Source organism: Lacerta agilis, chromosome 8 (genome assembly GCF_009819535.1).
Source record: "Lacerta agilis isolate rLacAgi1 chromosome 8, rLacAgi1.pri, whole genome shotgun sequence".
NCBI lineage: Eukaryota > Metazoa > Chordata > Lepidosauria > Squamata > Lacertidae > Lacerta > Lacerta agilis.
The window spans coordinates 54,270,592-54,323,550 of NC_046319.1; the positions used below are offsets into that span (position 1 = coordinate 54,270,592).

A 52,959-nucleotide genomic window follows, 5' to 3' on the forward strand; every position below is an offset into this window, starting at 1 on the left:
TTTCCCTCCAGAGGGAGGGAGGGAGGGGAAAGGCTGCCGCAGCATCTGCCAGCAGGGTCCTGGGAGGGTTCTTGTCTGTCCCTGGGAATCTTTGAGCACAAGACTCTTGTTCCCTTGAGAGGCAGACAGGAAGAAAACTGCAGTGTAGGCAGAATCCTGGCAGCAACTGCACAGAAAGACAAATGGGGGCCGGGGAGGGTGGGGAGTCTGTTGGGGGCTGGTGGCCTTGTGGTGTTTGGGAATAGGTCTTGGTCAACTCAGAGGGAGGAGAGATGAGGCGACACACTTATTCCGTTCTGGATAATGTACCTAAGCCTCAACTGAGAAAAAAAATCAAAAGACAGATCTAGGGTTGCAAAGTGGCGAGCAAAAAAAAGGACCCACGAACCCCACAGATCAAAGCACAGCTAGAGAGGCCAGTTAATAAGTTGGCATCCATAGGAAGCTGCCTTATACCGACTCAAGCCATTGGTCCATCTAGTTCAGTGTTGACTACAATGAGTGGCAGGGGGTCTCCAGGGTTTCAGGCTGGGGTCTTTCCCAGCTCCACTTGGAGATGCAGTCAGGGATTGGACCAGGGACCTTCTGTGTGGAAAGCAGATGCTCTGCCACTGAGACTGTGGCTTAGTGTGGGGAGCTAGGAGGGCAAGGGCCATAGCTCTATGGCAGGGCATCTGCCTTGCAAGCAAAAGGTTCCTGGTTTGGTCCCCAGCATCTCCACATAGGGTTGGGAGGGATTTTGACCTGAATCCCTGGAGATCCGCTGCCAGTCAGCATTGACAATGCTGATCTAGATGGACTAATGATCTGACTCCATGTGTTATGAGTTTGGGGAGGGGGAAGTAGGCTGTATGTGAGATCCTTCTAACCCCTTGATCCAGTAAGTGCTAAAATATAAGCCAGGCTAGCTTCCTGTGTTGAGGTGATCGCCTGGGGGATGGGTCATTAAGGGAAACAAAGGAAAGGGGCTCTGTGTGAGACGGAAAATGGGTGGGAGCTTCCAGTTAGTTAGAGTTAGTTAGAAGGACAAAGCCAGAGTTTAGAGTTGATTTGCAGTCAGGTGGGCCAGAATCAAAGCAGCAAGCAGGAAAGCAATAGAAACAAGGCAGTGGTTGATTTCTGTTTGAATCAAAGGATGTGCTTATGGGAGAAACAAGACCTGTTTGAGCTGTTAATGCTGTGAGCTCCTCCATCGTAGGCTCAGGCTAATATATGTGTGTAAAAACAAACCATATATCATAAAGACACCACAGTCTCTGCTGTGCCTCATTTCCAAAAGGAACCACAAAGTGTTTGGAACCCCTGGAATCTCATACGACTTGGAGATTGGGGTGGCATGCAACAAATCCAAGGCAACTTCTTGTGCTCCTGTGAGTTGCAAAGAGTGGGTGCTCCTGTGCTTTTTATCACTATATAGAAAAGGAGTTTTTGTCCAGTGCAGCTAATTGGGCAGGATTGAGAAAAGTGAATGTGGTTCTAACCTCTTTTAATTAAACTAACCCCTTTTTAAAAATGACAGGTTAGTGGTCATTGCAACATCCTGTAACAAGGAGTCCCATGTATTAATTGGTGTGCTGCATGAAGAGGCCCTTCCTTTTGAGCATCCTAAACTTGCTGGCCACCTTTTTTTTTAATGAGTTCTGGAGCTGAGAGAGAGAGGGGGAGAGAGAGCGCATTTCTGCTTTTGTTTGAATGACTAAAATAGACTAGACATCAGAATTCTGATCACCGATCTGCATTCACTGTCTCCAGCATCTCATCTTAGTCTGCTCCTAAAATCCACTGCTGTCATGAATGTAATTGGCCACTATGATGCACCCCTCCACATTCATCACCATTTTCCTAAATGAAAAGGTTCTTCTTAATCTAACAATGTTTGTTAGACAAGATTAACATCCAGTCCAGCTTGCATAAGCCTTCTACTTAAAACAGACAGTTGTCCATGGGAAGCTCATGAGCAAAGCAAGAAGCTGGTGGCTGGTGGCTGGTGCCCATTGGAACTAGAAGGGTGGGAGGCAGGGATCCCAACAGTAGGTGGTGCCAGACCCAATGAAAGGCAGCCAACTCATTTTGGCTTGGTCCCCATCCTCCTCCCTGCTGCGTTCTGCAAGAAGCAGCCCTGAAACAAAGGAAGAGGAAGGTACTATTTGCTTCCACCCCATGGACTAGTTGTAAGTAACAAGGTGGGAGGGGGGAGGCTGGCGAAGGGCAAACCGTGCTTGGTACATTCACCCTAATGGGCAAGCCTCCACTGAAGCTGATGGCCTTCCATCCAACATCTTGGAGGTATTTTTGCACCTTCTCTAAGGCTGCAATCCTGGGCACACTTACTAGGGCAGGTATGGTGAACGTTTCCTCCCTGCCACAACATTCTGAGACTATAGCTCCCATCACTGCTGGCTATTGACCATGCTGGCTATGGCTGATGGGAGTTGGAGCCCAACCACACCTGAAGTGCCACATGTTTCCTATCACTGTGCAATTGAAGTCTATGGGATTTGTTTCTGATTAACCACGCAGAGGACCTGGCCACACCTTCTCCTTTTCTGCTATATTGCCCTCCTTGGACAAGGTTCTGTCTCCATGGGTTTTAGTGCCTAGACTGCCTTCCAAAACCAAATGGGTTCACATAATTGCTTTCCAGGGATAATGAAGTGTGATGCCTTTCTCTTCCTCTCCAGGGCTATGTGGTCTGCACCATGTGCCCTGTTTTCTAAACTGCTGGCAGCAGGCCCCATCTCCCTCCTGAAATCCATGCCAACCCAAGGGATTAGCATGGTTTTAGGCAACGGTTTTTCGAATCGGAAATGGGATGCTTTCAAATCGCTCTGCGTCAATCATTTTGCTGTCACTCATGCAGCAGAGGATTAAAATAGCTATGAAGATGATTATCAGGGGGGAGGGTGATCACCTGCTTGGTAAGTAGGGGAGTCACACAGACCCCCCACAAACCAGGGAATCTTTGTCTTTGGTCTGCATAGAAGCAGTCTATCAAAATATTAAGGTTCCTTCAAGATCAGAAATGCTGCTCCACTTTGTTCATGTTCAGTTGATTCACCATGAAGATAATGTTAATCTTTTTTTCTGTCCCTAACAGTCCCTTAATAGAACTGTTTTGAACCTTTTTGCAAAAAATGCGTCCTTCTTAGAATGCACATTATATTGTGTGTGGTTTTCTCCCCATTTGCCACCATTGTGTCTATTTGTATTTGCAGGGTGTCAGAGGTTGCACTGAGGATCTGCTGGTTGGTCAGGCCTGTTGGAAAAGACAACCACTTGTGGTTAAAAAATAGTACCCACCAGCAGGTCCAGCAGCAGTTTATTAGGGCACAGACTAGGATGAACAAGACACCCCATCTCTTGGAAGCCATTGTGTATCTATGCATCTGCAGTGTATGTATTATTTTGGGTTAATTCCTGAAGCAGGTGACACCTATTGATGAGAGCAATTTAGGTTGATTAAGCAGGTTGATGCCCTCAAACCTTTCTGAACCTCTTGTGTTCACAAGCTAGGAATTTAAATAGAAGGCAGCATGGTTTCAAGACACAACAGTCCTTGATCACGGTCTGGTTGGCTTAGACGCTTGAGAAAAGCAAGGTGGTTCTGTGCTCTGGAGCCTGTTGCATCCATCCTGGGTCCCTGATTTTAATCTGGGGGTTTACTCTGCCCTTGCTGCTTGAGCTCAAGGCTGGCCCGAGACATTTTATTTCTGCCCCACATCCCAAATACAAATACCAACTTCAGAGGAGATATTTTTCTCATGGCCACAGCAGGGAAAGGAAGGAGTAAAATGTCCTACTACTCCTGCCAGCTGCAATTCCAACACTGTAATGAATAACACCACCCCCATCTAGGTGATGCAATTTCCTTTTTAAAAATCTGCATATTAGTTTGGCCCTGACTAGGAAGTCCTTGGTTCAAGTCCTTCCTCCAGCATTAATTCACCAAGCTACTAACTCTCAGACTCTGCCCCTGCATTAGGAATATGGGCATAATAAGCAACTATACTTGACATTTAGAAAATACCTGAAGGCCGCCCTGTTTAGGGAAGTTTTTAATCTGTGATATTTTAATGTATTTTAATATTTGTTGGAAGCCACCCAGAGTGGCTGGGGGGACCCGGCCAGATGGGTGGGGTACAAATAATAAAATTATTATTATTATTATTATTATTATTATTATTATTATTATTATTATTATTATTATTACCTTGGCTCACCTTAAGGGTTGTTGTTTTAAGGATTGCTGAAAAAACATAGGAAATGTGCTTTGAGCTCTTTAAGGCTATGTACCTGCTATACAGTGGTACCTCGGGTTACATACGCTTCAGGTTACAAACTCTGCTAACCCAGAAATAACGCTTCAGGTTAAGAACTTTGCTTCAGAATAAGAACAGAAATTGTGCTCTGGTGGCGCAGCAGCAGCGGGAGGTCCCATTAGCTGAAGTGGTGCTTCAGGTTAAGAACAGTTTCAGGTTAAAAACGGACCTCTGGTATGAATTAAGTACGTAACCAGAAGTACCACTGTATCTGTAAAGCACATCAGAAACACATTTCCCCCCTCAAATAGTTCTGGTCCCTGTGATCCCTAAGGGTCGCGCTGGGTATCATAACTCTGCAAGGGGTAAAGGATGCACTCAACCTAAAGCTTTCTCTGCTTGCTAAGCAGCAGCATTGCTATCACGCAGATTCCAGAGGGGCTGCCCTTTGAGTCCGTAGCACCTTAAAGACTAACATTTATTGTGGATTAAGCTTTCATGGATTAGAGTCCACTTAATCAGATGCAAATGCAGCCTGGTCCCCCACTGCTCCTGGCCAGGATGCCCATGTGGCAAAACACAGCACGAGAAATCAGTGGAGTACGGCAAACAGTGTGCTGCTGTTGTTTCTTTGTTGCTTAGCGTTCTCTGGGAATCTTGTTAGAGAGATGCCTCCCCAGCTCTGCCCAGCAACATCTTCCTAAAGGTTTTATGGTTCCACCCAGAACTGGAAATGGGGCTGTAATTTTAATCACTCAATCAATGTTTATTTGTGTAATTTAGAGCAAGGATGCCTCTTCCTCCCATCTGTCCAGGCCATCTGCTCCTTTCGTCACTCCCAAACAGCCCTGCCTGGCCTTTGATTGAGATGGTGCAGGAGTTTAGGGAAACGGGGGGTGGGGTGGGGGTACCTGATTCAGAAAGTGACCGAGTGTTCATCCAAGAACATTTCTCCATTCCCAAGCCTGCCTCTCTCTAGGCCTCTAGCCCTGGCACACACAGTGGCTCAAAGTGAGCAGACCCCTGCCGGGACCCCCAAATGCTACATGATGAGAGAGTGGGCAGAATAGGTGGGTGCAATGACAGACCAACCTGGCCAAAAATCTGCAAATGCCACTGGTCCACACGTTTGCTTGCCTGCCAATATGAAACATTTGTGGCACATTGATAGCCTGAAAGTTGGAGGTGGGGGAAAGAAAGCTCAGGGCACTTGCCATAGGCACCCATTAGCTGGTTTTTTTTAGAGCTAGCATCATCAAAAGTGCAATACTCTTCACCTTCATCTCAGACAGGTTCTTCTTTCATGTCCCCCCTCCATTAGATGTTCCCCATTTGGGGGGGGGGTAATGTTCAAAGCCTGCTAGATGCAAGTAGTTTTGGTGAGCCTTGGAACTAACAAATCCATAGATTATCCAAACCACTTCTTCAGGAATGAATGCATTCAAGTTTCTAAGTTTTTTTAAAAAATGCACATAGAAATGAAAGTGGTCATCTGACGTGAGTGGCCCTTTGCTGGTCTCAGGGTCCCAACTAATGCTCAGCCCTGCTACCCTCTGGAGGTGGTCCTGGAAAAGGAGTAATGCAGAGGGTTGTGCAAACTTCGTTGGAGCTTTAGGGACCCAGGAAGCTGCCTTATTCAGAATGAGACCATTGGTCCAGTAACAACACTGACTGGCAGCATCTTCCCAGGGTTTCAGACAAGGTCTCTCCCAGACCTCCATGGAGGGGGATTGAACCTGGGACTTTTTGCATGCAAAACAGAAGCTTGGTGTGTCTAATGAGTGTCCCTTTTTGGCTCAGTAGCAGCTGTGGTAGGCAGGGCCCAAAAGTCTGGGATCCAACACAAGTCCATTCAATATCCTTCAACCTCCCACTGTCCCCCACCCACTGCTTCCTTTGATTGGTATTTATGGTGTCTTTGTTTGGTTTTCTATCCACATCTGCAGAGCAAGAAGTTACATCAGGGAAAGTGAAGCAACTGCCAACACAGGAAATTTGAAGCAGAGAAGTGACAGCCAGTGCAGGAACTTCCTGGCTGCCAACAGGTCTAGTGCAGACCCCGGATTTCAACAAACTGCAGAGCACAGGAGACTGCTTCTCACCCATGTTTTTAAGCTCCTGCTATCCAACACACAGAGGGCTATTTTCTCTAGGGCTGCCCTAACACTACCCTTGCCTCATGGTCTGAAAGAAGGCAGGGAAGCTGCAGCTTCCAAGCATCCCCTGTTGCCCTCTGGCCAGGTCGCTGCTCTTCAAGGAAGTCACAGAGGCTCCCAAAGGCGCTTTCCCCATCATGGCGCGGGGTGGGGGTGGGCATTTGGACTTTCTGTCCAGACTTCAGCATATCTCTTCGGTGGGGCCAGCTACTTCCAAGGAAGGGTGCCTGGGGTGGCGATCTGAAACCGATCTAAAACAGATGTGTGTTTGCTGCCAGGGATATTGCAATGGATGCTCCCCCCTGCACCCCCCCTCTCTCTCCGCGGGGGGTGAGGGTTAACCACCCTCTTCCTCTTCGTTCCCCCATTTTCTCTCCTTTGCAAATGAGGAAATAGAAACATGTAAATCGCTCCCCCCGTCAATCAACCCCCCATGTCAATCAAAGCTCCCCTCTCAGCTGCGGGGGGGGGGTGGTAATTCTCGGCAGAATCCTGTAGGCTGGGCGCCTCTTGCGCCCAGTCGGACTGTACCATCCTGGCCCCGAGAAAGGGGAGGGAGGAGGGTTGCTCCGGGGGTGGGCACCGCGGGGGCCGGCTGCATTTGAAGTGGGTGGGTGAGAGGAGGGGGCCAAGCAGTGCGTGGCTCGCCAGGCAGAGCTCTGCGGGTGTGGGGCCCGGGGGGCGCCTGACGGGTGGAGCCTGAGGGGCCTCCCCTTTCTCTTTTCCCACGTTTGCATTTGCTAGAGCCCCGAGGACCCCCGCCCCGCCCCGCCCCGCTAAGCCCCGGCAGCGGGCGGGCAGCGCCTCCTTGTCGCCAGCGCCGCGGCTGCTCTGGATGGAGCAGCTGGGAGGAGGAGGAGGAGGAGGAGGAAGCCTGGCGCTGCTGCTGCTGTTGCCGCCGCTCGCTTAGGAGCCGCCTCAGCCGGAGCCAGCCAGCCAGGGAGCCGCCAGTGCCCGCTCCGTCGCCCAGGTAGGTCGCTCGGGGAGGCGGGCGAAGTTGCAGCCAAACGAGCCCTGGAAGGAAGTTGCCATTCCGCCCCCGCCGGGGGCAGAGAGCGGCCGTTTAGGAGATATTGCGCCGGGCGGCGGATTGCATTGCATTGCGTTGCACGTGGGGGTGAAAGGAACCGGGCGCGTCGGGTCCCCTCCCTCCGATGCAGGCTCCTTGCAGTGAACGAGGGAAGCCCTTTGGCGGGGGGATTCTCCCCAATCCATCTAGGGTCGTAACACTCTTCGTGGGAAAAGGGAGAAGGAGCTCTGCCCTGACACGCCTTTCTTCCCAACGCGGATCAGCGGTCTTCGTAACAGTTGCTTGCAACTGCGGCCGGGGGTGGGGAGGGGCTGCCTCCTGCACATGATGGGAACTGCATTGGGAGAAGGGGGTCCCCCATCCCGTAGGAAGCGCAAGAGGCCCCCCCACCCCACTCCCCCGAGCAGAGAAGGGCTAGGCTCTCCCACGGTTGCACTCATATGTTGCTCCTCAGTTGCAATTCATGGGAGGTGGATATTTTATTTTATTTTATTTTATTTTATTTTATTTTATTTTATTTTATTTTATTTTATTTTATTTTATTTTATTTTATTTTATTTTATTGAGAGGGGGTGTTGAAGAGGAGAAAGGCTGGGTAGAATGCATGTGAAAAACGGGGATGAATTCATGTTCCCTCCCCAGGTTGATTAGAAGCACCCGTTGACTATTTGCCCATGCACTGGTATATGGGGCAGGGGAGCAGGAATGGGGCAGAGTGACGGCATCCCATTTGGATTGCCTCACAACCCCGTGCGAAGGGAGAGGGCAGGAATTTCTCCATCCAGATGTGTTATGCAGCAGGCAGCCACCAAGCACCAGACGTTGCTCCTCCAGCCTCTCCATCCAGTGGGCTATACATGCCTTTATCTCTCATCTCCCTTTATTTCTTCATAGAATTGTAGAGTTGGAAGGGACCCTGAGGGTCATCTAGTCCAGCCCCCAGGAGCACCAACTCTCCTTTCCTGAATTTGAGTGCGACCTCGATATATTGCATTGTAGCATTGTCTTGAATATCCCCCCAAACTGGAAGGAGTTAGCTCAGTTTCTAACCTAAGCCCCCTTGCTCTGCCCTGTGCCTTACCAACTGCTTACAGTGTATGATTAATTAACTGATAGCTTTCGCTGGCACAAGATGATGTGTTGACGGCTTCTAACTTAGATGGCCTTTTAAAAGAGGGTTCAATCAATATTTCTTTTAAAACAAACTCCCCCAATCTTTTCTATCCTAGGGTTGCCAGACATCCCCGTTTCCTGGGGACAGTCCCTGGATTTGTGAATAAGTCCCCGGAAAAATTCCATCCCCGGAATGTCCCCAGATTTCAACTAATGTCCCCTGGAAATGCAGCGGTGGCAGTCTCAACAGCCCGGAGCAGTTGGCTCTGGCTGGCTTCAGGAGCTGCTCGGAAGTCCCCATATGATGGTGGTGCAGGGGCTCTAAGGTGCAGCTTCCGGGCTGCCTCCACCTTCCCTGAGCCCAGCAACTACTGTAAGCTGTTCACAGGGAGGATTCATGCTGCCTATCGGAGCTTGCGTGCAAGCAAGAGGAGGCAGGGATCTCTCAGTTAGGCAAAGGGAAGCCTCCCTTCCCAGCTGAGGGATCCCCGCCCCCTCCTACTTACACACAAGTAGGAATGGGATTGGGGCTGCTTCGGGGAGGCATCGCGCTGCCCGAGCCTCACAGCCCCTGCTGCTCTTGGCCCTCCTTCTCCGCTTTCCATGCCTGGCCCACCGCACACCGCTTCCCCACCACCAAAGAACCAACAACTCGGGCTGCCCAGTCTCATGGAGAAAGGAGATAGAAGCCTCGGAGGAAGGGGAAAGTTGGCGGTTGAGGTCAAGGTGGCGGCCACCCCTCTGCCACCACCATCGCTGCAGCATCAACGTCCCGAACATGTAGTATTTATTTATTTATTTATTTAAAGTGTCCCCGGATTCATTGAAAAAAAATCTGGTAACCTTATTCTATCCCACCTTTCTCCCACAATGGACCCCAAAATGACATGTGTAAAATTCCCAAGGGGTCCCGCCAGGCGCTAAACAGACCTACACCTGTTTGGTTTCAGCAGCTTCTTGTATCACATGCCTCCAGACCCAGCCCTTTGTTGCTGACTCTTAGCCACAGTTTGAAACCCACCCACCCCATGTTCAGAGGCAGTCTACCTGTGAAGATCTGGTGCCAGGAACAAAGAGTAGGGAAACAAACAATCACTTTTATGCTCTAGAGGAAGGTGTTGTCTGTGAAAAAGGCAAATTCCATGCTAGGGATGATTAGGGAACAGATCAAAAAATAAAAGTGCCAATATAATAATGAGCTTTTTGCAAATCTATGGTGCAGCCACAGTTGCAACACTGTGAGAAAGTTTTGGTTGCCAAATCTCAAAGGGGATATTGGAGAGCTGGAAAGGAGACTACGATCAAGGCTTGAGCTGCTTCCCAGCAAGGAAAGGTTACAACGTTTGGAGATATTCAGTTAGGAAAAAAGTAAATGAGGGTGTGTGTGATAGAGCCGCCTTCCTGAATTTGCTGCCTGGGACTGATAGGAGTTGTAGTCCAGAGCATCTGGAGGGCACCAGGTTGTAGAAAGCTGTTGTAGAGGAATATAAGATGGTGCATAATGTGGAGAAAATGGGGGCAAGGAAGAGGCTTTCCCCCCTTTGTCACAATTCTAGAACTCGGGATCATTCGGTGAAGCTGAGTGGAGAGGAAACAGGCAATAAGAAGTACTTCTTTGTGCATGACATAGTTGAACTATGGAACTCACTGCCACAAGATGTCATGATGTCCACCAACTTGGATGGCTTTAAAAGGAAATCAGATAAGGAGGAGGATTATGCTATTGGTGGCTACTAGTCCCCATGACTGTTCCTGGGAATCACAAGTGGAGAGAGTTCCTATTGTGCTCAGGCTCTGCTCGTGGGCTTCCAAAAAGAGGCATCTGGTTGGCTACTGGTAGAACAGAATACTGTACTGGATGAGACATTGATCTGATGTAGCAAAGCAGTTGTTGATGTGCTCGTGTTTTATAAGCTGCTGGTGCAAATTCTCCGTAAAACTGAAGTCACATCAAAGCTCCCCTCACAAGTGTTTAGGATTCTGTGCAGAATGGTGGTGGGTGGGGAAATAGTTAAAGGCTTCCAAAAGTCTCTCTCTCTCTCCTCCCAATATCTATGGGTATATGTTTTATGAAGGAGAAGTAGTCACGTGTGTGTTCCATTTTTCTAGATGTTTTGTTTTGTTTTACGCAATAACTGGCTGCAGGTGGGGGACATTTTTCTGGATGGATGTAGAGATGGATGCTTAAGGATGGAAAGGCCCCTCTCCACCTATGTATGGATACTGTTAACTGCTCTTCTTGGTAATCGGCTGACCTCTCTTGGGAAATGCTCTTTTTGTGGAATTTTTCATTGTAGATGGCAATGATTGTTTGGTGCAAGGATCTAGCTGGGTTTTTTTGTACTTAAGCCTAAGTTGTGCTTATGCTAGCAATGCACAATTGCAGTTTTTATTAAATCAAGGAGAAAGTAAGGTGACTGTAATGACTTTAAATGCCCTGGATGAAGGCTGAAAGAATCACAGGTGCTCAATTAGCCTGGCACCTAAAAAAATCTGGTGCTAGCACTTAGGCATCAGAAGAAGGAGATCCGCCCCCCACCCACCTACTCTGGATGGTTTGAGCAAAGCAGAAACCACTGAAAATACTTGCCCATGTTGATAACTGCAACTTGATTTACACATCAAGCAGAGTGAAGTGGTTCATTCTAGTGCTAGAATTCTGAAATGTGCCACTGCACTGCTTGGGAGATGACCCTTTAAAAAAAGGTGTGTTTTTAAATGCTCCATGTTAAAAAACTAAACTAAAACACCTCCCTGCTTGGAGAAAAACAGCACATCAAAGAGATGGGTATGCTAACCCTTTCTGCTTGGTGAGCTTGCTTTCTACACCAATAGCTTTCCAAAATTCTGTCACCTCATTCTGTGTAATGTGTTGAACAACTCTGGATTGTGGACCCAAAGGGCTGGTGTCAAAATAACATTTGGTAGCAAAGGGAAGAATTTGAAGCATATCCATGCAGTTGGTGGGAGGAGTGGGTCTCCAGAAGTGAAGTCGTGTGTGTGTGTGTGTGTGTGCGCGCGTGTGTGTATGTACACAGTATATGCGCAGTGCTTTTTTCTAAAAAAATATTTAGGGGTACTGTCATTTTAAGTCAAGAAAATCACCATTTTATAGTTCAAGTTGGGAAAAATAAATACAGCAAACGGACAAAAGTATTAAGATTAACAAAATATTTAGGGGTATGTACCCCTGCACCCCCCCAGAAAAAAGTGCGCTCTCTCTCTCTCTCTCTATATATATATATACATATGTGTACACACACACACACACACACACACACACACCTACACATGAATGAGATGATGAGATGGGTTATTTATGCAATTTCCCCCATAAATTTCCTGGAATCCTACTGGATCCTGCTTGTCGGTTTAACCATTGGAAAGTTAAGAGGATGTGAATGAGCAATTTGGATGACATTTTCCTTTGTGGATGTGCTCAAGGGATTGCGTCAGGAACTCCTCCTGCGAACGCCAAATGTTGCATTGAAGCAGACCCAGGACAGTTTTGGCCTTTGGGGAGAGTGTTTCCCTAGATCCTGCCGGAGAGGGCTGTAGCCTCCATGCTCTGATCTGGGTGCTTGCATAGACATCTGTCTGATCTTGCAACAAAACACTAGATTAGCTAGACCGTGGCTCTGCTCCAAACAGTCTTTCCTTATGTGTTGGGTTTTTTTGGGGTGTGTGTGTGTGTCCATTTTGAGCAAAGGGAATGGGAGTGGTGGTGAACCACACTGCACATTTCCTCTTCTCACCTCTCTTGCTCATTTCTTTTTCTCCACTTCCCCTCGCAACCCTTCTACGGGGTCCTCAAATGGGTTGCGGGGATTGGGGGGCTATGAATGCTCGCAGTAAGGATGACCAGTTCATTGCCTCTCCTCTAGCGAGCAGCCAAGTACACACGCCGTACCGTGGTCTCTTCCAACTCTATGATTCTATGATTCTATGACCTGAGCAAGTATCCCAAAAGGCAAGAGTATTGCTTGTCTAGAATCTTTTATTTTTCCTGCCCGCTCCTCTCTGGGGCCAGTATTGGGCATATTCACATGACCGGTGGAAAGTGTTTAGTATCTGAGATGATGGGGAATGTATGGCTCACGATCTGGAGTCTTGGACTGAGTGGGCAGTTTGCTGCCAATTGCTGTTAAGCTCTCTTGATTGAATTATTATTTTTTCAGTGCCTCAACCTCCTTCCTGTATCTCACCTTCTTTAGGTGAGTATTGGATTGTCATTAAATGTGGTGTGTCCTGTAGAGCAGATCCTGGGCAGTTCCAAAATGGAACATCACCCAAAACCCTTAATGGTGGGGTGTAATCAAGGATAAAGGTGGAGAAATGTAATGTAATGTGTTTGGGTTCCTGGGGTCTCCGAAATATGACCAGCCATTCAACTTTATTCGTTAACGTTGCCTATTGCAACTTTCGCTATGTGGCCAAGAGATCTAGAAACTTTTAACAAAAATGAAAGCTGAGATTCTCAGGATTCTTTGTGCCTCGTTCAAATATGGAAGTGCGAGGGAAGTTGTAGAAAGGAGACCTTGCAGAGAGGAAGGAAATTCTTCCTGTTCAATACCAATCCCGACTGACAGGCTTCCAGCACAGCTTACTGAGAGAAGATTACAAATCACAACTGTACAATAAAGCTTGGGGGGTGGTATGCCTATGGAACAAGGCAGCTGTAGAGCAGATAAAATTGCAGCACTTAGAGAGGTAAAAAAAACTGATCAACCTAAGCTGAATAAACTAAAGGTTTATGAAATAAAAGTGTCCTTCCCTGGGGAGAATATTCCAGAGTCAGGAGGCCACACCTGAAAAGGCCCTACTGATAAGAAATGTTTTCTTCATCTAGTCACAATCAACTGGCTGGGGATGGTGGGATTTGTAGTCGTAAATGTCTAGAAGGCACCAGATTGAGGAAGACTAGCCTAAAACAATGGCAACTAAGTTTGATTATGATCCCCAGAAAGTCTTAGAACAGAGCGGTGATGGCTTCTGGAACCTGGTAGCCTCCTGACAAATGCAATTTACATAATACCTGAGTTGTCAGCACATAGAAAATGGAACGTTGTGTTGTCCATCATTAGACAGGCACTTCCCATGAAAGTGGATTCAACTCTTTACTACGCAGCAGAGGTGTTGTGTTCTGAGTTGTCTGCCCACTAGGTGGTGCCATCCATCCAGCACTGGGTTCTAGAGCAGAAAGGCCAAAATTCCTTAAGATTGGCTGGAGAGAGCTGAGAGCGGCATCCTTACAGACAGAAAACAACAACAACAACAACAACAACAACAGTAGTGGTGGTTGTAGTAGTAGTAGTAGTAGTTTGGATCCTTGCTACGTTAGGAATTCATTGCTCCATCCGTTCAAAATCACGAACGTCTTCCTTGATTATCTTTTTAAAAGTCCAGATTATTGAGACTATAATTTCAGGGATAGTCTGCTGGAACGTGTTAGTAAAATATGAATGAACCATCTCTCTCTCCCCTTCTGTCTCTCCATGATCTTCTCTTTTGCTTTGCTGAAAATAAATTTCTGCTCAAAAGGGAGCTGACCCACTTCTGCTAAAGCTTCCAACACAAACATTGCTCAAGACGCATTCTTCCAGGGTGGGGCTCCGGGTGTGGGGGAGCCTTGTCTAAAGGATGGCCCCCTCCACATGTGATGAAAGAAACCCTTCTCCCCCCAGCAAAACCCTGAGGGAGGCCAGGTATAAAGGAGGAGCAGGCTTTGGCTACTCCTTCCAATGGTTACAAGGAGGAAGAGGGATCTTGGCAGTTCCTTTCCTCCACACCCTAATCCTGAAAGGCTGCCTCTGCAAAATAATAATAATAAAATAATAAATAAAATCCCCTAGCCCCACACACCCCTGTGAAAGATCCAGGAGTCCTTCACTGATCATGGTCACCAGAAAGACTTTGGCTTCATAAATCAGATCCCTGTTTTGTGCAAGCAAAGCCCCACACATCCCTGCTCCTGGATATGCTCAGCATTTCCAAGTCTGCATTTCTGCTTTGAATATATATTTTTAAGTTTGGGGTGTGAATGGGAGAAAGGATGTGAGCTTTCTCATGCAGGTAAAGCATGCACACATCCAAAGACAAACTTCTGGATATTGTTTTGCATTTAAATGACCCCTCCAGTGCACAGAGTACCTCATTGTTTTGGAGTGCGAGCAACCAGGAATGAAAAATGCAGGCCCATCCCTGTGCAAGGCCAGGGAAAGGAAAACCATTTCAGGTTGTTGAGTCTTGTAAGAACAACAGAAAAACCCTGCTGGATCAGACCAAGGCCCATCTAGCCCAAGCTTCTGTCTCCATCAGTGGCCAGTTGAATGTCTCCAGGAGGACACTAACAGAGTGTGAAGGCGGCAGCCACCCACTCTTGCCTCTCCCAGCATCTCACATTCAGAAATAGAGCACCTCTGAACACAGAAGTTCCATTTAGCTGTCAAGGCTCATAGTTGCTGCTCTGTGGACCCATTCCACGTATGCATTTGTGCAAGGAGAGCCACGGCTTTGGGAGGGGCTGCCTTTGCTCAGTGGCAGAATGCACATGGAAGGGTCTCGATTCAGGCCCTGGCAGCAGGTGATGGGGAAGACCCATCTTTGCCTGAGACCCTTAAGAATCCCTGTCAGTCAGTCAGGCTCAGTGGACTTGTACTTTTGCAGCTATTCTTCTGTTGGTGTGTTTTAAGGAGGCATCTTGTGATAGCAAGCTAGTAAGTCTCTTGTGTGAAGCACTCCCTTTTTACTGTCCTGCTGCTGTGTGCAGGAGACTGGATACTGGGGTGGTGTCATCCCCCCACCCCCTGCCCCAGGTTTGGTTGGGAAGCATCTTCTCCTGAGGATCTGTTGTGCCACTGTTAAATCTGACAAGGTGGGCTGCCCTTGAACCCTACGTGTGGACTTCCTGTGTGTACACGCATGGGTCTTCTGCACACAGTGCTGAAATGGGTGGTCAGCTTTGGGTGTGACTTAAGTTGATCAGCCACTATTGCAAGAGAAGCCACACCTCCATCCTTCCTGAAGATGCTGTGACTGATTGCAGCTCTCTGGGTGAGCCAACCAATCACTGGTCAGCAGCTTAGAATGTCATTTCCTGGCATCTCTGGTTACAAGGCTCTCAGGCCTGGGAAAGGTCGCCAGGTGAGATTTTAGAGCAGCCTTTGTCCACCTGGTGCCCTTCAAATGTTTTGGACTACAATTCCCTCAGTCTCAGCCAACACATCCAGGATCTTTGGTTCCTGGTGAAAAACTCAGTGAACGTGACAATCTGGTGTGTAGCTGCTACAAAAAGGCAAACTCTCAGGGGAAAGGTGCCCTTATCTATGCTGTGGCCATACTTGAAATACTGTTCTCAGTTTTGGTCCTTCCATTGTAGATCTAGGGCGGGGGTCAGCAACCTGCGGCTCCGGAGCCACATGCGGCTCTCTGACAGGTTTCCCGTGGCTCCAGCATGCCCCCTTTCAATGCCCTTTCAATAATAATTAAATGGTTATCGGCAGGGGGCAAGAACCAGCCTGCGCGCCAGGCGCTGCCAGCAACCCTGCGGGAAGCTTTCCGGGCAGCTTTCCTGCACTCGTGTCGCCGACCTTTTCATCTCTCTTCTCCCACCTCCGGTGCGGCGGCGAAGTTTTTTTGGCCCGGCGGGATGAGCCTTCCTCCCTCCTTCGCGCCCTGAGGGCGGGGGCTCCCTTCGCCGACTTCCCTGGGTGCAGTCACCCGCTTTCGCCCCATGGAGAACCCGGCGGGCGGCAGCACCGTCCCAGCTGTAGCGCCCGCGGAGTAACAGCCCCAGCTGCCCCCTGCAGCGGGAGTGAACGGCGGGGATTCGTCGGAGCAGTCCGGCGGCGGTGCCGAGGCGCTTTCTGTGCCGCCACCAGGCTCCGAGGTGTTGCCAGAGAGCAACGGGCCGGTGCTTCGCCAGCGCTCGCTGCGGGCGGTGTACGTGCTCAACGACAGCCCCAAGGGCGGCTCAGGGGCCCGGAGCCCCGAGGCCGGCGCGCTGCAGTGCCTGGTGCGATTCCCCCCCCCTCAAACCTGTTTTTTGCTTTTTGGCTTTTTGCCTTGCTCTCCCATCCCCCCTCTCTTTTTCTTCCTCCCCTCCTTTTTTAATCCAAGGGGGGAAATCCCATTTTTAAAACAAACAAACAAACAAACAAACAAACAAACACCCCCACAGCTGCTGCAACCACTCTATTTGAATTTTTATTATTACCCTTTTCTCCCTCTATCCCCCTTTTTCTTTTCTCTTCCCCTTTTGTTTTTGTTTTCAAAAAAAGGAAAAAGAATAAAAAGATTTCCCCCCTTTATTTTTATTTTTTAAACTACTACATATTTTTAATAGATATTCTCCCCACCCCACCCCACCCCAATTTATATTTTTCCACCCCACTTTTCCATTCCCAGCCCCATCTGTTTTCTACCCCGTCTCTTCCTTTCTCTCTTTCCCTTTGTGTCCCTCCCTCTCCCTTTCTAAACCAAATTCCCCCCTTTTTTTCTTTTTTTCTTAGTTCGCTTGCCAACCTATCTTAGAGGGGGAAACCCTCTCTCCCACCCACCACACCCCCACAAAACAACTTTGAGCTGAACTTTGAGGGGTGGCCAAAAAACGGGGGTAGATCACTGCTGAAAGTAGATCACAGTTTCTTGGGAGTTGGCCACCCCTGGTATAAGACATGTAACTAGAATAAAAAATTTAAAAAACCAAGCAAATAATTGTAATAACTACTGTAATAAAGCACTGCTATAATTATATATAATTTCCCTAAAATTTTGGTTTCATTCGCCTTTCCGTGCTGAAATGTCACAACCTGAACGACCATGGCTTGCCCCCCCCCCAGTTTTGATCCTGGGTACGCCCCCGAGTCAATGCAAAAAAGTAAGAACTTATTCTTGTTGTTTTTACTAATTATACTTTGCATTGGCTCCTATACGTTATTTATTATTATTTCATTAAGGTAAGAAACAACATATGCAGCGTTATATTTGTTTTAAATGTCGCAATGGTTTTGCGGCTCCCAGTTTTTTTTTCCCTTTGGAAACGGGTCCAAGTGGCTCTTTTTGTCTTAAAGGTTGCAGACCCCTGATCTAGGGAATGACAACCAAAATGATCAAGGGGGCTTAGACAATTCTCCTTTGATGAAAGTTTTCAGCGTTGCTGGTTTGGGTGCTTTTGAGGAAATGGGGGACATGGAAATGGGGGACTTTGTAAAACCTAAGAAGAGTCTTCTGGATCAGTCCAGCATCCTGTTCTCACAGAGGGCAGCTGGATGCTTTTGGGATAACCACAAGCAGAACATGAGCACAAGAGGCTCCCCTCCCTGGTGGCTTCCAGCAGCTGGTATTCAGAATCATTAGTGCCTTTGGCTGTGGAGGCAGAGCTTAGCCCTTGCGGCTAGTAGCCATTGGTAGCCTTCTGCTCCAAGTTTTCCTCCCTCTTTCACAATGGTGAACTCCGGGTCATCATCCAATGGGAGCAAAACTGGGCAGTTAAAAGGAAATACTTATTCACACAGCACACGGGGAAACGGTGAGGTTTGTTCTCACAATATTTGGTCAGCTTAGACCATTTAAAGGGGATTATTCAAAATAATGGAGCATCAGGCTGCCTATGGTTACTCGTTATGATGGTTATGTACCACATCCAGGATCAGAGAGTGTGCCTCTGAAGACTAGTTGCTGGGAGGATGTTGCAGTTGTGCTCATGCCTTGCGTATGGTAGGCTTCCCAGAGGCATCTAGGCGGCCACTAGGATGCTGGACTGAATGGGCCTTTGATCTGATCCAGCAGGGGCTCTCTTCAACAGAACAGAGGGGAAGAATATGCCTTTATATCCACTGCATGTATTTAGTTATAACGGTTAGTTAGTTATCCTTCCCTTTCTCCAAGTTTCATCAGTGCAGGGTGCACAGATCTCTCCCGCCACAAAATGTTTGTTATTGCACAAGAACCCTGGGAGCTAGGTCAGGCTAAGTCACATGGCTGTGTGGGGATTTGAACATGGACCCTCCCCAGTGTTTGTCTGACAGCAGCCAGTTCACCACACTGGTCACTCGGCAATGGAAGGAAGCGAAGGCAGCCCCTTCTTCCTCTGACTCCATTCACTTGCGATGACAGTTGGGGAGACCGACAAGGAAGGAACAGAGGCAGCAGGATAGAGCCAGTGTGGCGTAATGGTTAGAGTGTCAGACTAGGACCTGGGAGACCAGGGTTCAAATCCCTGCTCAGCCAGGAAGCTTGCTGGGTGACCTTGTGCGACGAACCTCCACTTCACACTTTCCCCTTGTTACTAAGTGAATTTCTAATTTCTCTGCCTGTCCAGCGGCCGTGGCCGGTTATATCCTCTGCTCTGGGCTTCAGGGGTTAAACTCTTCTTTGCCTACAGTTCCGTGTCTCTCTTTCATTAGATCCCTCACTATATCAGTTAGCTAAGCCCTCTTAGCAACTCTGTGGCAATACCAGGGTTTCCGCCCACTAGCCCCTCCTGAGGGAACTCCAAGACACAAACTATCACCCTGCAGGTCAGTTTTGTCCTTTCCCTGAGTTCACTTCCTCATGAGCATACATAGCTCGCTGGACCAAATGAATGACGATATTTTCTTAGCTCAACAATAAGAAGTCTTTATTTCTTTCAGAACATAACGGTTTCAGTAATGGTTTAAAAGCTTAGTTTCATAACAGTGTAAACTCTTTCTTTCAGCATCATATACACATCTTCAACGTATCCTAACCTATCCTAACCTACCCACCACTATCCTGGCCCCACGCCCTCCTTCTTCCAGTCACCACACACACTCTCTAAAGGCTGCTCCCTCCTTTTTAAAGAGCGGAATGTCCCGCCTCCCATGAGATACCTGCCACTCAAACTGGGGTGCCCATTAACTCATAAAACACCATGGGTTTCTGAAAATCCCTTAACTTAGATCCGTTTCGTTACTGCCTCTTAGTCTAGCCTACCTCACAGAGTTGTTGTGGGGATTAAATGAGGAGGCGGGGAACCATATACGCCACCTGGAGCTCCTTGGAGGAAAAGGTGTGATATAAATGCAGTAAATAAATAAGGTATGAACAGGATCCTTTCCAAGCAAAGCCGACTGTCTGCCTTGGTGGTGTACGGTTGTTATGAGTGCCTCTTCTGCTCTGGCCCCTCTGCTTGAGAATCAAGTGGATTCCACTCCCAGTTAGATAAGGGATTCTGGTTTCTCACCCTGCCCACAAACAAACACAGCTTCCCACTTCAAGGTCCCCTTAAGCGAAACCTTTCCATCTGAAGGGAAGTATCACTGCCATTAAGAGCAGTTTAAAAATGCATCAAATCAGCCACAGCCATATGACAAGAAAGAAGAAGAAAAAAAACCACAAGGAAATGTCCACCCACACACAGAAGCCAGGGTGGAGCATGCTATAATTTTTTCCTGCCTATGGAAACCAGTGGAAGAAAAAAGGAGAAGTCCAAAGTGGTGGTCGGCTTAAAAATGAAGCGACAGAAAATGTAACTCCTGCTCAGTCATACATTCTATCTCATCCATTCCAATGGGATTTAAATGTTTCTAAGACCTTTCAGAGCTTCTGGTGTATTCTTAGGAATGCTAGAAGTTTGAAACTGTCAGATTGGGAAGAAATAAAGACTCTGTACGAACTCCTCCCTTTTTCTCCCCTGCCAACCATGTGAATACAAAGGAGTGTCAAAGGCGTAGAGTCCTGTGTTTGCAAAAGGGTCGCTCTTAGCGTGGATGAGGAGGAGCAGCCCTTGGCCAGAAATTTCATGGTGGTGGTGCAGAATCGCTGGGAACGATAGACAGCCTGATTCATTGACATGAAATTTTATAAGGAATTTGGAAGAAGTACCCTGTGCTTTGCATTCGTTGACTAGAATACTGGAAAATGGATTTCTTAACCACAGAACTGGGCGGATTAGAACATGGCCTCCACTGTTTCCTTAAGTAAATGGGCTAGAGACGTGACTTTTGTTTTTTTATATTCAGGGAATTGATTTATTTATTTATAAATAAATATTTATATACCGCCATATCATTCATAGAACAAACTGAGTTAAAATAAATTAAAACCAAAAGAATTTAAACGAACATCAGTAGAAGAGGCCTAGAAATATATCTGTGAGGCAGGTCAATTCTAGGTTTAAGAGGGCACTGAGGAAAGTCCCTCTTGGGGTGTCCCCTCTGCTATGGAGGGGAGTTTGAAGTTGCTTCTGGCAGGCAGTAGCAGCACGAGGCAGCTGGGCCCAAGCGCCCTTTATATTTCCCATAATGCCCTAGGGCAACATTCGAGGGCCATCTTGGGACATTTAATGGGGCATAGGTTGTTTGGAGTTCTGGGCTGGAAAAATTATCTGAAGGTGGGAGAGAACAAGGGCCGGCATACATAGCAGGCCAAGGTGGCTGCTGGCTCTGGGTTTTCCAGTAACCATAGGCAGCCCAATGGTGAAGGCAGCTCTAGCAGTTGCCGGGGGCATCCTTCATCAACCTGGTGCCCTCCAGCTGTTTTGAACTATGGCAGCCTTGCTGAGTGGGGCCAACAGGAGTTGTAGTCCAACACAGATGGAGCGTGTGGGGTTGGTGAACACTCTTCTGGCATACCCTCCCTCATAGGATAGTTGTGAGGACAAATTGGGCAGGGGGAGTTCTTTGGAGAAAGGGCAAGGCTGAAAACCTGGCTAGATGAACTAACAAATAAATGAATCATCCCCATTCTCCATGGTGAGCTTGCAGGCTCCCTGCAGCTGTTGTAACATCCCATCCATTATCAAAATGGGGCTTTCTCCATCCTGGAGTGCTTCTTAGTTTGGAAACTGCTTTGTGTCCCCTCCTCCCCTCCTCTCTGGTCTAAATATGTTTTTTGCTTTTAGAAGGAAGCTGCTGGGCAATGTGCTGGGCCCTGACCATCCAAATGGCGCCCTTTTCCTTCTGGGCCGGAACATGGACCCAGCCTAATTGCATCTGTGCTGTCATTCTCCTTGTGCAGCTGAGCTTGTATGAAAAATTGCGCAGCTGCGGCTGCTGTAAGGAATAGATGGAGGGGAAATGAATCCGGTCTTGAGAGCTTTCTTTTTTCCTTCCCCAAAAGGCAGGCTCATCTGATAGCTTCAAATCAGAGATCCGGTTTGAGCAGGGGTGGAAATAAAATGTGATATTGTATAGCTTTTTCTTTATTTATTTCTTATCACCCTCGGCTGATAAGCCAGTAGGTGAGAGAACAGGCTATGTTTTTGCAGAGAGACAGTCGCTGCTTATTTGTACTGAGTTGCAGCCTCTTTTGTTCCAAGCAGCGTACAAATGTAATGAAAGAGAAAGGTTTAATTTCTGCAAAGAAAGACACCGGGGGATCAGGGCTGTGTGGAAGCTTCTTGCAAAGCTGACTCTAAGCCAAGGGTGTGGGTGTGTTGCATCTTTTGGATTAAGCTGTGGTATGCATTGTGCACTTTGCACATGATCAGAGATGCTGTCTTCATTATTTCTTCTTCGCGTTTATTCTAAGGTTGAGCTGTGACTCAAATTAAGCTCAGTGACAGAGACTGCAAGCTTTTGGGGCAGAAAGACAAAATTAAAGGCAAGGTGAGGGAGGAGGCTGGGAGAAAGAACAGCATTGAAATGGGAGGTCCATCCAGAGACATGTATCAGGAATGTGGAGGCCTTTTAATTCAGGACTGCTGCTTTGGTGATGGGAGAAACCTGTTCCCTGAGATTCATGGTGCCCTCTTTGAATAGTGTCCATATACTGTGGTACGTTGGGTTACAAACACCTCAGGTTACAAGCACTTCAGGTTACAGACTCCGCTAACTCGGAAGTAGTACGTTGGGTTAAGAACTTTGCCCCAGGATGAGAACAGAAATCGTGTGGTTGCAGCGGGAGGCCCTGTTAGCTAAAGTGGTTCCTCAGGTTAAGAATGGTTTCAGGTTAAGAATGGACCTCCGGAACGAATTAAGTACGTAACCAGAGTTACCACTGTATGTAGCAAGCCAGATTCTATTAATTTGAGAGCAATTACTAGATCAGTCTTAGTCAACCTGGTGCCTTCCAGATATCGCAGACTACAGGCTGGGGCTGATGGGAGGTGTAGTCTGGGATATCTGGAGGGCACCTGGTTGATGAAGACTGTTCTAGAGGCACAGTTGGAAAACACTTTCCCCTTCACACACTTCCCTACCCCCTCTTTCTGCTAGTAATATGTGGACCTTTCATGAGGTCTCTATGGGCCTTTCCACACAATGGCTGTGTTCAAAAACCTTGGTGGACCACAGTTTGTGGAAACCAAGCCTTATGAGGAACGGTGGATGGAGCTGGTTATATTTAGCCTGGAAAAGAGGAGACTGAGAGGAGTATGATAGCCACCATATAGCCACCAAATATCTCAAGGGCTGTCACATGGAAGATGGAGCAGATCTGTTTTCTCCTGCTCTGGAGGGTAGGACACGGACCAATGGATTCAAGTTACAAGAAAGGAGATTCCGACTAAACATTAGGGTGAACTTTCTGACAGTAAGAGCCATTTGACACTGGAATGGACTCCCGCAGGAGGTTATGCACTCTCCTTCATTGGAGTTTTTAAAGCAGAGGTTGCACTGTCATGGATGCTTTAGTTGAGATTCCTGCTTTGCAGGGGGTTGGACTAGATGACACTTGGGATACCTTTCAACTCTACAATTCTATGATTCCCATGAACACAGAGGTTGCTCCTGCATCACTCCTGGCATGGGCAGCAAACCACAGATCCCTCGCGTAATGTTGCATCCAAACTGCAAATTAGCTCAAACAAACCACCTCTGGGAACAAACCTTGTGGGTTCGTGTCATGGCTTGTTTGGAACAAGACAAACTGCAATCCCCATTTCAGACAGAATGGTGGTAAGTGTGGGATAGTGACTTGTTGCTCCCAAGGGCATAACTGGGGAAGGGCATAACCGGACCAGTCTTTGTGTGCTCAGTAAACCATTAACTTTAGCAATAAACTGTGAAACACCACAAGGATACTGTACACAAGAATAAAAATAAGATGAGTAAAAACAGATAAACTTCCATGGACCATGAGTTCCATCAGACAGGTAGGTACCTGGTCTGAGCCACTGTGCAATAAATCTCTGGCACAAGTGGCACCACAAAGGGGGTCTCCCTAGATGATTGCTGGGAATGGGCAAGTAGGGAGCGAGCAAGGTGATACTGCAGAGAGCCTGGTCCCAAATTCTTTAGGGATTTATAACCTTAAATTTGGCCCAGGAGCATTCCTGCAGCACTGGTGTTAGCTGTGGTATCCCTTGATGTGGGAATGCAACCAACGAGGAAGAATGTGATCTAGCTACCATTTTGTAGCTGTTGCAGGTTCCTTGTTGGTGACATCTGTGGAGTACTTTGTGCACACATCGGGGTCGGGAGGAGGTTTTAGTATTTGCAAGACGATGATGATTCATGTATTGAATTTATGTCCCACCTTTCCTCCAAGAAGCTCAAGGTGGCATTGTACATGGTCCCCCACCACCCACATTTCATCCTCACTACTACAACCCCGTGAGGTAGATGAGGCTGAGGAGGTTGCAAATGAGCCACAAAGACTGGATTAGAGAAGGCATAAACTTTACTGAACCACGTGTTGCTTCCCACCAGTATACAAAATGGAAATGAGTCAGATCTTAACTTCCTTTCCCTGCTGGTGCCACCCAGAACTGATTCCCCCCCATACTGACATTTCTAAATCACTTCAGTTCCTGTTCACGTTACAGAGGTAACCTTGCAGTGTGTGTCTGGGAATGGAGCAGGGATCAGACACAATGCTATTTGTACCAGAGCAGATTCCCAAAATGGTGAGCCACTCACCTTTGCTGCTGTTTATAACTTAGGGGGGGAAGGCCTCCCTTGACAGTAGCACCTGGCATTGCTACATCCACAACTTGGAACTTAGTTGACTGATGTCTAAGTGGCAGCAAAGCCCCTTTCCCCAAATTTGGTTGGTGCAGCTGCTGCGCCCCTCTATGGAGAAGCATGACACACCAGTTATCCCTGCTTTGGTCACCTCTAGGTTGTAGTTCTGCAATCTGTCATAGGTGGGGTTGCTTTTTAAGAAGAAGAAGAAGAAGAAGAAGAAGAAGAAGAAGAAGAAGAAGAAAAGAAAGAAAGCTCTGCTGACCTAGAATATTTATTCCTTTATTTTGTGGCATTGTTAGGTCACCCACCCACCAGGTCCTCTGGGCAGGTTACTGATTTCAGCAAATGGGGAGAGAGAGAGAGAGAGAGAGAGAGAGAGAGAGAGAGAGAGAGAGAGAATAAAAAACAATATCAATGCATTATTAATATCATGTTTAATAATACTCCTCTTGGCAATTAATTATTTCAGCTTTCAGAGTTGCTTGTGTTCTGTGTAAGCTGGATTTATCAGAAAATCTGATAAATGAGCACAGAATGTGGATTCCTGAATATCTGAGCTTTCATTTAAAATAAAATAACATAAAATCAGAAGTTACTTTAGTTTCTAGCACTCATGTTTGTGTATGGAAGTCCAAATAAAAATTAAAACTATTGTGTACTTTCCTGAGGAATGGACAAAACGTAGGAATGGGAGAGAAAGTTGATTCAGTTCACATTTAAAAAATTGCTCTTTCTAAAACATGTGAACTGAGACAGCTTTCCTTCAAAATTCACAGGTCTCTCTCTGAATTTTGCAGTGCACTTCTCCAACCATGTAATGTGTATGAAAAGGGTAAAGTGTGCATAAGATGCACATATAAAATGCATTGTGTTAAGGAGAATTGCTTAGCAAAAAAATTGTAGGTTCAAGGCACAAGCTGGTGTGGAAATGTGGGGAAATGGAAAACTGAAAGAAACTAAAATTGATGCATTTGCCCAGCCCTATGTGCAAACTGTCTGCTCATTCAGGGCTCTTTTTTGAGCAAGTCCTGGCAGGGTGTAAATGAATGTTGGTACCATGGGCAGCCGTTCCATGCCAAACTCCCTCTTGCTTCCTGCGTTTCAGTTTTAAACCTCCAGTCCAACCATGGGGAAGCAGAACAGCAAGCTGCGCCCAGAGATGCTCCAAGACCTCCGGGAAAACACAGAATTCTCTGACCTGGAGCTCCAGGAGTGGTACAAAGGCTTCCTCAAGGACTGTCCCTCCGGCATCCTCAATGTGGAGGAGTTCAAGAAGATCTATGCTAACTTCTTCCCTTATGGTGATGCCTCCAAGTTCGCTGAGCACGTCTTCCGCACCTTCGACACAAATGGTGATGGCACCATTGACTTCCGAGAGTTCATCATCGCCCTGAGTGTCACTTCGCGGGGGAAACTGGAGCAGAAGCTGATGTGGGCTTTTAGCATGTACGACCTGGATGGGAACGGCTACATCAGCCGGGAGGAGATGCTGGAGATTGTGCAGGTAACCTTTGGCCCTCCCCTCCTTATCCTTCTCTTTCTCCTCCACACAGGCTCTCCAGCTCCCCCCAAACTTTCCCAGCCATGTCCATAAAAAATACCCCAAGCTCCCTTCATTGTTTCCTGCTTCCTTCAGTTCTGGGCAAGGTTTTTGTATTTCTGTCTTGAAGGTTATCGCTTAAGAAAAACCTATCCGATTTCAACATTGATCTCTTTACCTCTGAAAGCTTTTGAAGTTGTTATTTATGCGGCTTACTGCAGCATTTGTAGAACTTACAGTGCTTGGTAATGTTGTCCTAGGAGCATTGTCACGCTTTGCTGGTTTTTAATCTATAAAAAAGGACATGAAGGTCGAAAGATTGGGAAAGTATTGCCTAACAGAAAGTGGATCAGTTGGGTGTCATTCTAGAGTGAATATTTTGAATAATTTCTTTTATGTGATTGACAGGCGGTAAACCGGAAGTTGTTTTTATTTCTATTCTATTCTATTCTATTCTATTCTATTCTATTCTTTTTTCCCCTTCTGGTGTTTTCTTTTCTCTTTGTCTCTTTGTTTTTATTTAGATTAGATTTATTCTGAAAAAGCTTTAATAAAATCTTTTTTAAAAGGGGGGGATGTGAAACTGTAAGTTGAGAAAGAAATTGTAACACCAACAGATTCATGTTGTACTTAGACAGCCCATATAACTTTGGGGAAAAGTGAAACGTGCTTGTGAGCTCATTGCAGACCAAGCTTAGCACTGAGGGCAAATGCTCCAGCTCATCCACCTCTAAAGCAATCCCTGGGTGTATCAGAGCATCTGCCAACACTCTTCCCTCCAGCTGTTTTGGACCACAGTTCCCTGGTGCCTGGGGCTGCTGGGAGTTCCTAGAATGATAGAATCTTAGAGTTGGAAGGGACCCCGAGGGTCATCTAGTCGGAGCAGAAACCCAGTCAGAGCAGACTGTCCATGGGTGGAACATGCAGAGGTGCAAAAGGCTATTCTGGTGTCTCGACTCCAGGAATGAGTGAATGATCCAGATGCACCCAATGCAGATCCTCAGTCTTAAATCAGGCTTCTGGGAAGGAGGTGAGACCAAAACAGCAAATCATGCCGAGAAATGACAGGGAGACTCCTCCATGGTGGGAACAATGGGCTCATAGGAGCACTTTCAGTGATGAATTTTGTCTGGGAATTATAGTCTGAAACACTTAGAAGGTCTCAGATAGGCAATGGAAGTCCTAATTACTTATAGTATACTAGAGGCAGAAATAAGGGCTTGAGGATGCATGTCATGAGGTGGGGGGAAGAAAGAAAACTTTCCCCTGCACTACATTGGGAGGTGTCAAGTGAGAAGAAAGGAAAACACATGCTTCTTCTCCACTCTCCAGAAACATTATCTCCCCCAATATATAGCAATGAAATGCTCATTTTTAGGGTTGGCTGGAGGCTTGAACAGGAGCTGAGAATTCACTGCAGCACTTGATGTAGTTCTCATCTTGGTTGGGATTATTTCAAGCAGCCTTTCTCTTCCCACCTACCACTCACTGTTTGAAGGGAAGTGTTGACATTGTCTTTTTCAACCCCTAAGATATGTAATTCAGGAGGACCAAAATAGTTCTGGATAATTGGACCCTAAAACTCAACGGTTTCAGAATTGCCCCCTAATTAAAACTGACCCTCACTGCTTAATCAACTAAAGCCATATTTGGTTAATATGCTGATTAAGCTGATCAAAGCTTGCAGTCCTAATTGAAGGAGTGGGCAAATCCACTCTTGAGGGGTAATTAATCTTGAGTGTGTGCCATTGGTAGTGATGATTTAATCTATGCTTCAGTTGATTAATATACCAAGCTTTAAGATATGTATTTAGGCTGTGTTTATCAACAGTATTTGCAGTGGCCCAGAGGTGTGGGTGGGTGGGTGGATGACCTGTCAGTGAAGCCCAGGGGTTTTTGCCGGATTTGTAGACAGGCCTTTCCTTCGTGTCTGTCTGCCTCCCTTCTTCTTTTCCACTGTGTGTGTGTGCCTCATTCTCTTTCTCTCTCTCTCTCTCTCTCTCCCCCCCCCCCCGTCATTCTCTAAGCAATGCTGCAGATTTAAAGGAGGATACGCCCGACAGAGGAGATGGGAGAGCTTCTTTTCATGGAGATTCAATCGGCAAAGGGAGCAGATTAGCTGGGGTGAAGGGTGTGACTGGCTTGCCCCTCATGGATCCCTCTGTGCCAGGGCACCTGGGGCGCCTTCCTACTCTGGCAACTGCTCACTCCACCCTTCACTGCCCACTAGACGGGGGGGGGGACAGGAGAGGTGGAACAGCTGTTCCATTTCTGTGCCACAACAAGATGAAATGAGACCTGGAGGCTTTAATCCCGACCAGTGTCAGCAAGTTGAAGGAAGCCCCCCCGCCCCCGTCAGTGATTTGAATGGGAAATTAGGCCCATATTGTAAGATGCAAAGCTACAGACCTCTCAAAGGAGCCCCAGGGCACAGTTGTAGAAGAGTCCGTCCTTAATAATTCTGTTAGCGCTCTTTAAGCAATTTTTCAGAGGGCTTTGCTGGATTTGTCTTGCATGTCTTCACAGCTACTCCCCAAAAGATGTCACATCTTTACCTTCACCATCATTATTCCTGTTATTCCTATTCCCATTTTTCAGGAGTTGGAGCTGAGACTGAGGAAACTAGGGACACAGTGAGTCTGTGGCAGGCGTGAGGCTTGGACCCTGTCCTGATTGTGCCCCACCCCCCTCGGTGCCTTTTGGTTTCATCTTGGCTTTTACCTCATCATCATCTAGATAAGAACTAGATGTTATTCAGCAAACAGGATCCATTTGCAGGGAAGGAGCAGAGAGGGATCAGAAGTGCTGCTGAAACACCACATTTCTCCATCCTTTGGTGGTTAAAATTTGGAGGCCTCTTGGGACACCATGAAGTTACCCCTGACATCTCAGGAATACTCTAAATGGAACTCAGCTGGAAAGGTCTTTAGTAGGAAGGAGGCTGAATTTCACAACACCTTCACCAAGGCTGTTGCAATGGAGGCTTTTTGTGTGTTTAGGACAGCTACAGTCTGGGAGCAGAGACACACTGAACCCCCGACAGACGGGGCAGGTTGGAGCAGGGAGATAGTAGAACAGAAAAGTGCCATACACCCCCACATTTCTCCACTTTGTCCCCTCCCAAAGCTACTTTTCTTTTCTTTTTTAAAAAAGTAGACTGCTTCAGGGACATTAGTATACACATGTGACACATTAGTGCAAACCAAGGGCTGTGTACACACGACCATTTACTCTGGCTCCAGTGCGCTCCCACCACAGGGGTTGGATGCTGAGCATGTGTGACGTTAGCCACAACCCTGTAGTCTTTTGAGAAATATCCCTGTTTGATAAGTTTTTCCTCAAGCCAGCTTTCATCTGATTTGAAAACACAAACCATGGTTTATGGTGAGGTGTGCATTGTTCAGACAGTTGTTGTGCATGCGCAAACAGCAGCTTTGTCGGAAAGGAGTTCAGCTGGGATTGCAGTTTGGGGAAACAAATTGGGTCATGCGCATTGAGCAAAGATGCTCCCATCCCTTCTCTGGTGTGTACAGCAATGTGCAAATGCGGCTTGAAATGCAGTGTGGGGGGGGGAAGCAACTTCACTCCATTTTAAGCCATGACTGTGTTCATAGCCTAGATCTCTCTCCAAAGAGCAGCCCTGGTCCTCAACAGCTTCCTGGGCTGTGCCCTGGTAAAAACAGGTGGTGGAGCCTGCAGGTTCGGTGGGTCCAACTCTGGTGTCTTTCACAAACTGATGCCTCCCAGATGTTTTGGACTGCAACACACTGGCTGATGGGAGCTGTGGTTCAAAACATCTGGGCACCAGGTTGAGGAATGCTGTCTTACACCCAGAAGAGAACCAGGTTTGATTTCAGCCTGCTGCAGCTGTTGTTCTGGTTCCGTGTCTTTTCAAACCACAATTTACTTTGAACATTCCTCTGTGCAGCCAGAGTGGGGGAGGGAGCAGAAACCCTTTGTAAATGAGCTTGCCTTTGGGGATCCCTTTTTATTCCACTCTGACATGCGTTACGGTTGTTTTTGATCCCATCTGGGTTAAAGCACCTGCTTTTGGGGAGAGAACAGGTGGGTTCCCCACAGAAAGCAAGAAATAGTCCAGATTGCTTGGAGGCAGCCGTGAATCTTTTAACTGGGTCTTGGATATTTATAAATTGGAGCTCTAAAGTGTCCTTGGCAGAGAGAAATTGGAGCACCTGGGAGGGTGGCTTCTTCTTCTTCTTTTTTGCAGGTGAATTAAAGCTGGGTGTGTTCCAAGATCAGTCGAGGGTCCCAACTACCCATTCCTCTTGAGAGGTAGAAAGAATAACAACATCCCCTTTCAGGTTGAAAACCCAGATCTGTGAAGGATCCAACCGTCTGGGGCTGGTAGGAGTTGCAGTCCAGAGCAGTTCAAGAGCACCAGGTTGGGGGAGGCTGACCTCGTAGCAAGTGGTGCTGTGAACTCAGAGACATCAGTGAGGGAGTTGCTTCAGCCAGGTGTTGGAATCCTGGATTTCAAACCTTTATCCAAGATGTGGGAATTCACCTATCTGTAAAATGGGAATGACAAGGGCTTGCAATAATAATAATAATAATAATAATAATAATAATAATAATAATATGCCACATAAATAATCAGTGATCAGAAATCCTCACTTATTTTGGTTTGGTTTGCAGTATCGTGGCCATTTCATGGTTGACCCTGGCCCCTGATCTGTCTATCCGGAGGGGCTTTAGTGGAATTTGCTAGGTACTCACACAGGGCAATGAAACATCGTGAGGAGGAGGAGGGCTTGTGCCCTACTTTTCCTGAGGTTGCTTGGAAGAGTAGCCAAGGAGGCTTCCTTAGAAAAAAGAACTCAGCAGGGACTTCCCAGGAAGCATCTTACGAGGTCATGGAAATGCAACACAGACCAGTCAACTTGATCTCAGTGGCAGCTGGCCTGGGGAGTCTGCCTCCCTCCAGATGTTGCTGCACTCCAACATCCCCTGGACGTTGACCACGCTGTCTGGGGCTGATGGGAATTGGAAATCCCCACACAACACCCAGAGGGTGCCAGGATGGGAACATTTCCTCCCCACCTCCTCATACTAGAATTCAGGGTCACTGAGCTCCAAAAGCAAGTCACTTAACTTCACACAACACACAGCCAGCTTGTGGAACTCACAGCAACAAGGTAGTGGTGTTTGGTCAGTCGCTTAGACTAAGGGTTTGGCAAATTCACAGAGGATAGCCTTTCTGTTAACAGCTGTCTGAAGAGGTAGTATAGGAGACAGATGGGGAAAGTGGACATCGCCTCCAGGTTCTCCTTGGAAGCTTTAGGATGCATCTGTCTCCAGCTGCTGCAGGATGCTGGTGCAATGCCTGTGTTCTTACTGAATTTCCTGCCTAGCTTTCTAATGCCCTCTCCTGGTGGCAGGAGAGTATCGCATGTCTGCTTTAAGGGTTGCTGCTGCTGCTGCTGCTGTTAGCCTGGGTCTGCCCTCCTGGACTCTGACCTTGCCCCATGCAGGGCAACCATGCAGAAGGGGTGGGGTGGTGGTGGTGGTGGTGGGGAGACTGACAGAGAGACAGAGACACTTTCCCATCTTTCCTTACAGTTTGTTTTCCTCCCCACTGAATCCTGTCCTCAATGTTTAGAATATTAATTACCAGTTTCTCCAACCACGCAATGCACACAGCCTCCTGGGAAACAGCAGGCCTGGGTAAAAAAGAAAAGAAAATTGCATTATTTTTTAAATGCTGCTTTTTTATTTAATCAAGTCTGCTCTCCTTTCTTCCTTTTGGCCTTCGAGCGCTTGGAGATTGCACAAACGTAGTGGCATTTCTTGTTGACTCTTACCCAGGGGGCCTCCACCACTCCTTAGAGAAGCCTGCCCTACCCTTGGTCTGGCTGGGGCTGGTGGGAGTTGTTAAGCATCTGGAGGGCACAAGGTTGGGGGAAGCTGGCTTAGGGCAAGGGATACTAGGGTGGGGAGAGGATTAGACATGTATTAGATGTGGGAAGCTCCGGAGCAAAACCAGGATACCCAGAGCCGAGCAGATGGTGCTGGCAGCTCTTGAGTTACCAGCGTCGCCCAGTTTGCCCAGACAATGCTGGGGAGGTCACAGGATGCTCTGGAGGGCCCCTCCCTGTCAATCCCTGCCATCTGCACTGTGCTGCTAGCCTGGCACGCAAGGAGGCTGCTGCATTTCACATGCTTTCTTCTGACCCGTGGCAGGAATCTTTGCACAACCTGAAGATCTGAGATGGCCCTGCCTGTGTGTGCTAGTGTTGCATTGGGAAGGTTGGGAACGTTTTTGTAGAGTTTCTGGCAGACCTTATCGTAGGGGCAGCCAATGTGACGCCCTGCAGATATTTTGGACTACAGCTCTTGTCATCGCCAGCTAGCAAGTCCAATGGTCGGAGATGATGGGCGTTGGAGGGAACCATGTTGGCTTGCCCTGTCTGAAAATATGAATTCAGATGTGTTTGGAGTGCTCAGCTGCCTGGAAAGGGCAGCCTTTTCCCCTGGAAATATCTCCCCTCCCCACCCCACAACAATTTCAGAGGCTTGGGGGGCTGGTTGTGACTATGCACTTTTAAGAGGAGCCACTTTCTCCATTCTGCATGGCATTGTCCTCTTTATCGATCTGCCTGAAAGGCAAAATAGAGCTCAAGAGGGAGAACTCCTTGCTTAAGTTGACCGTCCCTGCAGGGCTGCAGCTCGGGATTTGTGTCTCAACTGGTTCCCTGCTCCTTCTCCGCAGGCCATCTACAAAATGGTCTCGTCTGTGATGAAGATGCCTGAAGATGAGTCAACTCCTGAGAAGCGGACGGAGAAAATCTTCCGACAGATGGATACCAATAATGATGGTAAATGAAAGGAGAGAAAGATTAAGAGGCAACCATCATCCTTAAATCCAGAGCTCTTAGATGGAAAGGCAGGCATGCTGATTAAATATATCAGTTGGGGCGGGGGGGGGGGGGAGAGTGACAGGAGGATGACCCACACAGTGATTTGGCAAAGCTGGAGGTCAAAGTTGGCAGGAGGCAGGGAAGGAAAGCCGAGACGCCTTCCTGCTGCAAGGACAGGTTTTAGCATCTGCTTTGCATGCAGAAGGTCCTAGGTTCAATCCCCAAATGTATCTCTGTGTAGGATTGGGGAATGCTCCCTGGTCTGAAGCCTTGGAGAAGGAAGATCTCTTCCTGCTAACTCACCTAGTGGTCTAGATGGTTTGGACAACAACTCCCATCAACTGCTGTGAGTGCAGCTGTGAGATAGATGATGGATGGATGGATGGATGGACGGATAGACAGACAGACAGACAGATAGATAGATAGATAGATAGATAGATAGATAGATAGATAGATAGACAGACAGGCAGACAGCTCTGGACCCTACATATAAATATAATGCAGCAACCTAAGGAAGGCTAAGCAGGTGCTCAGGTGTGGTCACTGGCTGACCTTGGAGTCTTGCCATGGGGAAGAGGTAGGGTAATAAACAGTAAAAGAAGAGGAGAGGTGACAGGAAAACTCCACATGCTTCTTGTGATGCTGAAAGATGAAAATCCAGCCTATAGAGAAAGGTTAACTGTGCACTATGTTGGACAAATTGGACATGGCAAATCTTCGAGGTCAGGGAATCCCATAAAAGGTGGGGCTCCTGGGAGTCCCGTGCCTTCTCTGTCACCTGTCACAGGTATGGGCCCTGATCCCCGGTCTGCCGCAGCCAGTCCTGAGCCCGTGATGTTCTAGACTCGCGTATTCATTTTGCTCTCCCCTGTCTCTCCTCCCCAGGCAAACTGTCCTTGGAAGAGTTCATCAAGGGCGCCAAGAGTGATCCTTCCATTGTGAGGCTGCTGCAGTGTGACCCCAGCAGCGCCTCCCAGTTCTGAGTGCCCCCCGCCCTGTCTTCCCTGTGCAGCAGCAGCAGCAGCCGCAGCAGCAGCAGGTGGCAGGACAAGGCAGCTTTCGGAAGCGGAGGCGGCTCCATCACCACCACCTCACTTGGCTCACGGTCTCTCCCCTCCCCCAAGGAGGTGACCAGCTTCCCAGTTCTCCCCTTGGGGTAACGGACATGTCCCCAAGGAGGCAAACGGCACTGCCGACGTATTTCTGTCTTCTGACTCACAGGTTTCCTCTCTCCCCCTCCCCTGAACACTGTAGTTGTGTGTGAATGTGACACTGGTGTTGGGGTGGGGGCTCCTGCGTGGTCAGGACAGTGGCAGCAAGAAGGTGGAGCACACAGGCCCAGCTCATTTCCAGAGGTGTTGGCATTTGGGTTTTGCAAACTGTTTTCCACACCTGACTGCTGCTTGTGATGCACTATAACTGTGACTGCATGTGTGTGTGTGTGTACGTCCTTAATTACAGGAGCAGACTATGCTGCCTGCGGTCCAGTTCAGCCTCCTGAGAACCTTGCACTGTCTCTTTCTGTAAAGCAAGCCCTCTGGGATTTGGGGCTGCCAAGGGAGACTCTTGGGAAACTGAATGAAATCTCAGAAGGAAGAAGGAGATGGGGGGGGGGAGAGATGTTAAAAGATACGATGGGACAATGAGCAGGACTAGCAGTGGTCATTTGCTCAGTACTCTGTGTAGCCGTTGGCTTCTCGACCCTGGTTAGGAGAATATATTATGTATAAAACAGCCATTGCCAACCTGGTGCCCACCAGATGTATTGGACTACAATTCCCATCAGCCCCAGCCAGCACCTGTTGGCTGGAGCTGTTGGGCGTTGTCAACCAATACATCTGGCAGACACCAGGTTGGCACAGGCCAATGTAATGTAAGCACAAATATACAGGTTCGCATCATTTAGGAGCATCTCTTTGCCTACACTACATGCAAACCCTGGTTGTTGTCTGATTCACATGGAGCAGTCTCACACTTTTCAAGGGTGCTTGAATGCAAACAATCCTGTCTCACTGAAAGGTGCTGGGCCTCGGTGGCCTTCAGGTGCCCGCAGATCAACATATAAAGAACCTGAGAAGGAATCACACATTGACAGCATGTAGGGCAATTTATTTAGCTGGTTCATTCGTAACCCACACCTTCCTTGCGTGTTTGTTTCAGGAAGGGCAGAGGGTCATCCCTGACATCTGTTCCAAGCGCCACTGAAAGGAATAGCCCAAGCCCCCTTCCTTAAGCCTTCCCACATTTGTTGTCTCAGGGGGCACACCTTAGAGCACCTGGTGCAGTTGGGGAGAGCCCCTCCATTGGACCCCGAAAAGCTGCAAGGGACTCATCTGGGTCTCAAGGCTGCCCATAGAGGAACAGCTACAGAAGCCAACCTCTCAACAGCCGAGGTTAGGCATTCACATCCCTTCAGCACTTTAGCATGTATGTGATTGATTTATCAGTTTTATTTATATCCCATCTCCCTCTCCAAGGCAGACAGTTATCAACATAAAAACACAACAATATCCAGTGTACAATAACAATAATAAAAAACCCCAGTCATACAACTCCAGTGCCTACCAATACCTACCCCCAGTCCAATGGCCTGGGCAGATAAAAAGTCTTTAAATTCCTCTTGAGCATAACCAGTTAATCCTTCACCACTCATTGTAAGGTAGGCCAATCTTCTCAATCCCTGTTTTACAGATTGAACGCTGTGAGAGAGCAATGACTCAGTTAAGGTGTGAGATTTGACCCAGGGTATCCGTATGCTCAGTTGGTTAAAAGCCTGGTGCTGATAATGCCAAGGTTGCAGGTTCACTCCCTGTTTGGGGCAGCATTGCAGGGGGTTGGACTAGACTATGGTCCTCAAGGGTCCCTTCCAACTGTACAATTTGATACACATAGATGGCTCAGATTCAGCTGGCACTAATAAGAGTACTGAGGCCTCAATAAACATATAAACGTTGTCCATGTTGCATGTTTCACCACATTGAGCTTCAGCGAGGCAGTTCCTGTTGCTGCATTGTGGGCGAGAGATCGGAAGCAGGCAGCTGGGCTACTACCTGTGCAGGCTGGCCAGATCTGGCTGCCTCACTTCCCGGCCAAGAACCATGTAGGACTTGGCCACACAACCCATGGGTGTGTGTGCTTTGCAAAGGAATAAATGGGAAACCTGGAACCAGGCAATCAAAAGCTGTTCCTTTGCATACATGTGCCTAGTGAACACCCGCCCACATTTCTGCTTCTATGGAGTTGGGCTTTTATTTCTGCTCTTGGGGAGGGCAAGCAGGGAGCAATGATTACCAAGAGCTGAAAGTTACAGATAGGTAGCCGTGTTGGTCTGCCATAGTCAAAATAAAATTAAAAAATTCCTTCCAGTAGTGGGGTTCTCAGGGTGTGGCTGCAGGAGACACCGTGGGGAGGGCCTCATGCAGCAGGTATGGCGTGCCCAGATGAACCCCAGCCTACCCAGGAGAACTGTTGCACTAATGAATCAGTCTGCTCCTCCCACACCACTCACCCCAATGGTCTTCCAGCTCTGGAATGCCTTTTTGTTAACCCACCCATCTCTAGAAGCATAGAGCATGCCCAGACAACAGCTTTAGACTCCACCCGCCACATGTGCACTGAAGTCCATTCTTCCCTGCCCTGCTATTTCAGTGAGTATTTGCAATTGGTGGGGAGGGGGCTCAGTGGACATGGGCTTAGAACTTTAGCAGTAGGTTGGGGGGGGGACTGTGTTCCTGCATGCGTGGCAAGCAGGATTAACTGGGTGAGGATATGTGAAGGCATCCCAGTCAAATACAGTGAATGGTACAGCCCACACAACTGTTTCTGAAATGGAGGGTGTCATCACAAGCAAGATGTGATGGAATGTTTTATGCTGTTCTGCATGGATGGATAATAGGGAGCTAAAATTGGGGTTGGCATTCAGAGGGGTCCTGAGAGATGGTGCCCTTTGCAATTGACCCCAAGGCTGGAGAAGAAGCAGAAGGAGCTGTGAGGCAAGAGGAAATGGCCAGTGGGGCAGAAGGGGGTGAGGTTTGGCACCGTTTGCCATGGCCTCTGCCAACCTGGTACACTCCAGATGTTTTGGACTACAACTCCCATCAGCTCCAGCCTCATGCAACCATATGATGCTGAGGCTGATGGAAGTTATAATCCAAAACATAGAGGGAACAAGGTTGGCAGAGACCAATGTACAACTTGTTTAGCCGATTAATTAGCTGTTTCTTAACCTGTCAATGGTTAAATTAATGCATTAAATTTAAATTTCCCAGTCTTCAATGCAGATGGCCCTTCTAACATACTGAAGGCAGTGTCAGTTTAATTTACAATATAACAAATGCTACCACGCCTTCTTAGAAGGAAAAGGCCGTCTTCCATAGATCCGTTTTCTTTGCCTTCTAAATTAATGCAAAATAGCATCCAAGAATCGCAGTCCCTCCAGTCAAAATTTGTCGTCCCCCCCCCCGATTAGTCCAAGGAAGCATTCGTTGATCAATGCCATCCCACCCACCACCCTCCTTCTTCAAAGAGGGCTGTTTGCTCACGACAGAGCCCAGGCCCCTTTTCTACCTCAGAAATGGCTGAGAGTATTGCCACCCCTCCGCTCTGGAGAAGAACCCAGCTCCGCCCCATTGCAGAAGTGGAAGCATCAGTCCTTCATCCATCCATCACAGGAGTGCATGCAGGAAGCGGGAGGGGGAAGGGAACCACAGGCTTTGTTTGTTTTTAATAGCTTCAAAAATAAAAGATTTTTTTTGTGTTAGTGCAACGGCTCGCAGAGTCATTTCAGATGCTCACGGGAGCCACGTGGGCCCAGCAGCTCCCTTCGTTCTGGAGGAGAGGAGCGCTTGGGGTCGATTTTTTCAGCACAAAGCACCAGAGTGCTAATCAGAGCAGTAAAAGGTTTGGGCCTCGAGGGAGCCCAGTTGCTAAGCTTTGGGCCTCGCCCACTGCAGAGAGGAAGCACGAGGGGCCACGTCCATGCAGCAGACTGGAGCGAGACTGGACCGCGAAGCAAAGGAAGCCGCCAGATGGCACTGCAAGAGTCGGTGGTGCTTCCACAAGAGCAGCCACAATCTGGGCAGCGGCAACAACTGGCCTCTAGAGCCGCGCCGTCTCCATGTGGTCCAACCTCAGGAGATTGTGGCCCTCGCAGCTCTCTCTGGTCTCAGGCATGACAATCTGCAGGGAGACCTATAAATCAAAGAGGCCAGAATTAACAACAGTCCAAGTGCGGCAAAGCCACTTTGAGGTCATTTTAGCTGTTTCTCAGAATTAACGTGTTGCTGTTTTTTAACCACACAAGGGAAATCTCATGGAAAGCGACTGCTCACCGAGGAGGTAAATACTCAAGCTTGTCACATGAGGGAACAGTCATCACATGGCAAACTGGGCAAGGGGGCAGGAGGAGTTCATCCGATCAGGAAGCTCACTTGTCATGACACGTTACCAGTTGTTCCCGGGATTGGGGGGGGCAGTTTGTAGATAACAGACATCTAGATCACTGGACCACATTCCTTTGATTAAAACTTTAATGAGAGTTTGGAACAGATCCCATTGGCATTCATCAGAGTAAATATGGCAGCTAGGTCACCACAGATGCCTGTGATGTCCCGCTGTCTCATATTCAAACAGCTCTTCTGGGCTGAGTTGAACGTGCTTCTTTTTCTGCCACAGTTTCCCCATGCAAAAAGAGATTTTAAGCCCTTTGCCTTGATTACAGGGCAAGACTCGCTCAGGACACCACCTCCAGAATGATAGGGATACTTCTGCAAGATCTTGCACAAACTCGGGACAGCACTGCAAGAGCATCCCCCCCCCCCGCCCCTGCAGCAAGATCAAAAGCTTAAAAATACTCTGCCATTCTTGCATTTCACTTGTGGGACTTCAGCCAGCCGACCTTCAACCATGTGTGGTTGAAATAATGCAATTTAAATGTGCATAAGATGCAGTTGTGCTATATCAGTTGCTGGGAATCACAGCAGTCAGGTGCTGCTTTGTGGGGGGCCCAGAAGAGGCAGGATGGGCCCCCTTTGGCCAGGTCCAGCAGCCAGGCTCTTATGTGCCAAATCAGGTCACAGTGTCACTGTCAGGGTGGTGTATATGGAGCTGGCACACAGACACACTGATGCACAAATTAAAGGTTCTGTTATTGGCAGGTATATTGCAAATTGGGTAACGCCAGAATTAACAAGATGCAAATTTACCAATGAGTTGCAAATTGCTAATTATTTGACACTGGCCAAATTATTCAGAGGCGGTTCAAAGGCCCCAGAGGGCTTGAATTTGAATATTTGACAAGATTCTGACAGGCGTAATTGGATCCAGGAGTTTCAGGGTCCCAGCTGCATCAGAGGAGAAGGCCAGCGTTAAGAGCCTCGGCTGCCCTGCAGAATTGCTTTCAGTTTGCAGAGTAAAGGCTCTGCAGACCATTTGCCTACCATCTGAAGCTGCCACCATTAACTCTGTGCCCTCCAGATGTTCTGGATAGCAGCTTATCATCAGCCTTAGCCAGCACAGCCACCGTCACTGGGGTTGATGGGGAGCTGTAGTCCAAAACATCTGGAAGGCATCCAAGCTGGCAAAGGCCAATGTGAAGAATGGAAGCAGGCAACTGACATAACCAGAGGGGCTGGTAGACTCCTAGCAGCCAACGAGGCCAATGGGTTAGGGTTAGAATTGGTGGGGCCCAGCAAACCCTGGAAGGCCACAGATGCTCCCTGCATTGTGGCATTTATTCGCTTATTCATTGCATTTATTATACTGCCTTTCTGCCAAGGCACCCTGGGAGGTTAAAAGGGTTAAAACAAACGATATTACATGTAAAGTTGGGTGGGGAAGGGGACAGTCCGGCTAGAGCAGTCCCCAATATTATCTTCACCTGCCTCCCTCAGTCTCAGATCTTAGATCCTGCCTCTAATTTATTTGCTTTATTACACAGGTGGGGCACTTCTGGCCCTCCAGATGCTACTGGGCTGTCATCAGCCATTGGGGGTTGTAATCCAGCAACATCTGGAGGTGCAAGGAGCTACGTATCAGAATTTGGGAGTGGTGGCAGAGTGGGGGAAATGGCGCAGCAAACCTTTCTGCAAAGTACATGATAAAAGGAGACAAGAACCTGAATTAGGAGGGTGGTGCAAGGAGATTCATACCTTCTTCTTGCGTGTCCGCCTGCGACACAGCCTCAGATTCAGGAGCACAAGGGTGATCAGGAAGCATCGAATGCTGAAGATGATCTCCACGGCATCCAGGAAGAAGGATATGGCCCAAAGGACCAAAGCAGAGCTCTGTGGGGAGGAAAGAGGGCAGGGGGGGGCTTCAAATTTTTGGAGTCAAAACCCAATGCCTCATAGAACCATGAAGGCAGGACCTATGGATCACCTAAAGCAGCATTTGCAATCAACCCATGCAATCCAGGGCCAGAGCATATCACAATCCCAGATGGGGCGACAAGGAAATGCAAGAGTTTACCCAGCTAAATTCTTGCATTAGCTGAATGAGTGTGCATGGACTCTAGAGACTTCTGCAAACTGCAAAGGATACTCGGCAGGAAAAAGGAACAGCGTTAAAGGGTCCTCAGAGGTTCGGAACTAAACCATGCTAGAACCCTAACCCTACACTAGAAGTCTTTTATAATCGTGCCCCCCTCCATCTAAGCAAATCTCCCATTGCCTCTTCCAAGAGCTCCCTCATGGCAGGAGCCCACTTGGCAGACTTACGTAGACCCGGGTGGGGTCGAAAGGGCACTCGTGTGCAATCTGGATGATCTCCACGTTGGCAAAGGTGCAACGAGCCAGGAGGGATCGCCCGTTGTTGATGAATGTGAAGATGATAGCGATGGCCAGCCCCACTGAGCAGAACAGCGAGAGGAGGGCACTGCTGATGCTGAGGGAGAAAACGGCCCATCTCTGCAATGGAGAGAACACAGTGGTGGGCCTGCTAGTCAAATAGGCCAGGCACACATAGCTTGCTGCAGCAGGGAGCAAGGGGTCCAAATCCCACCAAAGTGACCATGGGAAAGGACACTCTAAGGTCGGGGTGCATCATCTGAGAACTAAGCACAGAGCTCAGGTTTCTTGGACACCCACAATCTCCCAGGAACATGCAAAGTGTTTCTTTCACTGTGGTATCTGGTATCCATTCATTCATTTATATATTTCTAAAGATTTGTGGACAGCTTAATCACCACTCTCTCAAAGCCAAATTGAGATGCCAGGCATTAAACGTGGCACACCTCAAAACTTGCAGCCCGGCTTCTATGCCCGTCCCCTCCCCAAGGCAAGCATCCCCACACAGAAGAAATTGGCACAGCCACCATCCCAGAAAGTGGGTCGTCGCCCCCCCCCCCCGCTCCTGGAGCAGCCCCAGGAAGGAGTCAAATAGATTACAAGGTAGCAATGTGGAAAGCAATTGTTCTTGGGTGGGGCTCTTTGCTCTCCCCCCCCCCCCGGTGTTTCTTGAGCTGCAGCCAGTGGGGATATTTTACAACTTCTGAAGCTATCAAACTTTCCATGCCATCATCTCATATCCTGGGTGGGGCAGGCAGCTGGGTGGGGCAGGCAGATAGGAGAGTACATAGCTGGGGGTGGGTCTCATGAAAAAGAGGGTCCCCTGCCTGAAGGTCAAGCCTTTGATAAACAGCTGGGTGTAACTAAGAGCCTTGAAGGGCTCCTCCACTCGGAAACATGACCCGCCTCTTAATGGAGATACCTCTGCTCCAAGAGAGGGGTTTCTTACCAGTGATTTCCGGGATACATATCTGGAGAGCACAATTGCTGCTATTCCACAGGAGATTGTCTGCAAAGGGGTGACAGATGACAGGAAATAACACACCGCAAAGAGTTTTACAAGGTTACAAGCTGGGCTGTACGTGTGGGAAGCCAAATCCCCAAAATCCAAATGGTGCATTCAAGGGGCCATATGTGCAGATAAAGCACATTTGAGAACTTTGCACCATCTATTTGCACGTGAGGGACTAAAGAAGAGGGCAAAAAAGAGTGCCCCCCCAATTTTGGCTCTGGCTATTCCCACAGTAGACCAGAAGCCCCCAACCTCACACAGAACACACATCATTTCCCCCACCATAAGAGTGAATAGCAACCATTTACAGTGGTGCCCCGCTAGAAGAATGCCTCGCTAGACGAAAAAATCGCTAGATGAACGGCATTCGCTAGCGGAAGGCTGCCCTGCAAGACGAAAAAGTCAATGGGGCTGCCTCGCAAGACGATTTTTTTTTTTTAGCAAAAACTAGCGGTTTGCATTGGTGCTTCGCAAGACGAAAAAATCGCTCTACGAAGACACTCGCAGAACGAATTATTTTCATCTAGCGAGGCACCACTGTACTTGTATGGAAGCCAGAAAAGGGGTTGACTCAACTACACCATTGGGGGCAGACTACACTGCAAGATACTACTACTACAACTTTTAATTGCTCTCTGCCAACCATATCCCAAACTAGACCACATTTACTTCATCTCCTAGAACTTCAAGGGCACCCTCTCTGCCTTTGCAGAGTTGGCCCTGAGAAGGTACATCAGTCTTCCCTCCTACAGCAAAGACCCTGCAAGAAAAGGCGTACCAAGATGGCAGAGATCACGGTCACAATGTTGGAGATGGCATACTGCAGGGAAATGGTGTCATGTGGGTTGGCAATGTGCCGCAACACCGTCCCATGGACCAGAGCACTGGTGATGAAGTTTAGGTGGCCAATGACTATCAGGATGAGTCCTGTTTTCATCAAGAGCTTCTGGGTGCTGCTGGAATCAAGGTGACCTGAAAGAGAGGAAGGCGAGGTCTTTCTTCCAGGACTGAGTCTGGCTCACAAACCACTGTTTCACCTGGACCCAGAGCAGGGCATGTTGCAAAGTAAAACAAAGCCAAAGGAAAATTATTATTTATTTCACCCTTATTGCCCTGCCCTTCCTCCCATTGGGAGCACAATAAAAACAAGCTAGTTAGAAATTTAAAAAAATCTCCCCCTTTCCATGCCAGGCATCATGTCTCCTTCCCCTTACTTACCCTTTCTCTAAACCGGGGGTTAGCAAACTTTTTACGCAGGGGGCCAGTCCACTGTCCCTCAGAGCTTGTTGAGGGCCGGACTATATATATATTTTTTAAAAAACCAAATTCCTATGCACACTGCGAAGGGGGCAAGTAGTCCTCCCCCCCTCCCCACACACCCCAGCCGCCTTCTCGGTTTGCCGCCTGCCTCATTCACCAAAGGGCTGCTGGTGGTGGCACAAAACGGGCTTCCTCCCCACCTAGAGAAAGAAGACGTTGTACTTACCTCCCCAGGGGCTGCCACCACCACCACCGCTGCTGCTTCTCATGAAGTGGGTAGGCAGAGCGAGCTCATCCATTCCGCTCTCTGGCTCACAGGAGCACCAGGGCGGTGGTGGTGGCGGCAACGGCAACGGGAGGAAGAGGCCAAGCGGCGGTGGCTCTGCCAGTCAAACCAGGTGCGGCGTTTGATTAGCAGAGCCACCACCACTCGGCCTCTTCCTCCCGTCACCAAAGCCGGGAGTCTCAGTTTCGCGGTAGGTTCTGGCTTTGTGGCGCAGGCCGGATTTATGAGCCTGGGGGGCCGCATCCGGCCCTCAGGCCTTAGTTTGCCAACCCCTGCTCCAAACCTTAGTTTAGAAAGTTCAGGTCCCAAACATCATAATCTTCCCGCATAGGGAGGGGGATTTCTTTCAGCTGCTTGATGGCTGCCTTTGTTGCCCTTTTCTGACCTTCCCCAATTCTACAGTATCCCTTTTGAAAGGTCACATGGAGGATGCCAAGTGTGGCTGTGCCACAGATTTGTATAAAAGAATCACGTGAGTTGATATAACGTGGCAGTTTTATGCTGATCCTTTCCTAAGAACCCCTAGAATGGAACTTCCCTTCCACACACCCCACCGCCAGGCTTCCATGTGCTACAACATTTCCACCAAGTTTCCCCTAAGTGATCCCAAGAGCTTGTTCCTGCTCAGTCACTGCCAGCTTAGACCTCCGAATAAGGTGTATATATATATGTGAAACTAGGTGTCTCTAAAGCCCACCACTTTCTTCCTCTCCTTTCTGTGCGACGTTGTCATCTGCAGGAGGGCCAGAGCAATTGACAGTTTCTCTTTGCTCTGGCAAACAAGGCTTTCAAGTTTTATAATCAACTTATTTTATTAAACCCTGTCCTTCCAAAGGAGCTCAGGGTGGCAAACACTTCAGCAATAAAAAAAATACTTTTAAAAATAAATAAAAACATTTAAATGAAGCTGAATGTTGGAAGATTCAGGACAGATAAAAGACAGCCTTTCTTCATGCAGCTCATAATTAAACCATGGAACTTTCTCCCACAGGAGGCACCCACTTGGATGGTTATAAAAGAGGATTAGATAAATTCACGGAGGAGAGGTTCTCTCCATGGCTGTGCTCTGCCTCCACAGTCAGCAGCATTATGCCTCTGAATATCAACTGCTGGAAACCACAGGAGAGGAGTGTTGCTGTTGCTCTCAGGTTCTGCTTGTGGACTTCCTATTGAGGATCTGGTCGGCCACTGTGAGAACAGGATGCTGGACTAGATGGGCCATTGGCCTGATCCAGCAGGCTCTTCTTACGTTTTTGTCTTTTAAGCACAAACTGCTTAAAACATCTAAAACAATACTAAAAAAAAAAAATCCAAACAAAATTTAAGGGCAGATGTGACAAAATCATCTGGTCTGGACATGTCCTCTGAAACTGGAGTTTTCAGCAGGCATCTAGAGGAGCACAGGAATGGCACTTCCCTAATGTCAATATTTGACTTGTTAGTCACAAAAAACAGGGTAGTTCTCTAGGCAACCTACAATCAAGTTTTAAAATTACAAAATTGTTTTAAAATGGCCATGAAAATTTAACAAATCAATATATTAAACATGGAAACATCGCCAACCTTCACAAGAAAACAAAGAGGTTTGTGAGAGCTTAGCATAGTGGAAGTCAAGAGAGTGAGGAGACTAACCAAGTAGAGGCTGGGTACTTCTTCCCTTTTCTTTGATGGGGTTACAACTTCATGCCCAGCATGAAATGTTTGCATTTCCACTTAAATGCTAAATGCTCCATTTAAGTTGCTGAAGGTCTTTTGCTAAAGCTCAAGGTGTTTACCAGTCAGAAGCAAGCACCCCTGAGCTTAAGGGAGTTTACTCCCAGGAAACCATACACAGCATTGCAGACTAGCTATAGAGAATAAAATAGCTAAAACCATGGATCAACACAGTTGCTGCCTACACTCCTTGGTGTGGGTGTGTGACTGCAGGAGGCTGTCATGATGAGCTCCTGCTCATGTAATGGAGTGGTACAGCCCAGCAACCCAATGCCATGGACTGGTGGACAATAGTGGGTCACCCTAATCCAGATTCTGATCTGCCTTTCGTGGGAACTAGACGTGCAGGCAAGCAGATTTTTCTTAAAGGTGACAAGGCAAACCACACACACAAGTTCAATGCACAGGGCTCAGGATTCCTCAAACTGTGGGCCTTGGGCCACTTTCAGGTGGGCCTCGGCACCACAGCCTGTGCAGGACCTGCTCACTTGCCTGCTGGACCAAAGCCAGCCTCTCCTGCTGTGTAAGGGCCATCCCTGGGAGACAGAGAAGTTCAAAGGGGAAGAAGAAAGGAAGGCCTCCTTCCTTTGAAAGGGTCAGAGGTGCTGAAGGAAACTAGAAAGTGAGATAAAAGCTTAAGATTGAAAATGCTATTATCATACAAATTTTCAGAGCACTTCACAGCTTAAAGCCAACCAAGTGGGGTCCAGGACAAAAGCAGAATAAAACACAAGCTTTGGAAACAATAAAATCATTTCAACAACTTCCAAAACCAGCAAAACAATTTTATCCAATATAAAAAATGATAATCCATAAATGGTTGGGGGAAAGCCTTCCTAAATAACAAGGTATTCAGTTGGTGCCTAAACATCAACACGCCAGGCGCTTGCCGGATTTCAGCTGGTCATTTATTCCAGAGAGCTGGAACTCAGACACTAAGAGTCCTGTTTCTAGTACAGGCTAAATGCAACTCTGGGGCAAATGGCACTCTCATCTGAGAAACACAGTTGCTGGGCAGCAATATAGTGGGCGAGGAGGAAATAGATAGAAATAGAGAGACTGGAAATAGAAAGAAAAGAGGTAAGAGGGGAAAGCTGTTATCAGAGGAAGAAACACATATAAAAGATCAAGGGAAGAAAGGCACTGGCAGAGAGGTTTTTTTGGGGGGGTAGGGATAAGGCACATGCTGAGTGCGATAGGAAAATGAGTAAAAAATACTTTTACTAGTGTGGCAGACACAAGGGCTGCAGAGCTTTCCTGGTGGTGGCCCCATGCTTGTGGCCCCACCTTCCTACAGAAACTACGAAAGGCCCTTTCAACACACACATTCAAAACAAGCCATGAGGGCCATTTTGTTCCCTTCTGCCTTTGTTTGACAACATTTTAATGCCAGTGATTCCGATTCCTATGTTTCTAACCCCTCTCCAAAGTATTTTAATTGTATCTCCTTTAGTTGCATATCACCTTGGGAGGTCAAAGCCCTAAGTGATGGAATATAAATAAATACTTTAAATAAAGAGCTAAAACATTGCAGATTTGGTAGGCTCCTGATTTACAATGCCTATGCTGTGTTTCAGCTGGAGTTACCACAGACACATACAATATCTCCTGAAAATCAAGATGAAAACAGGACAATTGGAGGGCAAACCATCTTCTTTTAAAGTATTCCAGGGAAGAAGGATCTTGCTTGCTCTGACTGACAGTCCTGACAGCTGCTTCCAGTCAATGTAGACAGTACTAAGCAAGATGGACCAAGAGCCTGAGTCAGTACTAGACAGGTTCCTTTGTCATGTTCTTATAGCTCAGTCGGTAAAGCCTGAAACTCTTAATCTCTGGGTCGTGAGTTCAAGCCCCACATTGGACAAAACATTCCCGCATTGCATGGGGTTGGACTAGATGAGCCTCAAAATCCCTTCCAACTCTATAAATCTATTATTCCTACTGGGGAGCCTGGGGTCCTGCAGATAATATTAGATTCCAGCTCCTATCAGCATGGCCAGGGATGATGGGTGTTGTAGTCCAACAACTTCTGTAGAGCTACAGATTCCCTAGCCCTGGGCTACATGGACCAAAGGTCTGATGCAGGAGGCTACTGAATGGCTACATCTTGGACCGACTCTCTGGTGACACCATGCTAACTCCCAGAAGCCTCAGCCAGGCAGATGGAAGCTTCTGGCAAAACAGTTTTTTAAAAATTCCTGTAAGACTATAGAACAGGTTTTAGGGGGCCCACCTTTTGCTGATTTATCACACCATTTGCTTTCTTATGGTGACTTTGTACTTTCATTCTATGTTTGGAGAAAGACAGGATAGAAATGAGACTATAAATCAAGATACACAATGCACTACCATATGCAAAGATATACAAATTGTACCGAAAAATTACACCTTTTCTATTTCCAGCCCCACTGCATCTTTGCCCATTAACAGCAACCATTTATCTTGCCAGATTGCTGGTGTAGTGCCCAATATACAGAATGATATACATTTCATTTACTGGAAAATGCTGGATATGGGGAGGGAGGGAGCAGCACAAAAGGTTAACAGTTACAGGAGTCAATGGTTAGGAAGGCAAGTTAACCTAACTCAGATGCAGGAACAAGCTTGGAATCATTCTCAATATTTCCCTGTGGTGCTTATCTGCACCTATATAATATTTGCACTGTGTGTATACTTTATTGCTCTTTGGACTAGGGCATAGGGAAGGTCTCTCAGAGGCGTAACTGTAAGCTAGGACAATGTTGTTCAATTTTGGGTGCCCAGACACTGCTGGACTCCCATCAGCCCCAGCCCCCGAAGCCAATGGGATGATATGAGTTGGCGTTGAACAATATCTGGGAATCTAAGGTTGAAAAACCACTGGGCAGGGCTGTCAGGTGGCAGCTGGGTTTCCCCAGCCAAAGCCTGACAAAAGGCACAACTTCCAGATCTCTAGACTTGTCAGGCGTTCCAGGCCTCAGGATCAACACTTCCCTTCCAGAAACGGCTGAAGGGAAGGAATCTCAGCTGCTGGCTGTTCATGGGGCAAGCTCCTCTTTACCACAACTGTGTTGCAGAACAGAAAGATGCAGAGCCACCTTCCACGGATCAAGGCAGAGAGGCAGAGACAGAGAGAAGAGGTGGGGAGACAGAGACACCTTTTCAGAGGGAAAACTTCACACCATTGGATCAAGGGTTTAGGAAGAGAACATTCAGGCATGTTGACTCAAGCACCATAAGGAAGTCCCAGCAAGGTGGCATTTCCTTTGGAAAACAAGTCTGTGTCTTTAAAGATTAACCACTCGTTAAACAGCAAACAGCAATCAAGGTCATCTTCCTGCCAGAGCATCCCAAAGTCTACGGGCTACAAGTAGGGTTTTTGGGTGGGGGGGAGGGAGGAGAAGGTAAGATTGCAAAAGACATTCAGCATGCTAGTGGTTTAGACTCTCGTTTCTGCTCTTGCAGGTCAGTGTGGTAACCGGTGGGGGCAGGTACTTCTCAAGAATATGTTCTGCAAATCATCTTTGTAGACAGGTGATTTCCCAGGGCGCACAGTCTTCCTCCCTGTTTTCTTCACTTGTCAACATTCCACTTAAGCACCTTAGGGACAGGTGCCTGCCTTTTGGGGTAGGGGAAATTATGAAAATTTGTAAAGTCCCATGTGTGCTGATGGTTCTAACTAAAGCTGTTTTTAAAGAACAAAAACCACCAAGAGCTGAGTAAGAAAATAGGAGTTCCATTTTTATTCTACTAGTCAGTCTTAGGCAAATCACTTTCTCAAACACGGTGCCTTGACTTCATATACTACATGATTCCCCCCCCCCATGTTATATATATAAATAAAACCATATACCCATCATGCAGTTTGAGACGTGTGTGCTTCGGCACACACGTACACACGTGTATCCAATCTAAATCTTAATTCTTGTTCCAACACCCTTGGAATGTCAGGTGCCAAAATTAGGACTAGTAATTCAAGATTTAAACTTGAGTAAACATTCAAACCACAGCAGGGAGGCATTCTGGCGCATGTACACAATCCAAATCAATTCCATTGCATACACAAGGATGACAATCCTGGCGCTTATTTGTAAAACGAGGGACTGGAGCTCAACCCTATTTAGAAGTTGCCCTTCCCCGCCCCCCTCTATGCCCCCTTAAAACCTAGATTATGTGGGGCTGGAGAGCTGCAGTAAACCTGTGTTGCAGGGAATGTTTTGCATGGGTTGAAAGTTGCTTAACATTGTCAACTGTTCTGGAAAGAAATAACGAAATAATAGCCATACCTTTGCCTTTAACCCTGCTGCACTAATAGGAGCTGTAGTCCACTAGCCAGAGGGTGGCCAGGTTGGCTGCCACTGAAGATGCTGAGCCAAACCTCTTAAGCTGTGTTTGGTTGCATCCCGGGACACTTGACACTGTTGCAAGGAAGCCTGAAGGTACTGACACCTTTCTAGGGAAGGGAAGTGCCAAGGGTCTGCCCTGCCCCGCTTGCCTTTGACTTTGGAGAGGGGCCAACTCACCCAGCCGACACATCTTTGCAGTTTGGGATCAGGCCATCAAAATACATCTGAGTTAAAGTCCTCTGTTCTCGTGGTCTCTGCAGAGCACCTGGGAGCTGGCCTTGTTGCAGCTGCAGCTGCCTTGGCACTTCTTGACCATCCACCTATTTCGCGCTTCTTCTGGTGCCGCCTGCCTCTCAGCATCAACCCTCCTCCTCCTCCTCCAGCCCTTCTACTGCAATTTGAAATCAGCTCTTCCTGTTTGACCAGCTCTCCGGGCTCTAGAACAAAGGGCCAAACTCCACCTTCTCCTTCCCGCAGGAAATGTGATTCACCTCCCAAACCCCACCCACTCTGGAGTTCCTTGCTCCAGCCTTCCTGACTTGCTCCCCAGGTATGTCAGCTTGACTTAACATGCTCAGCTTGACTCCAGTGGCCCGTCTGATCTAAACTTCCCACCCTGCCCCACTGCATGCTTTTCACTGCAAGAGTTTTGGTATTTATTTCTCTTCCTCCCACCTGCAAAACATTTGAGACAGAAAACATGGCTTTGAAAAGCTCGTGTGCATTCCAAAATAGAATCAGGAGTGTCATTCCAGAGCAGTAACTTGAATATCTTTTGATCAGCCCTGCATTTCAAGGTGCCCAAACTTGCAATTCCGGATGTCACAAATTCAAAGGCAGCAGAGTCAGGTGCACAACAATCTTCCTGCATGTCTATTCTTAGGGCCATTGGCTTCTTGGATTCACTTTGCTATAGTGCCACCACCTTTTGCCAGACAAAAATTACACACACAGCAATTTGTAGTTCTTATAGTAGACTACGCAGCCAGCGCTGCTCTCACAGAAGCCACTTGGTCCCATCCCTCACACACTCTGGGAAGCTGGATGGACCACAATGCCCACCTTCCAACCTCCAGAAATGCTTTAGAGTCAGAATTTATTTGTGAGGATTCAGGCAATTTGGTTATTGTAGCACCTTGCACATTTCGTTTTCTGCATGTTCTGATTGCCCCCTCCCCCCATTTCACACATATATATGCAACTGTGCTTAGAGGAAACTGCGTATTTACTGCTCTTTCCCTTTGTTTGTTGTAAAACATTTGAAAACAATATCTTTTAAAAGTTAATATGTTTACCAAGAGATACAGGAAGGGTGAGGAGCAAGCAGGTGCACAAGCATCTGCTGCTCTTCTAAGGCAACGTGAGCCATACCACCAACAGCAAGTGTGCTCTGGTAGTTTCCTAAGGCTGGCTGGCTGGCTATCTATCTAATTTTATATCACCCTCCATCTGAAGATCTCAGGGCACTTCACAGCATAAAAATGCAATATAAAAATACAAAATACATAATAAAAACAAAAACAACCCAATACCTCCTCCCCCCAAAACCCCCCACATTTAAAGGCATATAGTATGTTTATCAGTCAAAGGCCTGGTTGAAGACTTCTCTTTGCCAGCCAATTGGCTCCCAGTACATTTCCGAGCACAATTCAAAGTGTTGGTTCTGACCTTTAAAGCCCTAAACAGCCTCGGCCCAGTATACCAGGCAGAAGGCCTTCTTGGTAGTGGCACTTGCCCTGTGGAATGCCCTCCCATCAGATGTCAAAGAAATAAACAACTATCTGACTTTTAGAAGACATCTGAAGGCAGCCCTATTTAGGGAAGTTTTTAACGTTTGATGTTTTGCTGTGTTTTGGAGCCACCCAGAGTGGCTGGGGAAACCCAGCCAGATAGGCATGGCAAAAATAATGTTGTTGTTGTTGTTGTTGTTGTTGTTGTTGTTAGAACCTGAAGTCGTCTGCCCTGTCTGTATGTCTCTTTTACCCAATTTCAAACTGAGGTGAGTGAAGAGAGAGCAAATCACTTAGGAACATATAGGAAGCTGCCTTATCTGAAATCAGAATATAGGCCCAGCTAATTCAGCATTGTCAGCAGTGACTGGCTCTCCAGGTTTCAAAGAAGGGACATTTCCCTACACCACCTGAAGATGCAATGGGTTGAACCTGGGATCTTCTGCATACAAGCAGGTGCTCTGCCACTGAACTACACCCCTTGCTTTCTTCCTTAACAGACTCAAAGAGCTGGGAAGGACCAAAATGCCTAGATCCAAGTGTCATCCATTCCCCAAGGTCTCCCTCAGATCTCCAGGCAATCCAAATCACAAGCAGAGAAATTTCAGGTACTCACGGAGGCCTAGTTTCAGAGGACTCAATAGAGCAAGTGAAGCTGCATTGCAAGGGAAATGAAAGCACACCATCACCACATGCACATCCCAGTATCATAACCAGTCTGGGTTAGAGGGAGATTCCTTCTTAAACACAAGGTAATCAGAGTGCTTCAATAGGATTTTTTGGTGGGAGCTGCTGAAGGTCAAGGGTATTTTGACATTACACTCAGGGAGTCTCCAAATTCCCCACATCCATAGTTATAATGTTAATACCATGTTCAGAGGCTACTCACTACCAGCACACTTACGGCCATTCAGCAGCAGGGACGGTGGGGGGGGGGGGAAGAGATGGGACTGCAGGGCCTCTCTGTCCACTCTGCTTGAAGATTAGCTCCATCAGGCTCCTTCTTCAGCTGTTATCTACAGCAACCATTCCACCAGGCTGTAGACGTGAGATGAGACTGTGGAGCCTCTCAACGAGCATTACTGGAAGACAAGCAACTTTTGGGTCCTCTTCTCCTTGAAATATTTTCATTTTAGCTGGTCAGTTAAGGAATAGCACCTGAGTTTACTTTTTCCATCCTCCTTCCCAGTCTGTTTTCCTTTTGAGTCGTGTACAGTATTGAGATTGCAAACCTGGGGGCAGGGACCAACATTTGTTAACTGCTCTGGGAGCCTTTTTGGGGTGAAGAGCAGGATAAAAATGCATTAACAGAGAATCATTCTCTGTCATGCCCTGCTTGTGAACTTCCTAGAATGATTTGGTCACCACTGTGTGAGATAGATAGGAACTGGTCTAGCAGTACAGATCCTTATTATCTCACCACGCATAGGCCTGCTATCAGTATTCCAGCTGTGTGTGGGTTTTTTGAGAACTTCCATTGTAACTTTTGTATTATCTTCTATATGCCACCATCACTGGTATGTCAGGGACACACACAGTCAATTATTCACATCACCGGTATCCTAAACTGACAGTCATTCATTACTAAGTTCAACTCAGATCACACCCCATCCATTTCTGTACAGGACTACCAAACTGGTGCTGCTCTGTACTGCTGCTCCTTCTTTTTCTAATTTTAGAATGGAGCAGTAATGACAGCTATTTCCTCTCTTTGATTGCACTTGTTTTAACTGCTCTGCTCCAGAGCTCATTAAGGAGAAAAATGCTGAAATATTTAGAAATTCAAACAGCAGTTTAACAGTTGGGCATCTTGCATAAGGCTACAAGAATAGAAGTGTAGGAAAATTTGGCTGTAAAGTGCTTCAGTCATGAATTTTGTATTGTGGAGGCAGCATTCACAACTAGCCCTTGAACTGTAGTGCAAGGAGGATGCAGGCGTCAGGCCGGATGCAGGTGTCTTGTCCTGTGCACACAACACTTTGTATACCAGATACCAGAAAC

The 52,959-nt window shown here is 47.6% G+C and overlaps 2 protein-coding genes across 3 annotated transcripts; one reads left to right on the forward strand and one right to left on the reverse strand.

The window, feature by feature from the left end:
* The first annotated feature begins 7,055 nt into the window (after positions 1-7,055).
* HPCA (hippocalcin) lies at positions 7,056-33,882 on the forward strand. Of its 2 annotated transcripts, XM_033157568.1 has the most exons (4): positions 7,056-7,385; positions 25,536-25,934; positions 32,701-32,806; positions 33,734-33,831. In XM_033157568.1, the coding sequence occupies exons 2-4, from the start codon at positions 25,557-25,559 to the stop codon at positions 33,829-33,831; spliced, it is 582 nt and encodes a 193-aa protein (XP_033013459.1). In that variant the 5' UTR covers positions 7,056-7,385; positions 25,536-25,556. The 2 variants fall into 2 exon arrangements, with proteins under 2 accessions (XP_033013459.1, XP_033013458.1); XM_033157567.1 differs by lacking the exon at positions 7,056-7,385 and having other exon boundaries at positions 25,557-25,934; positions 33,734-33,882.
* A 3,995-nt stretch (positions 33,883-37,877) lies between these two features.
* TMEM54 (transmembrane protein 54) lies at positions 37,878-49,731 on the reverse strand. The gene is made up of 6 exons (XM_033157566.1): positions 49,406-49,731; positions 42,423-42,616; positions 41,582-41,641; positions 40,564-40,752; positions 39,997-40,131; positions 37,878-38,038 (listed from the first exon to the last, which is right to left on the reverse strand). Exons 1-6 carry the CDS (start codon positions 49,416-49,418, stop codon positions 37,946-37,948), a joined length of 684 nt encoding a protein of 227 aa, XP_033013457.1. The 5' UTR covers positions 49,419-49,731; the 3' UTR covers positions 37,878-37,945.
* Positions 49,732-52,959: the final 3,228 nt, after the last annotated feature.

Bases quoted from the DNA above. Each gene is read 5' to 3' on its own strand.
- TMEM54 (XM_033157566.1), bottom strand. The intron at 40,753-41,581 runs GTAAGAAACCCC...TCTCCATTGCAG, and splicing joins ATGTATCCCGGAAATCACTG to AGATGGGCCGTTTTCTCCCT. The intron at 38,039-39,996 runs GTATGAATCTCC...TTTGATTTATAG, and splicing joins GGCGGACACGCAAGAAGAAG to GTCTCCCTGCAGATTGTCAT.
- HPCA (XM_033157568.1), top strand. From the start codon at position 25,557: ATGGGGAAGCAGAACAGCAAGCTGCGCCCAGAGATGCTCCAAGACCTC. The intron at 25,935-32,700 runs GTAACCTTTGGC...CCTTCTCCGCAG, and splicing joins AGATGCTGGAGATTGTGCAG to GCCATCTACAAAATGGTCTC. The intron at 32,807-33,733 runs GTAAATGAAAGG...TCTCCTCCCCAG, and splicing joins GATGGATACCAATAATGATG to GCAAACTGTCCTTGGAAGAG.